We start from the raw sequence: 72,089 nt of genomic DNA on the forward strand, positions 1-72,089 counted from the left end.
ATAACACCTGTATGTTCAGGGCATTGATGGCGGTGGGGGTAAGGAGGAGGGCTAATGGGTCTTCATTCTCCCCAGTAGCTCAGAAATGTCTAGGAACATAATGCATCTATGGGAAACCCTGGGGGAAATGTGTCTAACCCTGTCCTATGCTAAACCTCTCAATATTCCAGCAGCTTCACCCACCATTGTCCCTTGTACCTTTCCTGCCTCTCCCGAGTGATTAGTCATTACATGCTGACCTGATATATCCTTAATGTTTCATCAATCCTTGGAAAACTCTGGTGCTCTTGGTTGGTCTTCCGTCTGTCCTCCAAATTTATCTCACTCACACAGTAGTGGGGCTCCCTGGACAAGACATTCACATCATTCATGTCACTGGACTCAGATTTCAGCCATCTGAACACCTGGATTTTGTAGAAGAAATTCTTGTCCTTGCAAGCAGACTATGGATTTGGAGGGAAAAAAAAATTCAAGATCGGTTTCCCTATAAGAACCTACATGTTTTTTTTTTTTTAAGATCCATGTTTATTTATTTATTTACTTTTATTGTCCTTTAGATGAAGGTTTACAGAGCAAATTAGTTTCTCATTAAACAATTAATACACATATTGTTTTGTGACATTTGTTGCCAACCCCACTGCCTGTCAACACTTTCCCCTTCTCAAATTGGGTTCCCCTTTACCAGCTTTCTCCCAGACAGCAGATGGTGGTTTCGAACCACCAACCTTTCGGTTGGCTTCCAAGCACTTTAACCACTCTGCAACCAGGGCTTCTTTTGTAGGAATATTTTTGGGAAATCTAAATCAGTTTATTAAAGCATCTCATTTTGTGCTAGGACTGAAGGAGCTTCCTGTGAGAAATTCTACTCTAGATTTGCCATTTGATCTATGATACCAACCAAAGGTCCCTGGGTGGTACAAACAGTGCATACTCAACTACTAACCAAAAGATTGGTGGTACGGTGGTAGATAGGCTTGGCAATCTGCTTCCATAAAGATTTCAACCAAGAAAACCCTATGAAGCAGTACTACTATGTAACATGAGTCAGAATTGACTTGATGTCAACTAACTAAAAAAGGCAACAACCAAGCGTTTCCTTTCCCAGCATTAGAACTTTTGGAGCCACCTTAAATTCAATCTACTTCCTCATCAGCCTCATTTAATTAGGTGCAATATTTTACTCATTCTTTTCTTTGATATTGGCCTCATGCAACATCATGTGGGTCTCCGTATTCCACTTGCCCATCTCTCTCCTAGACTAGGGTTTTTCAACCTCAGCATTATTGACATTTTGGGTTGGATGATTCTTTGTGGTGGGGGCTGTCCTGTGTATTGTAGATTACCGAGCAGCATCACTGGCCTCTCCCCTCTAGACGCCACCTCCTCTCCATGTTACAACTAGAGGTGTCTCCAAACATTGCTCAATGTCCCCTGGGGTTAAAATTACCCCTGGTTGAAAAATACTGACCTGGAATAAATCCCTCATGTCCTTTCTAGTAAGGAGCCCTGGTTACGTAGTGATTAAGCACTCAGCTGCTAACCGAATGGTCAGAGGTTTGAACCCACCAATCACTCTATGGAAGAAAGATGTGGCATCCTGCTTCCGTAAACATTAAAAACAAAACAAAACAAAAACCAAACCCATTACCATTGAGTCCATTCAGACACATAGCGACACTATAAGATAGAGTAGAACTGCCCCCACAGGGTTTCCAAGGAGCAGCTGGTGGATTCAAACTGCCAACCTTTTGGTTAGAAGCTGGGCTCTTAACCACTGTGCCACCAGAGCTCTTCCATAAAGATTAAAATATGCGGCAGTTCTAATCTGTCCTTATAGGGTAGCTATGAGTTGGAATCTACTCGATGGCAATGGGTTTGGTTTTTTGGTTTGGTTTTTTCTAAAGCAACTCCTCCTCATAGCCCTCGCCCCAGTTTTGTAATTCCAACACTAATCTTGAGGGTTCTACTTACCCATGTCTTGGGTCTCTTGTTATTTCTCTGCATCTCCTCAAGGTCTTTGCAATTCTCCACTCCACTTTCCTTGACTAAGACCTGGAGGTCCAGCGGCATGGAGATCATGAATTGCTCCAACACCAGCTTGTCCAGAATCTGCTCCTTGGTGTGAAGGTCTGGCCTCAGCCACAGATGGCAGAGCTCACAAAGCCTCTTCAGATCCCCGATGCAGTCAGCCTCCTCTGAGCATGTAAATGCTCTGAAGTTCACATGCCAGGTCTCGGGGTTGCAGCCTTTCTCTCCAACATCAGTTCCTTGAGAAGACACAAACTGTGGAGGCTCTGATCCAGGGTTGTCACATGGTTTTCCATGGCACCATGAAGATGTCAGGTTGGCAGCCATATATACTGTGGAATTTTTCAATATGACTGAGTGAGCTCTCCTAGAAGCCAGTAATTAACTGAGACCTATCTGAAAGAGTCTGCTTTCCTTTTCTTCAGTAATAAGTTTTCAACTTGGGTTCAGAAGTCTGGGAACAATAAAAGAACAAGCCAGATTAATTTGACTTTACTTCTCTCTCTGCTCTTCTCTAAATTCCCCAGCCCAATATGAGATACTATTCTTCACTGGTACTGTATTTATTACAGTGGAAATTAATCCAGGCTATTATTCTTCCAAGATGTCACTTTGAGGGCTAAGGTGCACCTGACCCAAGCCATGGCGTCTTCAGTTGCCTCGTATGCGTGCAACAGTTAGGCAATGAATAAGGAAGACCAAAGAATTGATGCCTTTGAATTATGGTGTTGGCAAAGAATATTGCATACACCATGGACTGTCAGGAGAATGAACAAATCTGTCTTGGAAGAAGTACAGCCAGAACGCTCCTTAGAAGCAAGGATGGTGAAACTTTGTCTCACATACTTTGGACATGTTATCAGGAGGGACCAGTTCCTGGAGAAAAACAGCATGCTTGGTAAAGCAGAGGATCAGTGAAAAAGAGGAAGACCCTCAATGAAATGGGTTGACACAGCAGCTACAACAATGGGCTCAAACATAGCAATGATTGTGAGGATTGTGCAGGACCTAGCAGTGTTTCAATCTGCTTTACATAGGGTAACTATGAGTTGGAACCAACTAGACAGCACCTAACAACAACAACAACAATAACATTATGCTTCCATGGAGCCCTGGTGGTACAATGGTTAAGCACTTGGCTGCTAACAGAAAGGTTAGCAGTTGAAACCCACCTAAGGGTTCCGTGGGAGAAAAACCTGGCAATCTGCTTCTGAAAATATTACAGCCTTGGAGACCGTATGGGGCAGTTCTACTCTGACATGTGGGGTCACTATGAGTTGAAATCAACTCAACGGCAACAGATTTGTAATTTTTAAATTATTCTTCCAGGAGTCCATGGGTGGCACAAACAGTTAAGCACTGGGCTGCTAACCAAAAGATTGGCAGTATGAATGCACCCAGAGGTGCCTTGGAAGAAATAGGGTCAACACTAGAGGCCCTAATACATTGCGTTAACAGGATACAAACCTTTAACTAACAATACAAAAACACCAGAAGATAAGCTAGATAACTGGGGTCTTCTAAAAATCAAACACTTATGCTCATCAAAAGAATTCACCAGAAGAGTAAAAAAATAACCTAGAGACTTCGGAAAAAAAATTTGGCTATGGCACATCTGACAAAGACCTAACCTCTAAAATCAACAGGAAAATCAACACCTCTACAACAAAAAGACAAACAATCCAATTAAAAAATGGGCAGGGTAAGAACAGACACTTCACCAAAGAAGACATTCGAGCAGCTAATAGATACATGAGGAAATGCTCACAATCACTAGCCATTAGAGAAATGCAAATCAAAACCACAATGAGATACCATCTCATCCCCTACATTACTGGCATGAAACAGAAAATAACAAATGTTGGAGAGGCTGTGGGGTGATTGGAACTCTTATGCGCTGTTGGTGGGGATGCAAAATGGCACAACCACTTTGGAAAATGATATGGGCTTCCTTAAAACGATAGAAATAGAAATACCATATGATTCAGCAATCCCACTCCTAGGAATATATCCTAGAGAAATAAGAGCCATCACACGAATAGACATATGCATGCCAATGTTCACTGCAGCATTGTTCATGATAGCAAAAAGATGGAAAAAAACCTAGGTGCCCATCAAGAGATGAATAGATAAAAAATTATGGTACATACACACAATGGAATACTATGCAACAATAAAGAACAATGATGAATCTGCAAAGCATCTCGCAGCACGGATGAATCTGGAGGGCATTATACTGAGTGAAATAAGTCAATCACAAAAGGAAAAATATTGTATGAGACCACTACTATAAAAACTCATGAAAAGGTTTACACAAAAAAGAAACAGTCTTTGATGGTTATGAGGGAGGGTAGGAGTGGGAGGGAAAAACACTAAATAGATAAGTGGTAACTTCCATGAAGGGTAAGACAGTACACATGCTGGGGAAGCCAGCACAACTTGTCCAAGACAAGGTCATAGAAGCTTCACGGACATATCCAAACTCCCAGAGGGACCAAATTACTGGGCTGAGGGCTTTGGGGACCATAGTCTCAGGCTAGCCAAGACTTGGGCTAGCAGCTTGCTGGCAGTCTTGCCTGCTGAATGTCGATATTCACAGCCTGTGCCAGCACTGCTTTCTGGCCTGCTGATCTTGGGTTCACCAGCCCCTGTGGCTACTTGAATCAGGAGAATTTTCCTTCCTGTCTCACAGACTTGGGACTTACAGCCTCTAAAAGCCATGTGAGCCATTTCCTTAATATATATTTCTCTTTATATATATAGGTGTGTATGTATCTATATCTATATAGATATAGATGCTTTACTAGTTTTGCTTCTCTAGAGATCCCAGCCTAAGACAATTGCCAAGTGAAAACCCTATGGATCACAACAGAATATTGACTGATATAGTGCTGGAAGATGAGCCCCTTAGGTTAAAAGGCACTCAAAATACACAGTGGCCACAGCAATGGGCTGGACCATACCAACCATTGTGAAGGTGGCACAGGACCAGACAACATTTCATTCTGTTGTACATGGGGTCATCATGAGTCAGAGCCAAATCAATGGCAACCAACGACAACAAAAATGATGAAGGATCTCAATAAATGGCACAGAACCCACTTTTTAAAAAATTCTGTGTTGAACATCTTCTAGGTAAACACTGTACTATGTACTAAGCATTGTTCCAGACACTGAAGTAGTAAATAAAACACATAAAGCCCCTGATCTTATGGAGCTTACACTGTAGAGTAGGTAAATACAAACAATAAGGAAACAAGCGAATATATGTATGATATCCATGGTGGTGGTAAGTATCACGGAGTCAGGTGGTGGGAATCACCGAGTTCCATGTCCAGAGAGAGGCAGGTATATTCAATCACATTGTCATTAAGTTAATGTTGGTGGCTACGATAGGCGGACAATGTTCCACTGCTATTCATAAGATTTTCACTGGCTAATTCTTTCTAGGAGTAGACTGTCGAGTCCTTCTTCCTAGTCTGTCTTAGTCTGGAAGCTCAGCTGAAACCTGTCCTCCATGGGTGACCCTGCTGGTATCTGAATACCGGAGGCATAGCTGCCAGCATCACAGCAACACACAAGCTCTCACAGTATGACAAACTGACAGATATGCAAGCAAAATTTTACTGAAGGTCGTTCAAAAGTGGCTGCAGCAGTATATCGACAGAGAACTGCCAGAAATTCAGGCCGGATTCAGAAGAGTGGTACCGGCAGATATCATTGCTGATGTCAGATGGATCCTGGCTGAAAGCAGAGAATACCAGAAGGATGTTTACCTGTATTTTACTGACTATGCAAAGGTATTCAGCTGTGTGGATCATAACAAATTATGGATAACATTGCAAAGGATGGGAATTCCAGAACACTTAATCGTGCTCTTGAGGAACCTACACATAGATCAAGAGGCAGTTGTTCAGACAGAACAAGGGGATACCAACTGGTTTAAAGTCAAGAAAGGTATGCATCAGGGTTGTGTCCTTTTACCATACCTATTCAATTTGTATGCTGAGCAAATAATCCGAGAAGCTGGACTATATGAAGAACGGGGCATCAGGATTGGAGAAAGACTCATTAACACCCTGCATTATGCAGATGATACAACCTTGATTCCTGAAAGTGAAGAGGACTTGAAGCACTTACTAATGAAAATTAAAGACCACAGCCTTCAGTGTGGATCACACCTCAACATAAAGAAAACAAAAATCCTCACAACCGGACCAATAAGCAACATCATGATAATGGAGAAAAGACTGAAGTTATCAAGGATTTAATTTTACTTGGATCAACACTCATGGGAGCAGTAGTCAAGAAATCAAAAGATGCATTGCACTGGGCAAATCTGCTGCAAAAGACCTCTTTAAAGTGTTGGAAAGCAAAGATGTCACCTTGAAGACTAAGGTATGCCTGACCCAAGCCATGGTATTTTCAATCGCATCATGCGTATGTGAAAGCTGCACAATGAATAAGGAAGATGGAGGAAGAATTGACACCTATGAATTGTGGTATTGGCGAAGAATACTGACTATACCAGGGACTGCCAAAAGAGTGAAAAAATCTGTCTTGGAAAAACTACAACCGGAATACTCCTTGGAAGCAAGGATGGCGAGACTGGGTCTTACATACTTTGTACATGTTGTCAGGAGGGATCAATCCCTGCAGAAGGACATCATGCTTGGTAAAGTACAGGGTCAGCGGAAAAGAGGAAGACCCTCAACGAGGTGGACTGACACAGTGGCTGCAATAACAGGCTTAAGCATAACAATGATTGTAAGGACGGCGCAGGACCAGGCAGTGTTTCGTTCTATTGTGCATAGGGTCGCTATGAGTTGGAATCGACTCGATGGCACCTAAAAACAACAGGCAAGGGGTTATTGAAATTTTTCAGAAAATAATCAAGCTTTTAATTAAGAACTATCAACCTACTAGCCCCAACAGGGTCTGAGCCCAGGTTTTTCTGTTGGGGTGCCCTGTGGCCCTCATTGGTGTGCTGAATACCACAGTGTATACCTCAAAATAATGCCTGGGTCAAACAATTGGTACCTTCCAAATCTAGCCCCTAGGCCCAGAGCATGTGAATGGTTTAAGTCTAGACAAAACAAGAGAGATCCGGCAGGGGTCTGGGGACCATGGTTTCAGGTGACATCTAAGTCAATTGGCATAATAAAATCTATTAACAAAACATTCTGCATCCCACTTTGAAAAGTGGCATCTGGGGTCTTAAATGCTACCAAGCAGCCATCTTAGATGCATCAATTGGTCTCAACCCACCTGAATCAAAGGAGAATGAAGAACACCAAGGACACAAGGCAATTTATGAGCCCAAGAGACAGAAAGGGCCACATGAACCAGAGACTACACCATCCTGAGACCAGAAGAACTAGATGGTGCCAGGCTACAACCGATGACTGCCCTGACAGGGAACACAACAGAGAACCCCAGAGGGAGCAGCAGACCAGTGGAATGCAGACCCCAAATTCTCATAAAAAGACCAGACTTAATGGTCTGACTGATACTGGAATGACCCCGGTGGTCATGGCCCCCAGACCTTCTGTTGCCCCAGGACAGGAACCATTCCCAAAGCCAACTCTTCAGACACGGATTGGACTGGACAATGGGTTGGAGAGGGGTGCTTGTGAGGAGTGAGCCTCTTGGATCAGGTGGACACTTCAGGCTATGTTGGCATCTCCTGCCTGGAGGGGAGATGAGAGGGCGGAGGGGGCTAGACTCTGGCAAAATGGACACGAAAAGAGAGAGTGGAGGGAGAGAATGGGCTGTCTCATTAGTGGGAGAGGAGCTGGGAGTACGTAGCAAGGTGTATATAAGTTTTTGTGTGAGAGACTGACTTGATTTGTAAACTTTCACTTAAAGCACAATAAAAATTATATATAAAAAAAAGAAAACCTTATGAATTAAATGGGCGCACTAGTCAGGGGCAAGGATGAGAAGGCATGAGGGGACAGGAAAGCTGGTAACTGGGAACCCAAGGTTGTGAAGGGGAGAGAGTTGACATGTCATGGGGTTTGTAACCAATGTCACAAAACAGTATGTGTAGTAATTGTTTAATGAGAAATTAATTTGCTCTGTAAAACTTCATCTAAAGTACAATTAAAAAAAAAAAAGGAGAGATCCAAGTTTCCTAAAAATAGTTGCGTCAATTCCAACTCATGGTGACCCATGGGTGTCAGAATAAAACTGTGCTCCATAGGAATTTTTTTTTTTGTAAATAATATTTTATTGTGTTTTCGGTGGAGGTTTACATGGCAGTTTAGGCTCCCAATCAACAATTTCTACACAAGTTGTTCAGTGATGTTGGTTACATTCTTTACTATGCATGAACATCCTCATTATTTCTGTTCTGATGGTTCCCATTTCCAATCTAATTTCCCTGCCCCCTTAAAATCTCATCTTTGTTTTCAAGTAATTGTTTACTATTTTTGTCTCATGTAGGTTATTTTTTAAAGGAGCGCAGTACTCATGGATGATATTCTTTATTTTGTGAGCCATCTGTTATTTAGTGAAAAGGTGACCTGAGGGGCTAATTTCAGTTCAAGGTTTAAAGAGTATTCAGGATAATAGTCTTGGGGAGTCCTCCAGTCTCAACTGGTCCTGTAAGTCTGTTTTTTCTTTAGGAATTTGAGATTCTGTTTCACATTTTCTCCCATTCTATCAGAGTCCATCTATCATGGCCCTGGTCAGAATGGTCAGAAGTGGTAGCTGGGCACTATCTAGTTCTTCTTGTTTCAGGGTAGATGAGGCCCTGGTTTGTGTAGACTCTTAGTCCTGTAGATTAGCTTCTTCTTTGAGTCTTTGGTTTCCACCCATAGGGTTCCAATGGCTGACTTTTTGGAAGTAGGTCTCCAGGCCTTTCTTCTGAGCCACCTCTGGGTAGACTTGAACCTCTAACTTTTTGATTAGCAGACAAGTGCATTAACCATTTTCACCACTCAGAGACTCCCAAGTTTAAGGTATATATTCATCTAGAATTATGAAGAGGAGAGCTTCAGGGAAGAAAGGGAAGAGCAAAAGTCCAGGCAAAGGGAAGAGAATATACAAAATACCTGAGGCAGGAAGGGTTTGAGTTTGGAGATCCTGAAATAAAACCAAAGCAGAAAGGAGTAAGGTCAGCCTAGGCCAGAGAATATAGACAAAGAGTACATTTATGGAGAATTACATTTGATAAAACTGAGTTATGAACAGTTGGGAGAAATATTTTATTTAAAATATAGTATTCAAATATTTGAAGATTGGATTGAAAACATAAAAGGTAAATTTCAAGCTCTCATATATAAAAAATAACATGCTGGATCTAAACATAAACTAAAAAATGTCCAAGAAAAAATATGATCATGACTTTTTTATAATTTTGATCTGGGCAAATCATTACAAAGCATGGACCAAACCAAAAGACATAGTGTTTTGACAAATTTGAATTCACAAACTCTTCTGTTATGTTGAAAGAGACCCAAATAAATTAAATAATGACCCAGATCATGGTGTCCAGTAAAGCTGTCTTGCAACTGTTTCACTAAGCCTAAAATTATTTCTGATGATCTGTGTGTCTCTGGCTTCATGTGAGAGATTTTCAAAGCTGAAACTTATAAAGAACTATTTGCCACCTACCATGGGACTGTCAAGGATTTCTGATCTTGCAATATTATCAATAGAAAGTGAGTTGGCAAAAGGCATTGATTTTGATGAAGTAATTCACACGTCTGCAGCTTTGAAGACCAGGAAAAGAAAGTTCTGGTTAGGTCGAGAGGTTCACTAACTGCTGAAATGCTTGTGTATCTGTTCCTGTTTATTTTTATGGTATTATTTCATCATGAATATATTTCCATACGCATTTGTCTACAAATTCTACATTATTTGTGCTGTTATTGATTATGCAAACCTAACCCATTAATGTATCTCATATAAAGGTAAAATGTAACGTTAAAATGAACATCATTTTAATGTCGTTTTTAAACATTTTTACTTCGAATTCTATAGTTTTCTTACCAAATTTCACTTTAACTACATGAAACTATGTAAATATAAATACATTTAGGCTGTGCATATGATATTGTAATTTCAAGGTGTGATTTTAATTTTGCTAGTTGATTGTCACCACTATTGCCATTACATTCAATGATATATGGGAATTATTATTTATGAGTAACATTAGTACAAAAAAACATTACTAAGGATTTTGTATGGTCTGGTACTGGAGAAGGTCCATGTGGTGGGTGACACCATGAGTAACCACACTAGGTGACACCAACCCGAGTGATACCACTGTATACACCTCAAGTCCTGTGACTGTAATTGCCCCAAGGAATGGCAGAGATATAAGTGTGAAAAAAAATTATAGATACTGTTTTGGTCTCAAGCAAAAAGACAGATTTCTCTGGTTATTACATATAGTCACTATTTTATCCATTGATATATTTGGGGTTCACGGGAGACTGATGTAACATCTATAAAGATTACAGCCTTGGAAACCTTACAGGGCACTGTACTATAGTGTCGCTAGGAGTCGGAAACTACTCCACAAAAGGCAACCTCGGCGATCAGGAAACCCTGCACTCGCCAGAATCAGAGTGCTTCCCTTTTAAGAGGAAGCATAGCACCGGCCCCTTCCTGTTTCCCAGCGCCCCTTTCGGTGCCTCAGAGCCAAAATCCTGGAGACCGGAAAGAACGTCCCTGAAACGGCCGGATGTGAAGTATAAACCGTACTATTACCCAGAAGGCTGTGCGCGGTGAGTCCTCGTGAGCTCGCATCAACAGGCGATAAGCCAATGAGAGCCCAGGACGCAAACTGGCGTCAGGGCGGGACTTCCGGTGTCCTGTCATGGTCGTTACTTGCTTAGTGGCTGACCTGTTTTAATTTAAGGGCGGCTGTGACTTGTGCTGCGGCGCCGGGCGGGACAGGGCGATGTGGCTCATAGGACCCCCCTCCGCGCTTTTGTAAGGCCTTGGGGCAGGACTCACCTTAGCGCTTGGGGTCCCCCGGATCGCCTGTCTGTCACGTCCGCTCCGCTCGCAGTATCCTTGTCTCTGAGGGACTCGGTGAAGGTGAGTCAAGGCTCCCCAGGCCTCACAGAACCGGCACCCATCCGTATGGTCCCGGCGACCCGACACAGGGGACGCTGGTCTCTCCAGGGTATTCGCCCTTCCCCTCCCTGCTGTTGGATGTGGGCGTCTGGGGGTGGATAAGTGATCACTCCGGACCCAGGGTTCGCAGCCCAGGCCAGGGATTTTAGGAGAGGGTTCCCATTTCTGGCAGCCAAGTGGATGCGATGTGGACGGATGAAATGGGGCTTCTAATCGCGGAATCTCTTTAAGCCGCGTCCTGTGCCCGGAACAACGCGCAGGGTGGAGCGCGGGCTGCAGAGTCCAGAGCTCATGGTGCACTCAGGTCGACCTTCTTCCTCGAGCTGTATCCTTGATCAAGTCCCCCGCCGCCCTTGACCTCCATTTATTCTTGTCTCAACAATTCCTTTGCCTTGTTTGCGGGAATTAGGGAGCCCTGGTAGCGCAATGGTTAAGTACTCGGCTGCTAACCAATATGACTTATTGGTCAGTGGTTCCAACTTAGCAGAAGAAAGACCTGTCGATCCGCTTACATAAAGATTGTTATTGTTTGGTGCCATTGGATGGATTCCAACTCAACGACCCTGTAAGACAGAGTAGAACAGCCCCATACGGTTTTCTTGGCTGTAATCTTTACAGGAGCAAATCGCCAGGTCTGTTTTTCCATGGAGCAACTGGTGGGTTTGAATTCCTGACCGTACCTTTTGGTTAGCAGCTGAGCGCTTAAACATTGGCCCACCAGGGATCCTTCCATAAAGATTACAGCCTAGAAAACCCTGTGAACCAATTCTACTCAGACTCAATAGCTCATTATGAATTGACTCAATGGTACCTAGCAACGAGTGATGACACATGTGTGATATGTCCCCAGTACCTACCCAGTGCGGCCTGTAGCTCTGAATGCTGTCAGGAATTGGTGCCTCTGGCCATGGTGATCTTTGGCACTACCCTAAGTAGATACCAGTCCCTGGGCCACTCTGGACTGTCACCAGTGACCAGGCAATCAGACTGGGCCAAGGCCAGTGATGTGGCCTCTGTTTCACTTTCCAGATGTCAGTGACTTTTGAAGATGTGTCTGTGACCTTCACCCAGAAGGAGTGGGGGCAGCTGGATCCAGCCCAGAGGACCCTGTACCGAGAGGTGATGCTGGAGACCTGGGGGCTCCTGACCTCGCTGGGTAAGGCCTCACCTTTCTTCTGTGTGGGGGAACTGCAGCCTCCATGCTGTCCTCTTCTGCTGGAAGACCTCTCTACAATGCCTAGCATGTCCTGTTCCCACCTCCCCAGTCACCCTGTGTCCATCAAACATTGTTGGGCAAGAAATATAGTCCATCTCAAAACTGTGCAAGTACCAAGAGTGAAGGCTGTGTTAGAAGGGCATGGGGTGTCTCATAGAACTAAGGGTAGGACCTTCAGCTGAGCACCGTGAGGGGCTGAAATCAGGAAGTGAAATAGCCACGATTATGTCCGGGCTTCTGCGTCTCTCTTTTTTATTTCTCTTTGTGAGTCTGCTTATTCTGCTCTCTGCAGATTGGTCTCAGGAAGTTAATAGCAAGAAGTGGCCACCCCAGTCCTCACTCTTGGAGACCCCCAGATTTTTTTGTGTGTACTTCTGTCTGTGTGCTCATATCATTTCTGTGTTTCTTTGCCTTTCCGACCATCTTCGTGTGGATGTTCTCATGGCAGAAAATGCACCCCCCCACCAGCCTACACTTCCCTTAACCTCTTAACCCCAGTTTCCAACACAAGCAGACTTTAGCCTGAGATCCTAATTGACTTGCCTGACTTGTTTGGGTCAAGTTCCTCGTAGCCCACCTAGCAGGGTCACAGGTGGTGCATAGTTCTTCAAGAAGGGGATGAGTTAGACCACTAGGAGGTGTTCGCCCGCAGTGCCACCCATATCCTTCTAAACAACACAGTCTCAGTTCAGAAGCCTCTTTGACTCCTGGTGATGGCACAGACATCACTTGTTTCCCATGGCCTGGGCCACGGTCTTCTGCAGACATGGTAAACAACTTTACGTGGTGCACGTACACATGATCAAATGACACGGAGAAGCAGTCAAAGAAAGCCTTTCTTTCTTCCTTCTTTTCAGTTTTCTCTTTATTGTTAAGAGAGAGTTTTCTTGCTGAGTCTCTCTTATTGTTAGTTGATGTCAGGTCGGCTCTAACTCATGGCAACCTCGTGTAAAACAGAACAAAGTAATGCTGGTCCTGCACCATCTTCACGATTGTTTTTGCAGCTACTGTGTATTTTGAGTACCTGCCCACCTTAGGGGCCTATCTTCTACCACTAGATCAGACAATATTCTGTTGTGATCCATAGGGTTTTCACTGGCTAATTCTTAGAAGTAGATCACCAGGCCTTTTTTCCTAGTCTCTCTTATTCTGGAATCTCTGCTGAAACCTATCCATCCTGGAATCTCTGCTGAAACCTATCCATGATGGGTCACCCTGCTGGTATTTGAAATACTGGTGGCATAGCTTCAAGCATCACAGCAATGCTCAAACCACCGCAGTAAGACACACTGACATGTGGGTGGTAGCTGAGTCTCTAGTGCCTCTGTAATTGTGGCTAATTTCCTTTTCTACCTTGAGCAGGCCACACAAGCTTGCTGGGACTTGGTAGCATTATTTTGATTTCATTCTTGAATTTTGATGCTAACTTCCCACTTGTACCAAGTGAAACTGGTTTGTGCATTTATTAAAGCAATGCGAGGTTCTGTTTTTCAGTAAATATATTTATGAATAAGTTGGTCATTTTGAAGAGCAATGAATAGTAATGGGCATAGGTAGTAGTCCGTGTGCGTGGATCCCTGTGTCCCATAGCTGCATCTGAACAGTTTGCGTTCTAGAACATGGAGCTCAAGGAGCATGGGTGCTGCCTAAACAGTTAAGACACCTAACACCACCTTCTGCAGCCTCTGACAATCTAGTATGATATTTGTCCCATTAGTTTCTGGGTCACACATAAGCTTTTTTTTTTTTTTTTTTTTTTGCTTGAATAGGAGCAGCCTCATTCTGAAACCCCATCCCTGTACTGAAGAACCAGACTGGACTGAGACAAGTCTTTGAAGCTTTACTAAATCTATATGTTGTATTTTCCCATGAACAGGGAAATCTCTTCCCAAACCAGAGCTGATCTACGGACTTGAACATGGGCAAGAGCTGTGGACAACAGAGAGAGGCCTCGCTCCAAGCACCTGTGCAGGTGAGCTGTCACACACTGGCCAGGTGTGGGTCACAGCAGCCTCAATTGTGAGGGGACCACTGCCTCTGGAATTTCATGGGAATCTTCTTGGCACCTGTCTTAGTTATCTAGTGCGGCTATAACAGTAGGTGCCTTAACAAACAGAATTCTATCTTTTAACTGTTGAGGAGGCTGGAGATCTGAATTCCGGGTGCCAGCTCTAGGGGAAGGCTCTATCTCTCTTGCCTCTGGAGGAATGTCCTTGTCTCTTTGAGCGTCTGCACCTCAGTGATCTTTGTGTGGCTTGGCCCATCTCTGCCTGCTGGAGTGCCTTGAATCTCTTTTATATCTCTAAAGAGATTGACTCAAAATACACCCTACACAAGTCCTGTCTCATTATCATAACAAAGACAACCCATTTTCAGATGTGATTATAACCACAGACATAGGGTTAGGACTTACAGCACGTATTTTGGGAGGACGCAGTTCAATCCATAACAGGGCCTGGGGGGCCATGGAGCCCTTTGACATGGTCCCTCTGTCCTCCTTCAACATGTGGTTCACTGGCATTGGGGGCAGAACCTGTGTGTTAAGAGTCAGGCTCTTGTCTTTAACTGCTTGGTCTTAAAATCTGACTTTGCCCCTCACCAGCCTTATAAGCCTGTGCTCTTGTAGGATATCTCCCCTCAGTTGCCATCAAGTCACTTCCAACTCAGGGTGACCCCATGTGTGTCAGGGTAGACCTGCCCTTTTTTTTTAACTTTTTTTTCTTTTAATTTTTACTTGTGGTTGAGAATATACAGAGCAAAACATAAACCACTTCACCAATTTCTGCATGTACAATTCAGTAGCTTTGATTATATTCTTCAAGATGTGGAATGATTCTCACCCCTTTTTCCAAGTTGTTCCTCCTCCACTAATGTAAACTCACTGTCCCCTAAGTTTTTTGTCTATTCTTTCGAGTTGCTGTTGTCATTCGATCCCATAAAGATAGTTCTTAAAAGGGCATAATGCTCAAAGCCTACATTGTTTACTAGTTAAGCTAAACTATTGTTTGGTTTTAAGAAGACTTCAGGGGATATTTTGGTTTAAGGTTTAAAGATTATCTCAGGGCAATAGTTTCAGGGATTCATCCAGCCTCCATGGCTCCAGAAAATTGGGGTTCTGCTCCATAGGTTTTCAATGGCTGATTTTTTTCAGAAGTGGATTGCCAGGCCTTTCTTCTGAGATACCTCTGAGTGGATTTGAACCACCAGCCTTTTGGTTAGTAGCCAAGTATTTAACGATTTGTACCACCCAGGACCTCAGTATATAAGATAGGCTAACTTTAAGCTAGCTACTGTAGTAGATAAACTTCAAAATATCATCGCTCCACACATCTTGTGGGTTCGTGGAAGGCTCTGTCTGCTTGGGCTGCAGTGCCCCTCCCATTGCCTCTCTCTGGCTCCTCCTGTTGCTCTGTTTGGGCTTGTGGGCCATCTCCTGTGGGCAGGCTTCGTTCACTTTCTCGTTCCCATTTGGCCGAGTTGGGTGGCCTTGGCTGTACTCTCAGCATACCCTGAGACACCCCCTAGAGCACACACAGTACAGATCCCGTCATCATTACTCTGTCCACCCTCCCCCAACCTCTTCCAGGCTTCCCCTTAAAGGTATTAGGAGTCAAAAACAAAAGAAAGAACTATGCAAACCCGTGTGTCATTGGTGTCAAAACCCTGTGGACCTCAGGAGCGCCCGTTTCATCCTCACTTTTCCGGGTGAAGTTGTGATTTTTTTCGTCTCTGTTGACATCGCTAATGGGTCCCTTTGTGTATTGTCTTCCCTTCCAGGTGACAAAACACAATCCAAGACCCCATGGCCTACTGCTTATCAGCCGGCCATGGCTGAAGGAGCCTCACTCCAGGAACTGGCTCAGGGAGTCTCAAGGGACTCCAAGTGGGTTCGAACCAGGAGACGAAAAGGGCCACCAGAAAAGCAGGAAAGGCTTTTGAGGACAAGGGTAGTGCCCCAGAAGGAGATCCGCCTTGGAGAGAGAGTCCCTGAATGCAGTCCTTTGGGGACACATGGTAGTTTGTACTCAGGAGACTCACAGGCACGAGGCTCTCCAGGAGATGCTTGCCAGGAGCGGGGCTCAGAAGGACCAGGTAACAACACTTTGATTCATGCACGGAAGAGCCCCTGTGAATGCCAGCAGTGCAGGAGAGGGTTCAGCAGGAATTGCTTCCTTATTAAACATCAGCAGAGTCACACTGTGGGGAAACCCTACACGTGCAACGAGTGTGGAAAAGCCTTTCGTGAGAGAGGAGACTTTGTTCGACACCTGATGATCCACACTGGGGAGAAGCCATACAAGTGCATCGAATGTGGGAAGGGCTTCAACCGCAGCTCATACCTTACGCAGCACCAGCGGATTCACACTGGGGAGAAGCCCTATGCATGCACTGAGTGTGGGAAACAGTTCACCCACCACTCCAATCTTGTTCAGCATCACAGGACCCACACTGGAGAAAAACGCTTTTTGTGCAAAGTATGTGACAAAGCCTTTTGTGACAGTTCTTCCTTAAATAGACATAAGAAGATTCATGCTGACAAGAAGCCATATGAGTGCAGCGAATGTGGAAAGGTCTTTGCCCAACTCTGTGCTTTTGTTGGTCACCAAAGGACCCACAGTGGAGAAACACCCTTCGAGTGCAAAGAATGTAAGAAAACCTTTTGTTACAAATTTTCCTTAACACAACACATGTGGCTGCATACCGGAGAGAAGCCCTTTGAGTGCAGTGAATGTGGGAAAGCCTTCAGCCTCAGGGTAAGACTGAGTCAGCATCAAAAGATCCACACTGGAGAGAAACCCTACGAATGCCACGAATGTGGAAAGGCCTTTACCTTTAGCTCAAAACTCAGTCGGCATCGAAGGATCCACACTGGAGAGAAAGTCTTTGTTTGTAAGTGGTGTGGGAAGGCTTTTGGCCAGAGGGATTACCTTAATCGACATCAGGTAACTCATCGTGAGGAAAGACCTTTTGTAACCACTGTGGGAGATCGTTTGGCTGGGAAAACCATCTTATTCGCCACCTGAGAATTCCTACTGAAGCGAAACCCCATTATGTGTCACTGCTGTGAGGAAGCCTCCGGGCCGTGGGGGAGATGGAAATCTCTGTCACACATGATTGTGGTGGGTGGGCCAGGAATAAAATGCTTTATCTCAGTGCTCATCTAATAGGACTTTTGAAATTGATGACATTTTTATTAAATTACAGGTAGCCCTGACTTACGACATATTCACGAGTCACAACGAACTGCACTTATGACTGTCTTTTTTTTTTTGTACCGCTCATCGTTAGTAATATGTACTACATACAGTGTTATAGCATATAATTTGCTGATGTTATCGTTCTCATGCCAACCCCCAAAACAAAGATCAGATTTATAAATATACTGATAATAAAAGGCAATAATAGTGAAAACTCTAAAAATATTGAGGTATTCTGATAATAAAAGGCAATAATAATGAAAACTTTAAAAAATTTGAGGTATTTGACTTATGTCAGAACCAACTTATGACAGAGTAGTTGGAACTGAACCCCATCATAATTTGGGAATTGCCTTACTTCCCATTTGGTTTTGTAATTCTTGGGAAGATACGGAAGAATATGTAGGGGCCCCCCCGGACAGGTGGGGAGTCGCACTTTGACCATAGCAACTCCTGGGAGATAGGGTGCAGTAGTATAAAAACACTGGGACTTGCCTGCTGAGATTCTGAAACCCCAGACCAGTGAGTTTGTGGAAGAGTGCCAAGAACTTGGGTGAGCAAGCCACATGCTGAATTTGGAGTTTTAGCCACATCCTGAACTTGAAAAAATTAATTTCTCACCTTTAAAGCCATCCACTTGTATTTCTGTTACAGCGGCACTTAGCTAACTAAGACGTATTCTCGCCACATCCTGAACTTAAGTAAATTTCTATCCTTTAAAGCCATCCACTTGTATTTCTGTTACAGCAGCATTATAGCTAACTAAGACTTATTCCCTGCCGGGTTAGAGAGGAGAGGAAATAATTTGGAAGAATTTGAATCATTGCTGGCTTTGAAGATGGAGAAGGGGGCCCATTCATCAGTGAATGTGGGTGGCCTCTAGATGCTAGGGACAACCCTCAGATGACAGCAAGAAATGGGAATCTCAGTCCCCCCAACTGTCAAGAACTTAGGCTCCATCTCTCACTGTGTTCATTAAATCTGGCCATCTGCCCGGTCATTTTGGATCACCTTATTTGCAGGTGTGGAGGAACAGGAATGTTGTAGCTCCAAGGTAGTAGTTAGGCTTGTTTACAATCACCATGGAAACCTGAAGCCTCAAACCTTGGTCACAATTCAAAGGGGCATGGTCAAGGTCAAACTTGGGCGGAGGCAAGTCTCCCACCTGGCACTGTGATGCCAAGCAGCCCTTCTGCTTGTCTTGGAGACGTAGGCTCATCCCTGCATGCTGGACTGCTTGGCATTGGCAAGTCCCCAGGAGGCATTGTAGCCCTTTGGGAGTGTCTAGACTTGGAGCTCTCCTGATGATCAAGGGCAAGTGATTGTGTCTGAGCCCTGAGTATTTCTGTAAAATGTGGGGAGAACTTCTGATTCTACGGAGGAGAGTGAGCTGGTACCATGGGGGAAGGTGGAGGTAGGAGGTGGAAAGGGGAAGGACTGTTGGGATTTGTCACTCTAGGGCAGGCAGTTGTTAGGTGCTCTGAGTCGATTCCAGCTCATAGGGACCCCATGGGATGGAGTAGAACTGCCCCATAGGGTTTCCTAGGCTGTAATCTTTATGGGAGCGGATGGCCAGGTCTTTCTCCCATGGAACCGCTGCTGGGTTCAAACCACCACCTTTTGTTTAGCAGCTGAGTGCTTAACCACTGTGCCATCAGGGCTCCTTGGGCAGGCAGTAGGATGGGGCAATTCTAAAGGGTTTTCAAGTGATCATGCGCAGTCCCATTGTGACATGCCCAGAGCCTCAGCTGGGGATGGGGCAGGCAGCCAAAGGGCAAGAATCAAAGCCCAGGTCCGCAGCGTCTCATAGTGCACAGACAACATCTGGGCACTGAGGTCTCCGCTCCTACATCTACTTGGCCTTTCCTATCTCATGACCATCAAAGCTGACTGCTGAGCTGTGCACTGTCACACCTGCCCCCATCCCTGAGCTCAGGTTCAGACACAGGTCTCCGGCTCCTTCCCCACCCTCACCCCTCCACCAGTCTAGCCATCTCAGCCCAAGGCTGAGCCTGCTGTGAACAACATGCCTCTTAACTCATCTGCAGCTCCTGCCCTTATTTCCAGATTTACCTGTGGTGCCTGGACAACTGTGAGGTTCAGGTGGCCTAGGTGAGGATGGCTGCCTTCAGAATGTGAAGCACTGTAGGCACTAAGGATTCTACAGAGGACAGTGAGCTGGTGAAACAGCGGAGATGGAGGCAGGAAGTGGAAGGGCCAAAGACTTGAGATCTGTTACTCTAGGGCAGCTGTTAGGTGCCATCGAGTCGTTTCTGACTCATAGTGACCCCAAAGGACAGAGTAGAACTGACCTATAGGGTGTCAGTACCTTAATGTGAAGTGCCACATGTGCAGCGCAAATACCCTCATGGAGGACAGTATCCCAGAATTATCAACACACCATTGAATAATAAGGAAAAACAAATAAAAGATTAAAATAATTGAACTGAAAACGAGACAATGAACGAGGGTCTTTGCCTTGCTCAGGAAAAATGGACCACCAGAGAATGAAGTTGTCCAAATCCTCAAGTATTCTTCCAGATGGAAAGATGTGGGCTCTTGCCTGACATAGGAATGTACTTGATCCTTGGGAATTATCCAAGGGGCCCAGTAAAATATCCTCCTCAGAACTGGCTCAGAAATAATTCCATAGGTGATGGGAAAAAACCCTTTTCTACTAGAGTCACAAGACGCCTTGTTCACACAAAAGGAGTTTTCCCACAGGCACCCAGCATGATCTCACCAACCAGCGGATGTCCACCCCCACCTGGTCTCGTCTCCCCCCGGTTTCATATCATATCAAATATAGGACAATTTTCCCATCTTAGATTGTACTTCAGAGTGACCCAGACTCACTCCTGAAATGTATGGTTGAAAAAAAAGAACTGAATTTGCCACCAGTGAGTTTCCTCAAGGTTCAGTCTAAAGACTGCAGGTTTTACATTTGTCTTTATTGAAAAACATTGGTAGATTCTTCCATCAATAGGGAAGAATCTCAAAAATCTCAACTTGATCAATAAAACCAAGGCCCTGAAGAAAAGCCTAAAACCATTTATATTTAAGGTTGAAGATAATTCAGTGTATTATTTGGAGATTCTAAAAATGTGAAAACATCTACAGAATACTGTTGTTGTTGTTGTTAGGTGCTGTTGAGTTGGTTCTGACCCATAGCGACCCTATGTACTATTTTCACAATCGTTACCCTTGAGCTCATTGTTGCAGCCACTGTGTCAATCCATCTTGTTGAGGGTCTTCCTCTTTTTTGTTGACCCTCAACTTTACCAAGCATGATGTCCTTCTCCAGGGACTGATCCCTCCTGATAACCTTTCTAAAGTCTGTGAGACATAGTCTCATCATCCTTGCTTCTAAAGAGCATTCTGGTTGTAATTCCTCCAAGACAGATTTGTTCATTCTTTCGGCAGTCCATGGTATATTCAGTATTCTTCACCACCACCACAATTCTAAAGCGTCAATTCTTCTTCGGTCTTCCTTACTCATTGTCCAGCTTTCACATGTTGAAAATACCATGGCTTGGGGCAGGCGCACCCTAGTCTTCAAAGTGACATCTTTGCTTTTCAACACTTTAAAGATGTCTTTTGCAGCAGACTTGCCAGATGCAATGCATCTTTTGATTTCTTGACTTCCACGGGTGTTGATTGTGGATCCAAGTAAAATGAGATTCTTGACAATATCAATCTTTTCCCTGTTCATCATGATGTTGCTTATTGGTCCAGTTGTGAGGATTTTTGTTTTCTATATGTTGAGGTGTAACCCATACTGAAGCTGTGGTCTTTGATCTTCATCAGTAAGTGCTTCAAGTCCTCTTCACTTTCAGCAGTCAAGGTTATGTCATCTGCATGAGGTTGTTAATGAATCTTCCTCCAATCCTGATGGCCCTGTTCTTCTTCATATAGTCCAGCTTCTGGGATTATTTGCTCAGCATACGGAACACTAAAAAAAAAAAAAGAAAAAAAATTCAGCATACGGAATACTAGACAACTGAAAATCACAAAATTAAGGAGAATAATCCCATCTAGGTATGAGGAAAAGGAACATAACAAGGGCACACAAACCTTCAAAGGTAAGGACCAGCGAGAGGGGAGGGGACTGCAGAGGGCAGGAGAGGGGGCGGAGCCTGAGGGGGATAGGGCGGGGCCGGCAGGAGAGGGTTTGGGTGGGAGGCAAGAGGCCCTGGGAACCGCAGTAGAGCCGGCAAGCTGGGGGAGAGGCGATCGAGGGGAGGTGACTCGTGAGTCGCGTGGTCTGGGGAGGGCCGGCAGCGCGGAGGGCTCTGGCCAGCACAAGACGGCGCCAGTGGGGCCTGAGCCGCGGGCTGCCATCGGTAGAGCCACTAGGAGAGGAGTAACTGTGGGCGGGTGGGGGCAGGAGGCGAGCAGGACCGGTGACCAGAGCCAAGTGACAGAGCAGGGGGAACGGTGCTCACTGCCAGCTCACGGCCTGCGCGGCCCTCACCCCCTCCGCGCCCGCCCTGCGGCTTGCTATGGCCTGTCAGAGCCAAGGTGTCTACCGGCTCCTGCCTGCCTCTTCAGTCACCACGCGGCCAGGCCAGGTGCGAGCGCCACCCTGGTCGCTCTCCTGCCCTACCTCCTGCGAGATCCCAGCCGGACGGGCCTCAGTGCAAGTACCTCGAGTCCAACTCGGTGGCCGTCAAGTTCTCCCTTGGATGTTGAGCCATTTCCCTTGCTTGTCCTTGGTCTACTCCCCAGGAGACTGCCCAGCAGGACAATGCCCACCCCCACTCTAGCTCTCCCCCTAGGCTTGGACCTCAGTCCATTTTCCACTAGAGTGAGGTCCTTGGGTGGTACAAATGGTTTGTGCTTCACTACCAACCTAAAAGTTGGCGGTTCAAACCCACTAAACAGCGCCCTGCTTCTGTAAAGATTACAGCCAAAAACCCTGTGGAGCAGTTGTACTCTGTCACACATGGGGTGGTGACCTTGTATTAACTGAGGGCATCTTCAAAGATCCAATTTCCAAACAAGGTCACAGTCACGGTCACAAGTATGAGGGGTTAACCCAAAAAGGACTCCCTTTTCCACTAGAGACTAATCCTAACCCTAGTCGTTGTTTCCTCTTAGGACTCGGTTCCTGGAGAGATCTGGATGTCTATGGGCCCCTATTCCCTGAGGAAACCCTGGTGGTGTAGTGGTTAAGTGCTACAGCTGCTAACCAAAGGGTCAGCAGTTCGAATCCGCCAGGTGCTCCCTGGAAACTCTATGGGGCAGTTCTACCCTGTCCTGTAGGGTCGCTATGAGTCAGAATCGACTCAACAGCACTGGGTTTGGTTTTTGGGGTTTGCTCTTCCCTGATACTTCTCACTGGCCCCTGGGAAGGACCCTATTGGACATAAGCCACATTCAGCCCTGAGTTCTCCTCAGTCCCTACCTGGTAGTTTTTTGCTTTCTGTCCTGTTGTCCTTTGACATTTCCTTCTACCTCTCTGATTTTGTTTGGCCCAGCCTCATGAGAAAATTCGTTGTTCAGGGTGATTCTAGTCACAGGGCAACACTCCTGAGTGAATTCAGAAAAATGAAAGACGCCATTCTGGACAATAGGAAGCACCCTTTCAACTAATTGTGAGGGAGGCCTGTAAAGGAACAGTGTGGAGAGGGACGGGTTAGACAGGCAAATGGTAAAAAACGGACATGGGACCCAAAAGAGAGGTGTCTTACCTATGTGAGGGGATGGCAGGAAACAGAAGTTAGAGGAAAGGAAGCACCAAGAGATCCCATGAAAGTGTGATGGGTGGTGACTTGTGAAGTAGAGCCTGCTGGGGGATCGGTGGGGAAAAGTGCACAGGCTGAATTCCCTACACAGCGGTTTGCACTGGGAATGCCTTCCTGAAGGTGGTTTTTGGTTTACTAGATGATACTGATTTAAAAGGCAGCTGGAGAACAGTCATGGCTTAGTGTCCTCAGTGTTTGATTTCAACTCAGCTGTTAACCTTGAAGGATGGGTAACAGGGAGCAACCTCCCACAGCTCAGGTTATGTCTATTGTCCCAGATGGAAAGTCACCCTTTAATCACAAGACACAAAAACGGAAATAACTTTATTACTCACAGGTCCTAGGTGTACACAGCGAGCCTGTAGGTCTCAGCAAACGCAGGGAGGTCTGGGTGGAGAGTGTGGACCTGGGGCACACCCTTTATTAGGGTCTGAAGGTGAGATGTGGGGATATTTTTGTGGGGTAAGTGACCATTGGTCTTTTTGCAACTAGGGAGAGTGGCTACAAAAATTAAATGGGGCAGCTGTGAAGCAAAGTGGAAAACCACAGTTATCCAGGGCAACTAGCTGCAGTAGGGTGTGGCACACTTGCTGACAAGAGTGAGAAAGGGGCCCAACATGGATGCCAAGGCACCATCTAAGATGGAGGCTGGCCTATACAACTACAGGTAGTCCCCGACTTACAATGGGGTTCTGTTCCAAAGACTCCATCGTCAGTCAGTTCTGAGGGAAGTCGAATACTTTGTTTTCATTATTACTGCTTTTTATTATCAGTATCTTTATAAATCCAACCAGTAAATCATAAATACTGAACATCTGTGAGTGAACATTTGAGAATGACATCAGCAAATTACATGCTGCAACACTGTATGCAGTACATATTACTAACGATACGAGGTACAAAAACAAAAATTGGACAGTCTTAGTTAGGTCCTGCAGTTCATGGTAACCCAAACACATTAAGTCAGGGAATACCTGTACACCTTTCCCGCTAGGAGAGAGGGCCAAGTTTGGGGGCAACATCAACAGTGTGCCCAGACGAGAGAGAAATCCTTCCCCAGTGCGGAGGGTAAAAGGTCCTGCCTGAGGCTAGTTTTCACAAGGGGACTAGAAAGCATTTCTGCAGGGAATGGACAGTTCCACAAGGTGGGGACAGACATTGACCTCGGGCCGGGCTTGTAGGCAAGTGCACAGCTGAAAAGTTGAGGCACTGGGGTATAGGCCATCGGGCCATTGGCAGTAGGTTGAGCTCGGAGGGCCACGAGGTGCCAGGTGGGTCAGTAGGGCAAGACCGTGTGGAGAGTTGCCCCAGGGAAGGGACAGGTGGAGGAGAGCGAGGATTATACGGAAAGGGGATCTAGCGGCAGGTGGATGTTGCAGGAGGCTCTGAGGTGGCACTGAGGCAGGTGCAGCGGACTGCCATGGGTGTTGAAGCAGCAGTAGCAAGTGTACCAGTTGCAGAGCCGGCCATGAAGCAGGGGGCAGCAGAACGATGTTGAGCCTCTGACGTGCCAATATTCCTCAAGGAGATCCACCTGGACATTTGCAGTCAAGTCTACTTCACTGGGCACTCCACCCTAGGATGGCCAGCAGTTCATCCTTAGAGGGATAGATGCCTAGTCCATGGATTTGCCTCTCTTGCCTAAAGAGCCTCGGTCTCACCATCTGGTGGCCAACAGAATGCAGAATGTTCAGTCCAAGTTGAATGTTTGGTCCATACAATAGAACATTTCTTGTGGTTGTCAGTAGCCATTAAGTAGATTTTCAACTCACAGGGACCCGATATAACACAGTAGAACTGCCCTCATAGGGTTTTCTTGGCTGTAATCTTTCTGGGAGCAGATCACCAGGTCTTTCGCCTGCAGAGCAGTGGGGTGGGTTCCAACTGCCAACCTTCTGGTTAGCAGGTAAGCACTTAACTGTTGCACCATCAAGGCTCTTTATACAGTATTTACTACTCAGCAATAGACAATGAGCCATCATACACACAACATGGATAGAGCTCAAAATAATTCTGCTGTATGACAGCAGACCAAAAAAAGTAACCACTTCATGCTTCCATTTACATATAATTTTAGAAAATGCAAATTTATCTATAGTCAAAGTAAAGCAACGGCTGCTTAGGGAGGAGAGGTTGGAAGGACCGGGAAAGAGGGGTTATGAAGGGATACACAGTAAATTTGGGAGTGATGGATATATTCTTTATCATGGCTAGGGTAATGGTTTCACAGGTGTGCACATATACCAAAATTTATTTACTGAATTATATACTTCTAAGTATGTGCAGGTTATTCCATGTTGATTACACCTCAATAATAACAAAAATAAAACCCTTTACCATCGAGCAGATTCCTATTCATAGTGATCCTACAGGACAGAGTAAAACTGCCCGGTAGGGTTTCCAAGGAGTGGCTGGTGGATTCGAACCACAGACCTTTTGGCTAGCAGCCCTAGCTCTTATAAAAAATGACTCCACATAAAAATCTGGATTTCCAACTTCTATTGGAAACTTAGAAGACCGGGCAACCATATGGTGATTCCACCATCTCGCAGCTCTTGCCTGGGACGGGCACCTCTTCCTCAGTGGCAGGAAAATCTGGTAAGCACTCATCAGGAACTCTGACTGGGTCACCAACGCTACATCCCTGGACTACAAGACATTCTTCTCTCAGTCTTAGGGTTCTGGCCTGTGCAGCAAAGACACCAGGTAAACAGCCCACAGAGGCAACAAGAATCCAAGAAACCTTTACATTCTTTGCTCTGCCAGTGACATTGGCCGTTAACAGTGACACAACTCTAGAGAGCCTGAAAATTTCTGTATACTCTCATCCCATACAGCCATAGTGACTGGAATGTTTGTGGATGCGCTTTTACAATGGGCACATTCTCTCTAGTTTGCTGCAGTCTCCCCCAGTATCTATTTTTCACCCCCTAGTGTTTCTGTACCAATTTGATTTCCTTACTGGATGTTGTATGTCTTACAGCCAGTGACCCGTGTACCAGATTGTGGTCTTCAGGGCATGTTGCTTATTCAGAACACTTTTGACACTTTCTTCAATCTTCTTTGTTATCTTGCTTTGCACTACATTGTATTCATCCATATGGTGAAGCTTCAGGTGCCTCTCCAAATTCTCTACATGGTCTCCAATCGTATCTGTGCTGCAAATTTTACATGTGCTTTTACTTTCAATCTTTTCATACTTGAAAAATTCTCAACATGTATTTTCTCTGGTTCGTCCCATACTAGAATTCAAGGGATAAGAAATAATATTAACATTAGAGCATATTTTAACATAAAACAAAAATCCTCACAACTGGACCAATAAGCAACATTATGATAAATGGAGAAAATATTGAAGTTGTCAAGGATTTTATTTTACTTAGATTCACAATCAATGCCCATGAAAGAGGCAGTCAAGAAATCAAATGACATATTAAAAAACCCACTGCCGTCCAGTCAATTCCGACTTATAGCAACGCTGTAGGACAGAGTAGAACTACCCCATGGAGTTTCCAAGGAGTGCCTGGTGGATCTGAACTGCCAACCTTTTGGTTAACAGCTGTAGCATTTAACCACTACGCCATCAGGGTTCCCAAATGACGTATTACATTGGGCAAATCTGCTGCAGAAGACCTCTTTAAAGTGTTAAAAAGCAAAGATGTCACCTTGAGGACTCAGGTGCGCCTGATCCAAACCATAGTATTTTCCATTGCTTCATATGCATACAAAAGCTGGACAATAAATAAGGAAGGACAAAGAACTGATACATTTGAATTATGGTGTTGTGAATAATACTAAATATACCATGAAATGGCAGAACAAACAAATCTGTCTCAGAATAAGTACCAAAAATCAAACCCATTGCCATTGAGTCAATTCCGGCTCAGAGCAACCCTACAGGAAACAGTAGAACAACCCATATGGTTTGCAAGGAGTGGCTGGTGGATTTGAACTGCCGACCTTTCAGTTAGCAGCTGAGCTCTTAACCACTGTGCCAGCAGGGCTCTGGAAGAAGTACAGCCAGAATATTCCTTAGAAGTGAGGAGAGTGAGACTTTGTCTTGCTTACTTTGGACATGTTATCAAGAGGGACCAGTCCCTGGGGGAGGACATAATGATTGGTAAAGTAGAGGGTCAGCGAAAAAGACGAAGACTTCAATGAGATGGATCAACACAGCGGTTACAACAATGGGCTCAGAAATAGCCAACGATTGTGAGGATGGCGCAGGACCAGGCAGTGTTTTATTCTGTTGTACACGGGGTCACTATGAGTCAGAACCGATCCAACGGCACCTAACAAGGACATACTTCATAGTCAATATATTCCATTACAGTAAAAACAAGTCTTAGACTTTGATAACGTGAAGAAAATAGCACACATAAATACATTTGTAGAAATGAATTAAAGCCAGTACATATTAAGATGCTTCTAGTCACATATCTTCAGTATATTAGAAAAACCGGAATAACTTCAACTTTATATTCGCAGGGTTTGTCGATTTCCTCCATTTAAAGTCCCACTTTACAACATTCTTGTGTATTTACTCAACACCTTCTGTAGAAAAACCTCATTTCACAGTGATGCCATCAAGTTGTTCTCAGGGAAATAATGGTATATCAGAATTGAAACATCAATCTTTTTCCCGCTAGTTGCTGATGTTAACATTTCAATTTGTGAGATAAATATCGAATTAAAGCATGTAATTACAAAAAATGTGTAATAGTGCATTTAAATCAAAGCTGAATACAAGAATGGAATCATCAAAAAATTATATGCTATTTTCTATTTCTTGACTTAAATACCACTTAAAAAATGTGAAAAATGTACATTTAAAATGTTCGCACTCACCTGACAAATCTCTGTTTACATGAAACTGTTCACAACTCGATGCAGTTTAACCAGCTCTCTCAGATTTCTGATTATGAGTATTCTCAATCCCTTAGTATTTCTCATATCTTCGATAGGCAAAGCTCGCATTACTTTCAGAGGTCAAGCACGGAGTGGAAGGAGCAAACTCTGACTAGCCTGTGAATCATCTCGCATAACACCAGTTATCACCTACAGCTGCATAACGTCCCTTGCCAAAGCAATGAACTGTGCCTCTTACCAGCCATGTGCCAGAGAAGCATTCTGCTTACATGGGCACCAAATGAAAATCAAACACAAATGGTCCAACGGTCGTGCTTACAACTTAAAAATTATTGTTGAACCAAAAATAGCGAAACAAAAAAAACGGTTTTTGATCTTCGTTTGGGTTTGGGGAAAAAAATTTTTTTTTTTTTTTTTTTTCCTGATTCAGGTTTTGGTTTCTCTCTGGTCAAAATTTTGTTTGTTTTCCAGTTTCAGTTCCATTCCGGTGTGAAGGCCTGCTGGAAACAACTGATCCAATTCATGCCCTCCCAAACACTGGAAGTTGTCACAAAAACCAGACCCTCCTCCAGGTGATATCTAGGCCTTCAGATAACTCTGAAAACCAGACAAGATTATACCATGCATTCTTACCTAGAAGGCTTTTGGCAGCAATGGAAATTAACAAAACTGGACTGAAAACGGTTCTCTGCCAACCTGCTGTATCTTCTGAGGTACACAAAGTTAAAGGTCCCAAGCCTAATTCTGGTCTCGAACCACCCGAGAGTGAAAAGAATCTTCAAAGTTAAAGGTGGTGGAAACACTAAGAACTTTATTACCGCACACACCAGAGCAACATAAGGCAAGAATTCCCTGGGCTGGATAACTTAGAGGCTGAAAAAATTCATCACGAGCATCACTTGAGACCAACGATGTTCATGAAGAAATTAAACATTCTCTGCTAGCCACCAGCAGAACATAGCTCAGGTCCTTTTGGCCAAAGATGGGCCATGTCTACACCTACACCAGAGCGGAGGGAATGAGGACTCCATTGGACTCAGGCGTCTCATGTTTCAGTCCAGGGTATGGAGAGAAAAGCAGATAAATCTGCCTTCCCTAAGGATGGTGGGATGACTAAGTTCCCAACAGATCGTAGAGTTTAGATGGTTTCAGCCACAGGCATTGGTAGTGACCTAACTTTGACAAGGAACTTGAGCAGGTTAGAAAGTGTGACACAGTTCCTTAAAGGTTCCCACATACCTGGCACTCATAAAATACCTTGCCAGTGTGTATGTTCAGATATATGAGGTTTAACACCTAATTGCTGGCTCCCTCCCAAAGGCTAGCCACAGAGCTTCTCTCTGTGAGCATCCTGTTATCACGAACAAGAAGTGTACATTCCTGCCACTCCTAAAGCCTTCCTACAGTGTGAACTTTCTGGTGCCGAATGAGGTGGGAGCTTAAGCTGTAGGTTTTCCCACATTCACTGCACTCATATGGCCTTTCTCCAGTATGAACTCTTTTATGCCGAACAAGGTGGGAACTTCTGATGAAGTCTTTCCCACATTCGCTGCACACAAAAGGCCTTTCACCAGTGTGAACCCTCTGGTGTGCCATAAGGTCAGAACTTTGACTAAATAATTTTCCACAATCAATGCACTCATAAGGTCTTATCTCAGTGTGAATTTTCTGATGTTTAATGAGGATATACTTGTGACTGAAAGATTTCCCACATTCACTGCAATCATAAGGACTTTCTCCAGTGTGGGTACTCTCATGCTGAACAAGTGAGGATTTGTGTCTGAAGACCTTCCCACATTCGTTGCACTCATAAGGCCTTGCACCAGTGTGAACTCTCTGGTGTACGATAAGGTTGGAGTGATGACTAAAGTATCTCCCACATTCGCTGCACTTATAAGGCATTTCTCCAGTGTGGATTCTCCTGTGCTGAACAAGGTTGTCCTTGCGGCTGAATGCTTTCCCACATTCACTACACTCATAAGGCCTTTCTCCAGTGTGGATTCTCTGGTGCTGAATAAATGTGTCTTTGCGGCTGAAGGCTTTCCCACATTCGCTGCACTTGTAATCCATTTGTCAAGTACAAAAGACTTCCCCACCCTCGGTGTTCCTGTGTATCTTCTCTGTTGTGAGTGACCTTTTGTTGGAGGCTGCTTGAGCTTGCCCAGAAGTTCTTCCACTCCTCCTCGAGTGTAGAGGGCTTCTCTGACAAGTGAAATTCTTCACAAACTCTGCAGTTTTTCACAAACGAGGCTCTGCCTTCATTCCCTCTGAAAGGTTTCTCTACACTGTACTGCTTCGGGTGGTGATGAAGGTCTGTAGCGAACCACAATTGTCTCCCACATGCCCCACAGGTGTAAGGTTTCAGTTCATGGTGTGGTTCTTGGTGCTCAGCCAGGTGCGAAATGTCTTTCAAGATGGGACCGCATGTCACAAGAGTGGATCATCTGGGTGGACAAACCTGCCTTGGGAGCACTAGCCTGTGACACTCCTACAGAAGCACTCTGGTCAAAAGGTGCCCCTGCATCCTTCGCTCCACGCCAACAGCCTAAAAGCAAATAAACGCTGGTGAAGTGCATGTTAACTTTGGTGGGTGGGGGCAGCTCCATCATAAACGTGTGCCTGGAAACCCAGGGTTGAGTCCACCAGGTTGTTGGCAGAATGGAGCTGGAGTCAGGCTGAAGAAAGGCCTGTTGTGCAGTACTGAGCTCTAAGGGTCACAGAATGAGGGAGGCCTCATGAGGGGCAAAGACACAGGGATGGAGTTGGCACAGGGAGGAGAGGCAAGGTCTCCAACCTACTCCTCTGCAAACGACTTTCAGCAGGGCCCTGGCTGCTGGTGACAACTGAGTGCCATGCATAAGTTTATGTGTCCAGGCCCAGGAATATGCATATTGAAGTAAGGAGCTGGTGTTCAAGGACTATTTAAGGATATGTGCACATTTCATGACACATGTGTATAGGCCAATATTGGAGAGGGCTGCTGAGGGGGCAGTAAAAAGGACAGTGAGTGGTAGAATACAGAGAGGTGGAAGATGATCTTAGGTCGAAGTCAGAGTAAAATGACAAGTGTACAAAGTGCCAAGAATGGGGAGGAAAGAAAGAAATGAAATATGGCCACTGGTGGGCACAGAACAGGTTTCTGGTACTATCTGACACCAGCACTGAAGTCATATCCTCCCCTGCCTTCCATTCACCAGGGTCAGGTCCATCCAAGTCCCTTGCTATGGCTGGAGTCATGCCCTTCCCATGAGGCACTCAGGGATCTACCCCTTGTTCCAGTTCAGGAGCCACAGAGGACTGGGAAGATACAAGTCCAATGAGAAACATGAGGCAGGCGAGTGGAAAGCACTGGCCCGAGCAACCCGCCCATGACAGATCATAAGAAAATGAAATGTTACTAAAAGGGCCTCAGGAATGTGTCATGTAAGAATCCTTGTGGATCTCACAAGCAATGGCCACGACTGCAATTCATAGCATAGGCAGGTGCAAGGAGATGTCAGCTAGAGAAAGTGGGCAGAACCTGGGGCACAGCGGTGCCATGGATATGGACAGAGTCACAAATGGCCAGCCAAGTAGAGTGTAATCTGTTGGGTGATGGCAGGACTCTTGACCCCTTCCCAGCAAGGCTTTGGGGCAGCAAGAGTTAGGGAGTTTGGACAGCACATGAGGTAGTGCACAGCCAAGCCTGGCACCCAGAGGACTTCTGCAAGGGAGCTGGGGAAGTGGCAGTGGCCATGGTATACCTGTAGAAAAGGGACAGCAGCCCATGGGGAAAAGGGGAGGGACAATGCCCAGCCCAGGAAACTGGGTTACGTGAGAATGTTACCAAGTGAGGCCATGAATGTAAAGTTCTCCAGTATTACATCTTGATATAGCAGCTGCTGAGCCTCTTCAAGGAACCCCTACTTTTCTTGGAAGCAGCCCCTATACTTCCCAGGAGAAGCATACGAACACGTTTTCAAAGGTCACATGGCACTGCTGTAAAGTAGATAGCTGAGCTCAAGGACAGTCTCTCTCTCCAGGACCCTCCACATACCTACCCTCTGCTCGCTTTCCTCCCTAAGTTCCCACCTCAGAGGAGATACCAGGCCCTGGGGTGACTGGTGCCCACTCTCTCCTCATATCCCATTGATCATTTTGTCCAGCCCAGAACAACAACGGCCAGGTGTGCAGATAGACACCATGTAAACTCTGGGCCTAGCATGCAGGGCCCCACCCTTCTCCTGCCAGACAATCCCTTTGAGTGCCCAGACCATGCCTCTCAGATGCAAAAAACCTGAACTCCTCAGTATCTCTGAAGCCCTCAGTACCAGGGCCCTGGGGTCATGAATTCACACTCATCTCCACGTGAATGTCACTCTTTAAGTCATACCTCCCACATATCTACGGACACCCACATCACAGGTACATCCCTGGCCTCCCCACACGCTATTCTGAACACAGCATCCAGAGAATACATGGCTAATGCAACCAGGATTACATCTGGCCCCAGGTGATGATCTCCCCTGACATGGGTAGCCCTGAACCGAACTTTTAAATTCTCCTCTCCTGGCCCCATTCCTTGCTTCAACACTTCAACTTCAGCCATCCAAAACTAGGTGCAGAACTCAACTGGCTTCCACTTCTCTGTTGCACATGCTGTATCCCTCCCAGGGTACCGCCTTCTTTTCAACACCTAACCGTCATTCAAAGTCTAAACCCCTGGCCTTCCACCTCAAGCCTAGTGATACTCTCAGCTGACCTAATCTCCCCTTGAGCTAATCCACCGACATGACAGAAACTCCCCAGAACCTCCTTCCAAGGGTCCCCACAAAAGCCTGGTGAACACTCAGAGAGGTGGCTAACCACTAGCTCTGGCTTCCCTGCCATCTCACCTCTATTACTCCTATGCTTAAGTATCCATATCATTTTACTCTTGTCCTGGAAGACCACCACCTGCTAGACCCTCCTCTTCCCCTCCCACCAGGGACACTATTATGGATTGAACTGTGTCTCCCAAATACATGTGTTGTAAATCCTAATCCCTACACCTGTGGATGTAATCCCACTTAGGAATGGGGTTTTGTTATGTTAACGAAGCTGTATCATTGTAGGGTGTGTTTTAAGCCAATCACGTTTGAGATACAAAAAGAGCAGATTAGACACAGAAGCAAGGAAACACAAATAGGGAAAGACTGATGCCATGTGGAGATCACCAAGAAACCTAGGAAGAGAAACTGCAAGAGACAAGGATTTTCCCCCAGAGCAAACAGAGAGAGCCTTCCCCTAGAGCCGGAGCCCTGAATTCACACTTTCAACCTCCCAAACTGTGAGAAAATAAATTTCTGCTTGCTAAAGCCATCCACTTGTGGTATTTCTGTTATGGCAGCACTAAGAAACAAATTCAACACTACTCTCTCTTGTCTTTTAGTTGCCTACCGCCCCCACCCAGTTGGAAAGTTTAGAGCCCCCTAGTGGCATTGCCACCATGACATGCAGATTCCCACTCTAAATCTGAGGCAGAGCTCCACACTAGAGCACACACAGGCTGCCACCTTGTGTGCATGTCTCCAGCCTGAATTCCTTCCTTGAACTCCAGTCCTGTGTGTCTAGTGTCCACTGACACCTCCACTTGAGTGTCTATGGTGCACTGTAGACTCAACATGGCTAAAACCTAACTCCCGATATTACCTCTGAAAATTATTCCTACACACACGAACTTTCCCATTTCAGTTGGCTTTTCCATCCTTACACCGTCTAAGGCCAAAAATCATCCTTGACTCCTCACCTTCTTTTTCACCCTCCAAATTTGAAAATCTAGACAGTACTACTTAAAAAACATCCATGAGCCAACCACATCTCCCACCTCCACAGCCACCACCCTGGCCCAGCCACGATCAACACCCACCTGGACTGCTGCAGTAGCTTCCTCACTGGTTTCCCTTCTTCCTTCCTCACTGCCATGGTCTTTTCTCCACTGTGTAGCCAGAGAAAGACTGTTAAGACCACAGTCAGCTCACTCCCTACTCTGCTCCAAACTTTTCATAGCTCCCACCACTCACAGAATACTGGCCTAGCTCCTCAGGCTGCCACTCTAGGGCTGACTCCTGTCCCCCATTCTCTGACCCCACCAGACATAAATGAGACCTGAGGTTTCCTGAATACTCTCAGCTCAGCCTCACCTGAGCCGCCCACCTATGTCTGGGACACCAGTCCATACCTCATCCATTGCTTGCCAGAAATGGAAATTCCTCCATATGATTCCAGGACTGAGTTCAGGATACAGTGCCTTGGGTAGCTGTAGGATCTCCAGGTGCAATGGCAGGTAAAAGGGTAGGTGAAGATTCCCAGGACACCACCATTCCGCTTATCAGGTTACCAAGATCATGGAGGTGGGGTTGGGTCAGGAGGGCCTGGGACACTCTGCACTCCCTGTGTAGGGTCCACAAGCACTTCTGCCGCCATTGAAACATGGCAGGAGGAGGGAGGCTGAGTTGCAGGTGACCATGGTGGAGGTTCCCTAACCCCTGCCCTGCCTTTGGCAGGATGATTTTAGGTTGTCTTGTCTAACCTCAGATACTCAGGCTTCAGTGCTGCCTCCTACGAGCTGTGTGACCTTGGACAAAGACCTGTGCCTCAGCATCCTCATCTGTAAAGTGGGAACAGTAATCGTACCCACATCATAGGGCTCTAGTTTGTATCAAACACATTACTACACGTGAAGTGCTATGAATCAGCTATTACCATCCACAAGTCTAACACTTGAGCAAATGTTTTCGGTGATGGGTTTTTGAAAATTCGGGTGTGTTTTACCATCTTTTAAAGCTTTTAAGGAAATGCCATATTTAAAACTTTACACTGTAATCAAATACTTAGAGACAAATTAAGTTTCATCCAATTACTAAGTGTTCATCTAAGTTTAACTTGTTATATTTATTCACTTTTAATTTTTACTTGCCTACCTATGTATACTTGCCAGGTAGACATTAGTCCATCTACCCATCCAGCTCACCTGCTACTTACTCCTCTGAAGGGTAAGCCTGCTGAGGGTCCTTCACTGGAAAAGTTTATCACCTCTTCTTACCAGAGGGCTGAGGGAACTGAGGCACTGGAGCTCTAGTCAGGGCTGGGCCTGGTCTACCTGTCTGGCTGATCTTTGTTTTGCTTCACAGGCAATGCCCACGAAGGCTTGCTGAGCCTGCAGGGTGGCAAATTCACAGTACCCCACGCCTCAGTGTCCACCTCAGGTCAGTCTCCAAATGTCCTCCTGCAGACACCAGCTAGATTCCGTTTATATTCTAGGACTCCTCCCTTCTAGAGGGAGTCTCGAGTATTACACTCCCCCCTCCGCCCCCCTCCCCGCCCTTCTTCTCTGCCCTCCGGCCCCAACCCTCAGCTTTCTCACCTCAGGGACTAAAAAAAAAAAAAAAAAAAACCCAGTGCAGTCGAGTCGATTCCTACCCATAGCGACCCTACTGGACAGGGTAGAACTGCCCCATAGAGTTTCCAAGGAGCACATGGCAGATTCCAACTGCCGACCCTTTGGTTAGCAGCAGCCGTAGCACTTAACCACTACGCCACCAGGTTTCCCCTCAGAGACTAAACGAAATAAAAATCCTTAAGATTCCTCTCCATAAATCTGATCCCTAGGTCTTCGTCAACTTGGATCAGACTACAATCCCTCATACGCTGGAGCTCTCCAGCCCACCCGCTTCCCCAGGACTCCAGACCTGCATGGCCGGCTGCCCAGGCAATGCCTCCACCTGAGACATTTTTGAACAAATCACCGTGTCCAAAACTCAAGTCCTGTTCCCCCTGGGAACGTGCTCCCTGTTTTGATTTACCCAACCCAATTCTTCCCATGTTCAGGGAAGAAAACAAGCTTTACTTTCACTGACAGCCACATCTTACGCAGCACAAAATCCTGTTGGTTCCTTCTTTAACAAGCTACCCAGGGTCGAATCCCTTCGCCCCCTCGCCTGTCAACGCTCCGATCCAGCCACCACCGCACACTCCTGCAGTCAGTGTGCTGCAGCAACATCCTCACTGGTCTCCCTACCTCCATCATTATCATCCACACCCTACACTTGTCTGTTCTCCCCTATGGAAACTTTGGGATACTTTTACAATTCCCAATCCAACCACGTCCCTCCAATGTCCGAAACCCTCCATGGCTACAACTCCTCAGCCTGTCATCCCAGCGTGACGACTTCTCACGCTCTCTGCTCCCTGCATATCCGAGAACCCCAAAATGTCCCGAAATGCTCTTGGCTCAGCCGCATCGCCGATCATTTGCATTTCCTGGCCCCCGTGCCTGGAACATTCTCCCACACCTCATCACACCCTCTCAGAAATGAGTACGACACCTACGATCTCCTCACTGTCCTGGATACTGGATACTGGGGCTGCAATGACCTGAGCAAGCGCCCCTTATTCGAGACTTGATAATTCGGAGTTGGGAATCGGGACGGATGAGGTCCTGGGGAACGCTGGGTACATCACTGCGGACGCTGCCAAAGGAGCCTCTGGACTGTATCCGGCGGTGAGAAGCGAGCGGTCAGATCGGAACGCGGGCACCACCGTCCCCAGTCCGGCCTTGGAGGCGGCGAGGTCACTCCAGGCCCCACCACCCGTGAAGTCTCATGATTACCTCTGTGCAAGGGAGACAACGTTTTCCCGCTCACCTACCGGCTCCTGTTAACCTTGAACCCGACCCAGGGCTCCGGAACATCGGCTCAGGTAAAGCAAGCCAAGAACTGACAAAATGTCCACCGCGAGCAAGATGCCGGAAGTCACGCTCAGACGTCTGCCGCACGCACGGAAACGCCCCTCTCCCGGGCTTTCATTGGCCCAGTGCCACCGCTAATCGCATAGACTTCTGGGCAGTGTAGTTCTCACTGCGACTGGGCTTTGGGGAGGTGCCCATGCCCTCACGTAGAGGGCAAAGGCAAGTTGGGCTTTAGAGTGTTGCAGCCAAATAGTACCCCAGGTGGTCTTAAACACTAAGATGCACCAATTGGTCTCAACCCACCTGGATCAAAGGAGAATGAAGAACAAACACCAAGGACACAAGGTAATTATGAGCCCAAGAGACAGAAAGGGCCACATGAACCAGAGACTACGTCATCCTGAGACCAGAAGAACTAGATGGTGCCAGGCTACAACCGATGACTGCCCTGACAGGGAACACAACAGAGAACCCCTGAGGGAGCAGGAGAGCAGTGGGATGCAGACCCCAAATTCTCATAAAAAGACCAGACTTAATGGTCTGACTGAGACCAGAAGGACCCCGGTGGTCATGGCCCCCAGACCTTCTGTTGGCCCAGGACAGGAACCATTCCCAAAGCGAACTCTTCAGACATGGATTGGACTGGACAATGGTTGGAGAGGGATGCTGGTGAGGAGTGAGCTTCTTGGATCAGGTAGACACTTGAGACTATGTTGGCATCTCCTGCCTGGAGGGTAGACGAGAGGATAGAGGGGGTTAGAAGCTGGCGAAACGAAATGGACATGAAAAGAGAGTGGAGGGAGAGAGCAGGCTGTCTCATTGGGGGAGAATAATGTTTTTTTTTAATTGGGAGTATGTAGCAAGGTGTATATAAGTTTATGTGTGAGAGACTGACTTTAAGTGTTTTCACTTAAAGCACACACACACAAAAAATCAACAGGAAAAAAAAAAAACAAAACAGTACCCTAGGCTCCGAGGACCGGTCGGGGCTTCTATCCTCTTAAAGGACCTGCACACAGATTTCATGGACTGCAGTCTGCACAGATCACAGAAAGGTTGAGAGACATATTCTCTCAGTTTTTCCCCAAAACTACAAAACCAAATAAACCTACCACACCAAATATTGCTCTGGGTCCACTCACTCACTCATAGCTGTCAATTAATAACTATTTCTTTGTTACTTTTTAAATACATGTAAAATCAAGATCTGGAGTCAGTTTTACAACCTTCAGCTGTCAGGGGCAATAAAAAATTGTCCCCACACAAGGCCATGGCACAGAAGGAGAGATGTTGGGGCACCCTGAAGCAGGTGGACTATTATGGCGCTCTGCTATTGGTTTCCTGAGAAAGTCTTCTCCTCCCTGTTGATTGTGCCAACAGAGCCAGCGACACTGTTTTTCTAGATATTTTTTTATTCTACATCCTGAGATACTTAACACTTTCATTTTAAGAATCTGAGACCGCTCTGAAAAGGAGTGTGACTATTTCCTGCCTGGACAGTGCCTATCGTTTTCAAAGTCAGAGCACATGATCAAAGGGGAAATCTGAACCACAAGATAAAGGTTTGGGACACCACGAGGTCATCTTGCTGGAAAGTGATTGTTATTTTACCTGTTATTGTAAGTGTAGTGTGTGGCGGGATGGGGGGTGGGATTGAGATTATCCCTGACAAACACTTGTGAAACGAAATTTCTCAAAGTTATTCATAAGGACGATGTAGTTATTTGAGGATGTTGTTGCCGTTAGATGCCACTGAGTTGGTTTTGACTTACAGCGAACCTGTGAACAACAGAACAAAACACTGCCCAGTTCTGCACCATCTTCACAGTCATAGCTGCTTGAGCTCATTGTTGCAGCCACTGTGTCAGTCCATCTTATTCAAGGTCTTCCTCATTTTCGCTGACCCTCTACCTTACCAAGTATGGTGTCCTTCTCCAGGAACTGGTCCCTTCTGAAAACATGTCCAAAATACATGAAACAAAGTCTCACCATCCTCTCTTCTAAGGAGAATTCTGGCTGTCCTTCTTCCAAGACAGATTTTTTTGTTCTTCTGGCAGTCCATGGTATATATATTCAATATTCTTCGCCAACACCATAATTCAGTGGCATCAATTCTTCTTCAGTCTTCCTTGTTCATTGTCCAGCTTTCACATGCTTATGAGATGACTGAAAATACCATAGTTTGGGTCAGAGCACCTTAGTCCTCAAAGTGGTATGTTTGCTTTTTAACACTTTAAAGAGGCCTTTTGCAGCACATTTTCCCAATACAATACATTGTTTGATTTCTTGATTGCTGTTTCAATGGGCATTGATGGTGGGTCCAACTAAATAAAACTATTGACAGCTTCAGTATTTTCTCCATTTATCATGATGTTCCTTATTTTGTTTTAAGGTGTAATACATACTGAAGGCTGCAGTCTTTGATCTTCATCAGTAAGTGTTTAAAATCCTTTTCGCTTGCAGCAAGTAAAATTGTTGCATCTGCATATTGCAAATTGTTAATGAGTCTTCCTCCAATCATGATGCCGAATTCTTCTTCATATAGTTTGCTTCTCAGATTATTTGCTCAGTATACAGATTTAATAGGTATCGTGAAAGAATACAACCATGACACACACCTTTCCTGATTTTAAACCACACAGTATGACTGCCTCTTGGTCTATGATCAGGTTCCTCATGAGCACAATTGTTCTGGAATTTCCATTCTTTGCAATGTTATTCATAATTTGTTATGATTCATAGAGTCGAATGCCTTTGCATAGTCAATAAAATACAAATAAATATCTTTCTGGTATTCTCTGCTTTTAGCCAAGATCCATCTGACATCAGCAATGATATCCTTCATTCCACATTCTCTTCTGAATCTGGTTTAAATTTCGGGTAGTTCCCTGTCAATGTACTGCAGCAACCATTTTTTAACTATCTTCAGCAAAATTTTACTTGTGTGTGATATTAATGATATTGTTCAATACTTTCTGCACTCTATTGGATCACGTTTTGTCATGGACTGACTTAAGGCCCCCCCAAAATATATCAGTTTGGCTGGGCCATGATTCCTGGTATTGTGTGATTTTCCTATAAGTTGAAAATCATGCCTCTATGATGTTAATGAGGGAGGATAGGAGGCAGTTGTGTTAGTGAGGCAGGACTCAGTCTACAAGATTGGATTATGTCTTGAGGCAATTTCTTGAGATATAAAAGAGAGAAGTGAGCAGAGAGACAGGGAGACCTCATACCACCTAGAAAGCAGTGCCTGGAGAAGAGTGTGCCCTTTGGACCTGGAGTTCCTGCGCAGAAAAGCTCCTAGTCTGGGGGAGGATTGATGAGAACGCCAACAGAGAGAGAAAGCCTTCCCCTGCAGCTGACACCCTGAATTTGGACATTTAGCCTACTTTACTGCAAGAAAATTATCTTATCTTTGTTAAAGCCATCCACTGTGGTATTTCTGTTATAGCAGCACTAGACACCTAAGACACCTTTCTTTGGAATGGGCACAAATATGAATCTTTTCCAGTTGGTTGGCCACGTAGCTGTCTTCCAAATTTCTTGGCATAATGAAGTGAGCACTTCCGGTGTTGCATCTGTTTATTGAAACATATCATTGACATTTCATCAATATCTGGATCCTTGTTTTTCACCAGTCACTTCAATGCAGCTTGGACTTCTTCCTTCAATACCATCAGTTCTTGATCATATGCTACCTCCTGAAATGGTTGAATATCGACCAATTCTTTTTGATACAATGACTCTGTATTCCTTTCATCTTCTTCGATACTTCCTATGTTGTTCAATATTTTGCCCATGCTGTTGTTGTTGTGAAATACTGTAGAGTTGGTTCTGAGTCATATCCACCCTATGTAGGGAAGAACGAAACACTGCCCAGTCCTGTGCCATCTGCACAATCATTGTTACGCTTGAGCCCATTGTGGAAGCCACTGTGTCAATCCATCTCATTGAGGGCCTTCGTCTTTTTACTGACCCACTACTTTACCAAGCATGATGTCCTTCTCCAGGAACTGATCCCTTCTGATAACATGTCCAAAGTATGTGAGAGGTAGTCTTGCCATCCTTGCTGCTAAGGAACATTCTGGTTGTACTTCTTCCAAGAGAAATGTTCGTTATTTTGGCAGTACACGGCGTATTCAATATTCTTTGCCAACCCCACAATTCAAAGGCATCAGTTCTTCTTCAGTCTTCCTTATTCATTGTTTGGCTTTCATGTGCATATGAGACAAGTGAAAGCACCACGGCTTCGGTTGGGTGCACCTTAGTCTTCAAGGTGACATGTTTGCTTTTCAACACTTTAAAGAGGTCTTTTGCAGCAGATTTGCGCAATGCAATGCATTTTTTTTGTTTCTTGACTGCTGTTTCCATGGGTGTTGATCGTGGATCCAAGAAAATGAAATCCTTGACAACTTCAATCTTTCTCCATTTATCATGATGTTGCTTATTGCTCCAATTGTGAGGATTTTTGTTTTCTTTATGTGGAGGTGTAATCAACACTGAAGGCTGCAGTCACCGATCTTCATCAGTAAGTGCTTCAAGTTCTCTTCACTTTCAGCAAGAAAATTGTGTCATTTGCATAACGCAGATTGTTAATGAGTCTTCCTCCAATCCCGATGCCGCATTCTTCTTTGTATAGTCCAGCTTCACGGATTATTCATTCAGAAAATAGGTTGAATAAGTATGGTGAAAGGATACAACTCTGACACGTGCCTTTCCACACGCCTTTTGCAGTATCCCCTTGTTCTGTACGTACGATTGCCTCTTGATCTATGTACAGGTTTCTCATGAGCACAATTAAGTGTTCTGGAATTTCCATTCGTCACAGTGTTATCCATAATTTGTCATGATCCATGCAGTCAAATGCCTTTGCATAGTTAATAAAACACAGGTAAACATCTTTCTCGTATTCTCTGCTTTCGGTCAGGATCCATCTGACATCAGCAATGATATCCCTGGTTCCACATGCTCTTCTGAATCCAGCTTGAATTTCTGGCAGTTCCCTGCTGATGTACTGCCGCAGCCACTTTTGAATGATCTTCAGCAATATTTTATGTGTGTGATTTTAACGATATTGTTCAATAATTTCCACATTCTGTTGGATCACCTTTCTTGGGAATAGGCATAAATATGGCTCTCTTCCAGTCTGCTGGCCAGGAAGCTGTCTTCCAATTTTCTTGGTATAGATGAGTGAGCACTTCCAGTTCTGCATCCATTTGTTGAAACATCATAATTGGTATTCCATCAATTCCTGGAGCCTTGTTTTTCACCAGTGCCTTCAGTGCAGCCTGGATTTCTTCCTTCAGGACTGTTGGTTCCTGATCATATGCTATCTCCTGAAATGGTTGAACATTCATGAATTTTTTTCAGTGTAGTGACTCTGTGTATTCCTTCCATCTTCTTTTGATGCTTCCTGCGTCATTTAATATTTTCCCCGTAGAATTTTTCAGTATTAAAACTCGAAGCTTAACGTTTTTCTTCAGTTCTTTCAGCTTGAGAAATGCCGAGCATGTTCTTCCTTTTTGGTTTCCTAACTCTGGTCTTTGCACATTTCTTTATAATACTTAGCTTTGTCTTCTCGAGCCCCCCCCCTCCACCTTTGAAATCTTCTCTTCAGCTCTTTTACGCCATCATATCTTCCTTTCGCTTAAGCTACTCTACATATGAAAGCAAGTTTCAGAATCTCTTCTGACATCCATTTTGGCGTTTTCTTTCTTTTCTATCTTTTTAATGACCTTTTATTTTCTTCATGTATGATGTCCTTGATGTCATCCCACAATTTGTCTGGTCTTTGGTCATTAGTGTTCAATGCATTAAATCTACGCTTGAGATTGTCTCTAAATTCATGTGGGATATACTCAAGGTCATACTTTGGCTCTTGTGAATTTGTTTTAATTTTCTTTAGCCTCAACTTGAATTTGCATATAAGCAATTGATGGTCTGTTCCACAGTCCACCCTTGGCCTTGTTCTGACTGATGATATGGAGCTTCTCCATCATCTCTTTCCACAAATGTAGTCAGTTTGATTTCTGTGTATTCCATCTGATGAAGTCCATGTGTATAGTCACCATTTATGTTGTTGAAAAATGGTATTTCCAATTAATAAGTCATTGGTCATGCAAAATTCTGTCATAACAATCTCTGGCATCATTTCTGTCAAGGACATATTTACTATTTTTCTATTAGGCACCTTACTTAAATCTCTTCCAGCCTCTACCCCTTACCCAATTCCAAAACCCCTTCCACATTTTAGGTATCTGTTAGAGTAGCACCCCATTCCTGGTACCAAATTCTTAGTTATCTAGTGCTGCTATAACAGAAATACCACAAATGGATGCCTTTAACAAACAGCAATTTATTTTTTCACAGTTTAGGACACTGGAAGTGTGAACTCAGGGTGCCAGCTCTAGAGGAAGGCTTTCCCTCTCTCTGTTGGCTCTGGAAGAAAGTCCTAGTCTCTTCAGCTTCTGTTTCCTCATTCCTTGGAGATCTCCACATGGCTTGGCATCTATCTTCCACACCTCTGCTGTGCATAATCCGGTCCTTTTATGTAAGAGATTGATTGAAAACACACCCTATACTAATCCTTCCTCAATAACATTGCAAAGACAACCCATTTCCAAATGGGATTATAACCACAGGCATAGAGGTTAGGATTTACAACACATCTTTTTGGGGGGACACAGTTTGGCATGGATTGAATTATGTTCCCCCAAAAATGTCTGTATTAACTTGCTTAGACCATGATTCCCAGTATTCTGTGGTTGTCTTCCATCTTGTGACTGCAATTTTATGTTAAAGAGGATTAGGGTGGGATTGTAACACCACTCTTACCCAAGTCACCTTTCGGATCCAAGGTAAAGGGACTTTCCCTGGGGTGTGGCCTGCACCACCTTTAATCTCTCAAGAGATGAAAGGGAAGCAAGCAGAGAGTTAAGGACCTCATACCAGGAAGAAAGCAGCACTAGGAGCAGAGCATGTCCTTTGGACGTGGGGTGCCTGTGCCTGAGGAGCTCCTCAACCACAGGAAGATTGATGACAAGGAATCTTTCTCCAGAGCCGACACAGACAGAAAGCCTTCCCCTGGAGCTGACGCCCTATATTTGGACTTGTAACCTACTAGACTGTGATGGAATAAACTTCTCTTTGTTAAAGCCATCCACTTGTGATATTTCTGTTATAGCAGCACTAGATGACTAAGATGCAATTCAACGTATAACAGAAGCCTTATTACTTTTTTTCTTTATAACTATTACTCTCTGACATAAAAGAAAAGTCTTTAGCACAATCTTTGAAACATTTCATCTTGCAACATCACCAGAGGACAAAAATACTGTCACAGGAAAAAAAGTGTTATTTGAAGTGCACAACCACTATAAAATTTATGTAATAACAAATGTAAAAATAGAAGGGGAGATGGGGACACTTCGAGTGATCCCTCTTACAACAAAGACCAAAAAAAAAAACAAGTGAAACGATTATATTTATGACAAGCTAGGAGCCCTGAACATCAAAGGCTAAGGTAGAAAACAGGCTGAGCAGCAAGGGGAGGGAAGACAGTTCAGAAGTGGAGAAGAGATGCCGAACTGAATTTCCAGGAACCCTCAGGCACCATTCCTGACCACGGCAGGCTGGCGGTAGCATTCAGGCCAAAGTTTCCTCAGGAAGAGATGGCCAGCCGCACAGACTATTCACAGCTCTGGAACCAAAGAAGAACAGTGCTATCAGCAAAAGCTAAGTACTTGTATACATTTTACAGTGCCCCATTCCCCAAGCCGGCTTCACAGCCTGTCAATTTCCCTGGACCTGAGCTAGGCCCTGCTGAGCACCCTGAGCTGGTCTCCCCGCCTTGGAGAAGTTAATAAATTCACAATTGGGAGAAAAGATAACCTGCCAGCTCCACCAACCTGGGGAGCTCAGGAAAGAAGTGGCTCCTATACAGGCATAAACAATCCATGGACTTTGGATACATTTCCCCCCTGCATGGACCTGTGTGGGCCTATTTCAGGAGAATACGCCCTTGTTGAGAGACTGCAACTGTTTCAGCTTTGTGGCAGAGAGGTGGGTATTTGATGTTTGACACCACTTTGCCTATTAAACAGGGTCCTCACATGCCCACATCTTGGGCCTAAGGACTGGTGGCTCTACCCACATCACCCAGCCACCCACGACAGGGGCCCAGGGATGACTGGTACCTCCCAGTCCTTACAACCAAAAGCACAGGGCACCCATGGTTCATCTGCAGAACCCACCCACCTGTGTGCTCTAGGGAACAGGGATGCACTTTCCTCACAGAAACTTGGGACACAGTTGTCAGTCCTGCCTCGTTCAGAGCAATGTCCCCTGCTGCAACCAGATACCTGGACACATGAGATGAATCCATACAAGAAAAATGAATGGACTCCTAGGCTCATATACCTGATAACAGCTCTATCTGGTGACAGGAGGTTAGCACTTCAAAGGTGAAAATAATCAAGCTAGCTCATTCAAGCAACCTATTTGGACATATCAGAATGAAACAAACCAAGAAGCTAGGATACAATTAAAAAAACATAAAATAAACTAATACAGTAACTTATAGATGGCTCGGAGAAAACAGTCAATATCAAATCATATAAAAAAGCAGACCATGATTGCTTCAACAAACTCTCAAAAGAAAGAATCAAGGAATCTTCTGGATGAAGGTGCCTGCTAGGAATTACCAGATGCAGAATACAAAAGATTAAGATATAGAACTCTTCAAGATATCAGGACAAGATCAGGAAGGAGACTAGGCAATATGCAGAACAAGCCAAGAAACACACAGACAAAGCAGTTGAAGAAATTAAAGAAGTTATTCAAGAACATAATAAAAAATTTAATAAGCTGCAAGGATCCACAGAGAGACAGCAATCACAAATTCAGAAGATTAACAATAAAATTATAGAATTAAACAAATCAATGGAAACTTAGAGGAGCAGAATTGAGGAAGTGCAACACAGAATTAGTGAGATAAAACAAAAAACTCTTGGCACCAATATAGTTGAAGAAAAATCAGATAAAAGAATTTTAAAAAAGCAAGAAACACTAAGAATCATGTGGAACTCTATCAAGAGAAATAACCTATGAGTGATTGGAGTACTAGAACAGGGAGGGATAACAGAAAATACAGAGAGAATTGTTGAAGATTTCTTGGCAGAAAAGTTCCCTGATATCGTGAAAGATCAGAAGATATCTATCCAAGATGCTCATCAAACTCCACATAAGGTAGATCTCAAAAGAAAACCACCAAGACAACTTATAATCAAATTTGCCAAAACCAAAGACAAAGAGAGAATTTCAAGAGCAGCTAGGGGTAAACAAAAAGTCACCTATAAAGGAGAGTCAATACGAATAAGCTCGAATGACTTGGCAGAAACCATGCAGGCAAGAAGGGAATGGGATGACTTATATAAAGCATTGAAGGAAAAAAAATTGCCAGCCAAGAATCATATATCCAGCAAAACTGTCCCTCAAATATGAAGGCAAAATTAGGACATTTCCAGATAAACAGAAGTTTAGGGATTTTGTAAAAACCAAGCCAAAACCACAAGAAATACTGAACGGAGTTCTCTGGTTAGAAAACCAATAATATCAGATATCAACCCAGGACTAGAACACAGGACAGAGCAACCAGATGTTGGGAAATCACAAAAATAAATCAAGATTAAAAAAAAAAGCTCAAAACAGAGAAACAGCAATGTCATTACGTAAAAGAAGACAACATTAAAACAATAAAGAGGGACTAAGAAATGTAGTCATAGATCCTTCATATGAAGAGGAAGACAAGGCAATGTAAAGAAATAAAAGTTAGTTTTAAACCTAGAAGAACAGGGGTGAATATTAAGGTAACCACAAAGGAGACTAACAATCCTACTCATCGAAATAAAGTACAAGAAAGAAATAGAGACTCGGCAGAAACAAAAGCAACAATTAATAAGAGGAAAAGACAACATATAAAGATAAACTATTCAGCACAAAAAATTAAGACGGAAGAAGAAACTGCCAACAACACACGAAAAAAGGCAACAAAATAACAGCACTAAACTCATGCCTGTCCATAATTATGCTGAATGTAAATGGACTAAATGCACCAATAAAGAGATAGAGAGTGGCAAAATGGACAAAAAAACCACGATCCTTCTATATGCTGGCCACAAGAGACACATCTTAGACTTAGAGACACAAACAAACTAAAACACAAAGGAAAGAAAAAATATACCAAGCAAAGAACAATAAAAAAAGAGCAGGAGTAGCAATATTAATTTCTGACAAAATAGACTTTAAAGATAAATCCATAACAAAGCATAAGGAAGGACACTATATAATGATTAAAGGGACAAAATACCAGGAGGATATAACCATATTAAATATTTAGGCAACCAGTGACAAGGTTGTAAGATACATAAATTCTAACAGCACTAAACGTGAGATAGCCAGCTCCACAATTATACTAGGAAACTTCAACACACCACTTTCAGTGAAGGACAGAACATCCAGAAAGAAGCTCAATATAGACATGGAAGATCTAAATGCCACAATCAACCAACTTGACTACACAGACATATACAGAACACTCCACCCAACAGCAGCCAAGTATACTTTCTTTTCCAGTGCACGTGGAACAGTCTCTAGAATAAACCACAGACTAGGTCATAAAGCAAGCCTTAGCAGAATCCAAAAACATTGAAATGTTGCAAAGAATCTTTTCTGACCATAAGGCCATAAAAGTAGAAATCAATAACAGAAAAAGCAAGGAAAAGAAATCAAACACTTGGAAACTGAACAAGTATCTGTCAGTTTGTCATACTATGGGGGCTTGCATGTTGCTGTGGTGCTGGAAGCTATGCCACCAGTATTCAGATACAAGCAGGGTCACCCATAGAAGACAGGTTTCAGCTGAGCTTCCAGACTAAGACAGACTAGGAGGAAGGACCCGGCAGTCTACTTCTGAAAAGCATTAGCCAGTGAAATCCTTATGAATAGCAGCAGAACATTGTCTGATATAGTGCTGAAAGAGGAGCCCCCCAGGTTGGAAGGCACTCAAAAGATGACTGGGGAAGACCTGCCTCCTCAAAGTAGAGTTGACCTTAGGGACATGGATGGAGTAAAGCTTTCGGGACCTTCATTTGCTGATGTGGCACGACTCAAAATGAGAAGAAACAGCTGCAAATATCCATTAATAATCAGAACCTGGAATGTACAAAGTATGAATCTAGGAAAATTGGAAATCGTCAAAAATGAAGTAAAACGCATAAACATCGATATCCTAGGCATTAGTGAGCTGAAATGGACTGGTATTGGCCATTTTGAATCGGACAATCATATAGTCTACTTACTATGCTGGGAATGACAACTTGAAGAGGAATGGTGTTGTATTCATCGTCAAAAAGAACGTTTCAAGATCTACCGTGAAGTACAACGCTGACAGTGATAGGATAATATCCATATGCCTACAAGGGAGACCAGTTAATACGACTATTTACACACCAACCACTAGGGCCAAAGATGAAGAAATAGAAGATTTTTATCAGCTGCTGCAGTCTGAAATTGATTGAACATGCAATCAAGATGTGTTGATAATTACTGGTGATTGGAATGCAAAAGTTGGAAACAAAGAATAAGGATCAGTAGTTGGAAAATAATGGCCTTGATGGTAGAAACAATGCCAGAGATCAAATGGTAGAATTTTGCAAGACCAACGACTTCTTCATTGCAAATACCTTCTTTCACCAACATGAACGACGACTATACACATGGACCTCACCAGGTGGAACACACAGAAATCAAATCGACTACATCTGTGGAAAGAGACAATGGAAAAGCTCAATATCATCAGTGAGAAGAAGGCCAGGGTCCGACTGTGGAACAGACCATCAATTGCTCATATCCAAGTTCAAGCTGAAACTGAAGAAAATCAGAGCAAGTCCATGAGAGCCAAAATATGACCTTGAGTATCTCCCACCTGAATTTAGAGACCACCTGAAGACTAGATTTGATGCATTGAACACTAGTGACTGAAGACCAGATGAGCTGTGGAATGACATCAACGACATCATACATGAAGAAATCAAGAGGTCACTGAAAAGACTGGAAAGAAAGAAAAGACCAAGATGGATGTCAGAGGAAACTCTGAAACTAGCTCTCAAACGTTGAGCAGCTATAGCAAAAGAAAGAATTGCTAAAGTAAAAGAACTGAAGATTACAAAGGGCATCTTGAGAAGGGAAAATAAAGTATTATAATGATACGTGCAAAGAGCTGGAGATGGAAAACCAAAAGGGAAGAACACGCTCGGTGTTTCTCAAGCTGAAAGAACTGGAGAAAAAATTCAAGCCTCGAGTTACAATAGTGAAGGATTCCATGGGGAAAATATTAAACGGCGCAGGAAGCATCAAAAGAAGACGGGAAGAATACACAGAGTCATTATACCAAACAGAATCAGTCCATATTCAACCATTTAAAGAGGTGGCATATGATCAGGAACCGATGGTACTGAAGGAAGAAGTCCAAGCTGCTCTGAAGGCATTGGCAAAAAACAAGGCTTCAGGAATTGATGGAATATCAATTGAGATGTTTCAACGAACAGATGCAGCTCTGGAGGTGCTCACTCGTCTATGCCAAAAAATATGGAAGACAGCTTCCTGGCCAACTGACTGGAAGAGATCCATATTTATGCCTATTCCTAAGAAAGGTGATCCAACCAAATGTGGAAATTATAGAACAATATCATTAATATCACACACAAGCAAAATTTTGCTGAAAATCATTCAAAAGCAGCTGCAGCAGTATACCAACAGGGAACTGCCAGAAATTCAGGCTGGTTTCAGAAGAGGACGTTGAACCAGGAATATCATTGCTGATGTCAGATGGATCTTGGCTGAAAGCAGAGAATACCAGAAGGATGTTTACCTGTGTTTTATTGACTATGCAAAGGCATTTGACTATGTGGATCATAACAAACTATGGAAAACATTGTGAAGAATGGGAATTACAGAACACTTAATTGTGCTCATGAGGAACCTTTACGTAGATCAAGAGGCATTTGTTCAGACAGAACAAGGGGATACTGATTGGTTTAAAGCCAGGAAAGGTGTGCATAATGGTTGTATTCTTTCACCATACCTATTTAATCTCTGTGCTGTACAAATAATCCGAAAAGCTGGACTATATGAAGAAGAACAGGGCATCAGGATTGGAGGAAGACTCATTAACAACCTGCGTTATGCAGATGACACAACCTTGTTTGCTGAAAGTGAAGAGGACTTGAAGCACTTACTAATGAAGACCAAAGACCACAGCCTTCAGTATGGACTGCACCTCAACATAAAGAAAACAAAAATCCTCACAACTAGACCAATGACCAACATCATGATAAACAGAGAAAAGATTGAAGTTGTGAAGGATTTCATTTTACTTGGATCCACAATCAACAGCCATGGAAGCAGGAGTCAAGAAATCAAAAGATGCATTGCATTGGGTAAATCTGCTGCAAAGGACCTCTTCAAAGTGTTGAAGAGCAAAGACGTCACCCTGAAGACTAAGGCATGCCTGACCCAAGCCACGGTATTTTCAATCACATCATATGCATGTGGAAGCTGGACAATGAATAAGGAAGACCGAAGAAGAGTTGACGCCTTTGAATTGTGGTGTTGGCGAAGAATATTGAATATACCACGGACTGCCAAAAGAACGAACAAATATGTCTTGGAAGAAGTGCGGCCAGAATGCTCCTTAGAGGCAAGGATGGCGAGACTGCATCTTACATACTTTGGATATGTTGTCAGGAGGGATCAGTCCCTGGAGAAGGACATCATGCTTGGCAGAGTAAGGATCAGCGGAAAAGAGGAAGACCCTCAATGAGGTAGATTGACACAGTGGCTGCGACAATGAGCTCAAGCATAACTACGATTGTAAGGATGGCGCAGGACTGGACAGTGTTTCTTTCTGTTTTTCCTAGGGTCGGTATGAGTCGGAACCGACTCGATGGCACCTAACAACAACAACTGAACAATACCGTGCTCAAAAAAGACTGGGTTATGGGAGACATTAAGGATAGAATAAAGGAATTCATAGAATTCAATGAGAATGAAAACACTTCCTATCAGGACCTTTGGGACACAGCTAAAGCAGTGCTCAGAGGTCAATTTATATCAATAAATGCACACATACAAGAAGAAGAAAGGGCTAAAATCAAAGAATTATCCCTACAACTTGAACAAATAGAAACAGAGCAACAAAAGAAAACTTCAGGCACCAGAGGAAAGTAATAAAAATTAGAGCAGAATTAAATGAAATAGAAAACAGAACAACAATTGAAAGAGTTAAAAAGACCAAAACCTAGTTCTTTGAAAAAATTAGCAAAATTGATAAACCATTGGCCAAACTGACAAAAGAAAAACAGGAGAGGGAGCAAATAACCTGAATCAGAAATGAGATGAGTGATATCACAACAGACCCAACTGAAATTAAAAGAATCATAGCAGATTACTATAAAAAATTGTACTCTAACAAATTTGAATTTTTAGAAACACACTACCTACCTAAACTAACACAAAGAGAGGTAGAACAACTAAATAAACCCATAACAAAAGAAGAGATTAAAAAGGTAATTAAAAACTCCCCACAAAACAAACAAACAAAAAAAAACCCTGGCCCAGATGGCTTCACTGGAGATGTCTACCAAACTTTCAGAGTAGAGTTAATACCACTACTACTAAAGGTATTTCAGAGCATAGAAAAGGACAGAATACTCCCAAACCCATTCTATGAAGCCAGCATATCCCCGATACCAAAACCAGGTAAAGACATCTCTAAAAAAGAAAATTACAGACCTATATCCCTCATGAACCTAGATGCAAAAACCCTCAAAAAATTCTAGCCAACAGGATTCAACAAGGTATCAAGAAAATAATTCACCATGACCAAGTGGGATTCATACCAGGTATGCAGGGATGATTCAACATTAGAAAAACAATTAATGTAACCCATCATATTGCATCCAGGATGCTCCTTAGAAGCAAGGACAGTGAGACTCTGTCTTATATATTTTGGGCATGTTGTCAGGAGGGATCAGTCCCTGAAGAAGGACATCATGCTTGGCCACGTACAGGGTCAGCAGAAAAGAAGAAGACCCTCAGCGAGGTGGATTGACACAGTGGCTACAACAATGAGCTCACGCGTATCAGTGATTGTAAGGATGGCGCAGGACCGGGCGGTGTTTCATTCTGTTGTCCATAGGGTCACTGTGAGTTGGAACCAACTTGATGGCACCTAACAACAACAACAATCCATCATACAAATAAAACAAAAGACAAGAACCACGTGATCTTATCAAGATGCAGAAAAGGCATTTGACAAAGTTCAACACACATTCATGATAAAAATTCTAAGCAAAATAGGAATAGAAGGAAAATTCCTCAACATAATAAAGGGCATTTATACAAAGCAACAGCCAATATCAATGTAAATGGAGAGAGTCTGAAAACATTCCCCTTGAGATCAGGAGCCAGGCAAGGACGCCCTTTTCACCACTCTTTTTCAACATTGTGCTGGAGGTCCTAGCCAGAGCAATTAGGCTAGATAAAGAAATAAAGGACATCCAGATTGGTAAGGAAGAAGCATAAGTATCTCTATTTGTAGGTGACATGATCTGATTATACACAGAAAACCCTAAGGAATCCTCAAGGAAACTACTGAAACTAATAGTAGAGTTCAGCAGACGATCAGGATACAAGATAAACATACAAAAATCAGTTGGATTCCTCTACACCAACAAAAAGAACATCGAAGAGGAAATCATCAAATCAATACCATTTACAGTAGCCCCCAAGAAGATAAAATACTTAGGCATAAATCTTACCAGAGACGTAAAAGGCCTACACAAAGAAAACTACAAGACACTACTGCAAGAAACCAAAAGGGACCTACATAAGTGGAAAAACACACCTTGCTCATGGGTAGGAAGACTCAACAATATTAAAACATCTATCCTACCAAAAGCGATCTATAGATACAATGCAATTCCAATCCAAATTCCAACGACATTTTTTAATGAGATGGAGAAGCAAATCACCAACTTCATATGGAAGGGAAAGAGGCTCTGGATAAGTAAAGCATTACTGAAAAAGAAGAACAAAGTGGGAGGCCTCACTATCCCTGATTTTAGAACCTATTATACCACCACAGCAGTCAAAACAGCCCAGTACTGGTACAACAGATACGTAGACCAATGGAGCAGAATTGAGAATCCAGACGTAAATCCGTCCACATATGAGCAGCTGATATTTAACAAAGACCCAAAGTCAGTTAAACGGAGAAAAGACAGTCTCTTCAACAAATGGTGCTGGCATAACTGGATATCCATCTGCAAAAAAAATGAAAGAAGACCCATACCTCACATCATGCACAAAACTAACTCGAAATGAATCAAAGACCTAAATATAAAATCTAAAATGATAAAGATCATGGAAGAAAAAAATAGGGAAATGCTAGGAGCCCTAATACATGGCATAAACAGTATACAAAACATTGCTAACAATGCACAAACAGCGGAAGAGAAACTGGATAACTGGGAGCTCCTAAAAATCAAACACCTATGCTCATCCAAAGACTTTACCAGAAGAATAAAGAGATTACCTACAGACTGGGAAAAAGTTTTTAGCTATGGCATTTCCGATCAGCGTCTGATCTCTAAAATCTACGTGATACTGCAAAAACTCAACAACAAAAAGACAAATAACCCAATTAAGAAATGGGCAAAGGATATGAACAGACACTTCACTAAAGAAGACATTCAGGTAGCTAACAGACACATGAGGAAATGCTCATGATCGCTAGCCATTAAAAAAAAAAATTAGAGAAATACAAATCAAAACTACAGTGAGATTCCATCTCACTCTGACAAGGCTGGCATTAATCAAAAAAAAACACAAAATAATAAATGTTGGAGAGGTTGTGGAGAGACTGGAACACTTATACACTGCTGCTGGGAATAAAAAATGGTACAAACACTTTGGAAATCGATTTGGCACTTCCCTAAAAAGCTAGAAATAGAACTACCATACGAACCAGCAATCCCAGTCCTTGGAATATATCCTAGAGCTGAGAAGCTCCTGGAAGCAGGAGACAGAGAGAGAGAGAGCTGTAACCCTGAAGACGGTGCAAAGTGGTGGTAAGGGAGACCCAGCAAGAGAGACCTGGCAGAAGAGACCTGGCAGCAGGTGGGTTTCCCAGCCAATGGAGAGAGAAAGCTGAGAGCCTTTGGGCAGAGGCAGAGGACCAGAGAGCTACCTGTGCGCACAATGGGAACAGGCTGTCCTGATGGAAGAACTGTATCCTGAGTGTTCCTGAGCCTAAATTGTACCCTGTTACTTCCCTAATAAACCCCATAATCACAAGTATGGTCTCTGAGTTCTGTGTGGCCATTCCAATGAATAATCAAACCCGGCAGAGAAGTACAGAGAGTCATTGGAGGGACAATTGGTGTTAGAATTGTTAAAGATGGTGGAGAAAGGAGACAGGACTGACCTCTGCCTCATAGGAATCAGCCTTGGGCTGTTGTTGATCTTGATTCTTCTTCCCTCTTGTGAAGTTAGAGGAGGTCAGACACTGCTCCCACGCCATTTTTTTTTAATTAACTTTTATTAAGCTTCAAGTGAACGTTTACAAATCCAATCAGTCTGTCACATATAAGTTTACATACCTCTTACTCTGTACTCCCACTTGCTCTCCCCCTATTGAGTCAGCCCTTTCAGTCTCTCCTTTCGTGACAACTTTGCCAGCTTCCCTCTCTCTCTATCCTCCCAACCCCCCTCCAGGCAAGAGCTGCCAACACACTCTCAAGTGTCCACCTGATATAATTAGCTCACTCTTCATCAGCATCTCTCTTCCACCCACTGACCAGTCCCTTTCATGTCTGATGAGTTGTCTTCGGGGATGGTTCCTGTCCTGTGCCGACAGAAGGTCTGGGGAGCATGGCCACCGGGATTCCTCTAGTCTCAGTCAGACCATTAAGTATGGTCTTTTTATAAGAATTTGGGGTCTGCATCCCACTGATCTCCTGTTCCCTCAGGAGTTCTCTGTTGTGCTCCCTGTCAGGGCAGTCATCGATTGTGGCCGGGCACCAACTAGTTCTTCTGGTCTCAGGATGATGTAGGTTTCTGGTTCATGTGGCCCTTTCTGTCTCTTGGGCTCCTAGTTGTCGTGTGACCTTGGTGTTCTTCATTTTCCTTTGCTCCAGGTGGGTTGAGACCAATTGATGCATCTTAGATGGCTGCTTGTTAGCCTTTAAGACCCCAGACGCCACATTTCAAAGTGGGATGCAGAATGTTTTCATAATAGAATTATTTTGCCAATTGACATAGAAGTCCCCTCAAACCATTTTCCCCAGACCCCCGCCCCTGCTCCGCTGACCTTTGAAGCATTCATTTTATTCCAGAAACTTCTTTGCTTTTGGTCCAGTCCAATTGAGCTGACCTTCCATGTATTGAGTGTTGTCTTTCCCTTCACCCAAAGCAGTTCTTATCTACTGATTAATCAATAAAAAACCCTCTCCCTCCCTCCCTCCCTCCCTCCCTCCCTCCTTCGTAACCACAAAAGTATGTGTTCTTCTCAGTTTTTATTATTTCTCAAGATTTTATAATAGTGGTCTTATACAATAATTGTCCTTTTGCCTCTGACTAATTTCGCTCAGCATAATGCCTTCCAGGTTCCTCCATGTTATGAAATGTTTCAGAGATTCGTCACTGTTCTTTATCGATACGTAGTATTCCATTGTGTGAATATACCACAATTTATTTACCCATTCATCCATTGATGGGCACCTTGGTTGCTTCCAGCTTTTTGCTATTGTAAACAGAGCTGCAATAAACATGGGTGTGCATATATCTGTTTGTGTGAAGGCTCTTGTATCTCTAGGGTATATTCCGAGGAGTGGGATTTCTGGGTTGTATGGTAGTTCTATTTCTAACTGTTTAAGATAACGCCAGATAGATTTCCAAATCCCATGCCATTTTTACAGCAGTATAGACAGCAGAATTTGTCATACCAGCCATAAAAAGTATCATCATAAAGACATATGTACAACCCAACCCATAAAATAATATTCCCGAGGAGTGTGCTTCTTAGTTGAAGCAGATGCACCAGACTAAATGGGCGGCTCTTGCCCAGAGGCAGGATGAGGAGACAGAAAAGGACAAGAGCTTGTTGGATGGACATGGGAAGCCCAGGGTGGAAAGTGGGAATGTGCTGTCACATTACAGAGATTGCAACTGGTATCACATAACAATATGTGTATAAACTTTTCTATGAGAAATTAACTTGAGCTGTAAACTTTTACCTAAAGCAGAATAAAAAAAAAAGTTAAGAAAAAAGACATATATACAACCCAACCCATTCCTTTCAAGTCGACTCTGACTCATAGCGACCCTACAGAATAGAGTAGAACTACCCCATAGGGTTTCCAAGGCTGTAATCTTTATGGAAGTAGACAGCCACATCTTTCTCCCATGAAGAGGCTGGTGGGTTCTCTGACTGAGACTAGAAGGACCCCGGTGGTCACGGCACCCAGACCTTTTGTTGGCCCAGGACAGGAACCATTCCCAAAGCCAACTCTTCAGACATGGATTGGACTGGACAATGAGTTGGAGAGGGATGCTGGTGAGGAGTGAGCTTCTTGGATCAGGTGGACACTTGAGACCCTGTTGGCATCTCCTGCCTGGAGGGGAGATAAGAGGGTGGAAGGGGGTTAAAAGCTGGTGAAATGGACACGTAAAGAGAGAGTGGAGTGTGTAGCAAGGTGTATACGGGTTTTTGTGTGAGAGACTGACTTGAATTGTCAACTTTCACTTAAAGCACAATAAAAATTATTTCAAAAAAAACAACACTAAAGGGGCACACCAGCCCAGGGGCAAGGACTAGAAGGCAGGAGGAAACAGGAAAGCTGGTAAAAGGGAACCCAAGTTCAAGAAGGAAGAGTGCTGACATGTTGTGGCGTTGTTAACCAATGTCATAAAGCAAAATGTGTACTAACTGTTTAATGAAAAACTAGTTTGTTCTGTAAACCTTCATCTAAAGTACAACCAAAAAATAAAAATTGTAGCAATTGTCCAAGGGGAAAAAAAAAAAAAAAGAGGCTGCTGGGTTCAAACTGTCAACCCTGCCCCACCAGGGTTCCTACAAAGACATATAAAACAAATTTAACTACAGTGTACATTAAAATAAAGGGCTCTGTTCATCATAAAATACCACAAATATTGAAATAAAATGCTATAGAGTTAAGATATTTAAATGCTCTAGAACGTGCTGGAGAATCCAGCATGCAAAGCTGGAGATGGGGAAGCTATGTGTACTGGAGGAACTGGAGCCAAAGAAGCCCTGCACCCTGGGAAAACCTTTCATGATGCAGGAGCCTGCCAAGCAACAGCACTAGAACCACAAAGCCAAGCCCTTCTGCAATCTCTCTCCAGAACCCTACTGACAAAGCTTACTATCATGGTGGCTGGCAAAGGCAAAACATTTATGGGGCTGTGATTTATTTCCCCACAGCAGACCAAAGTAATATAGTAAATCGATAAACCGGCACAGTTAAAATTAACCATTTCAAAATGGAAATATGCTCGTTTGGAGAACCAATTAATACTAAGAACTTTTCATGTAAACAAACATTCAAATCCTTTTAAATTGTAAGTTGTAGTAAACAAAGTGAATTCCTGTAATTGAATTTTTTTTTAATAATTTTTGTTGTGCTTTAAGTGGAAGTTTACAAATCAAGTCAGTCTCTCACACAAAAACCCATACACCTTGCTACACACTCCCAGTTACTCTCCCCTAGTGAGACAGCCTGCTCTCTCCCTCCACTCTCTATTTTCATGTCCATTTCACCAGATTCTAACCCCCTCCACCGTCTCATCTCCCCTCCAGGCAGGAGATGGCAACAGGATCTCAAGTGTCCACCTGATGCAAGAGGCTCACTCCTCACCAGCATCCCTCTCCAACCCATTGTCCAGTCCAATCCATGTCTGAAGAGTTGGCTTTGGGAATGGTTCCTGTCCTGGGCCAACAGAAGGTCTAGGGGCCATGACCACCGGGTCCTTCTAGTCTCAGTCAGACCTTTAAGTCTGGTCTTATGAGTATTTGGGTTCTGCATCCCACTGCTCTCCTGCTCCCTCAGGGGTTCTCTGTTGTGTTCCCTGTCAGGGCAGTCATCGGTTGTAGCCGGGCACCATCTAGTTCTTCTGGTCTCAAGATGATGTAGTCGCTGGTTCATGTGGCCCTTTCTGTCTCTTGAGCTCGTAATCACCTTGTGTCCTTGGTGTTCTTCATTCTCCTTTGATCCAGGTAGGTTGAGACCAATTGATGCATCTTAGAGGGCTGCTTGCTAGTGTTTAAGACTCCAGACACCACTCTTCAAAGTGGGGTGCAGAATGTTTTCTTATAAGATTTTATTATGCAAATTGACTTAGATGTCCCCTGAAGCCATGGTCCCCAGACCCCTGCCACTGCTACCCTGGCCTTTGAAGCATTCAGTTTACTCAGGAAACTTCTTTGCTTTTGGTTTAGTCCAATTGTGCTGACCTCCCCTGTATTGTGTGCTGCCTTTCCATTCACCTAAAGTAGTTCTTATTTTTACTATGTAATTAGTGAATGCCCCTCTCCTTCCCTCCCTCCCCTCTCTCGTAACCACAAAAGAATGTTTTCTTCTCAGTTTAAACTATTTCTCAAGTTCTTATACTAGTGGTCTTATACAATATTTTGCCTTTTGCAACTGACTAATTTCACTCAGCATAATGCCTTCCAAATTCCTCCATGTTATAAAATGTTTCACAGATTCCTCACTGTTCTTTATTGATGCATAGTATTCCATTGTGTGAATATACCATAATTTATTTATTCATTCATCCGTTGATGGGCACCCTGGTTGCTTCCATCTTTTTGCTATTGTAAACAGAGCTGCAATAAACATGGGTGTGCATATATATGTTCATGTAAAGGCTCTTATTTCTCTAGGTTATATTCCAAGAAGTGGATCCTATGGTAGTTCTATTTCTAACTTTTTAAGGAAGCGCCGAATCGATTTCCAAAGTGGTTGTACCATTTGACATTCCCACCAGCAGTGTATAAGTGTTCCAATCTCTCCACAGCCTCTCCAACATTTATTATTTTGTGTTTTTTGGATTAATGGCAGCCTTGTTGGAGTGAGATGAAATCTCATTGTAGTTTTGATCTGCATTTCTCTAATGGCTAATGATCGTGAACATTTCCTCATATATCTGTTAGCTACCTGAATGTCTTCTTTAGTGAAGTGTCTATTCATATCTTTTGTCCTTTTTTTAATCGGGTTATTTGTCTTTTTGCAGTTGAGTTTTTGCAGTATCATGTAGATTTTAGAGATCAGGCACTGATCAGAAATGTCATAGCCAAAAACTTTTTCCCAGTTTGTAGGTAGTCTTTTTTTTTTTTTTTTTTTTGGTTTTTGGGTAGGTAGTCTTTTTACTCTTTGGTGAATTCTTTGGATGAGCATAAGTGTTTGATTTTTAGGAGCTCCCAGTTATCTAGTTTTTCTTCTACGTTCTTTACAATGTTTTCTATACTGTTTATGCCATGTATTAGGGCTCCTAACGTTGTCCCTATTTTTTCTTCCATGATCTTTATTGTTTTAGATTTTATATTTAGGTCTTTGATCCATTTCGAGTTAGTTTTTGTGCATGGAGTGAGGTATGGATCTTGTTTCATTTTTTTGCAGATGGATATCCAGTTATGCCAGCACCATTTGTTAAAAAGACTGTCTTTTCCCAGTTTAACTGTTTTGGGGCCTTTGTCAAATATCAACTGCTCATATGTGGATGGATTCTCAATTCTGTTCCATTGGTCCATGTATCTGTTGCTGTACCAGTACCAGGCTGTTTTGACTACTGTGGCGGTATAACCCAGATTCCAGTGCCCTCGAGTCAATTCCGACTCATAGCGGCCCTATAGGATGGAGTAAAATCTGGTAAAGTAAGGCCTCCCACTTTGTTCTTCTTTTTCAGTAATGTCTTATTTATCTGGGGCCTCTTTCCCTTCCGTATGAAATTGGTGATTTGTTTCTCCATTTGATTAAAGAATGTCCTTGGGGTTTGGATCTGAATTCCATTAAATGTATACATAGCTCTTGGTAGAATAGACATTTTTATAATGTTAAGCCTGCCTATCCGTGAGCAAGGTATATTCTTCCACTTACGTAAGTCTCTTTTGGTTTCTTGTAGAAGTGTACCGTAGTTTTCTTTGTATAAATCTTTTACATCTCTGGTAAGATTTATTCCTAAGTATTTTATCTTCTTGGGGGCTACTGTAAATGGCATTGATTTGATGATCTCCCCTTCGATGTTCTTTTTGTTGGTGTAGAGGGATCCGACTGATTTTTGTATGTTTATCTTGTATCCTGATCGTCTGCTGAACTGTTAGTTTTAGTAGTTTTCTGGAGGATTCCTTAGGGTTTTCTGTATATAAGATCGTGTCACCTGCAAATAGAGATACTTAGACTTCTTCCTTGCCAATCTGGATGCCCTTTATTTTTTTATCTAGCCTAATTGCTCTGGCTAGGACTTTCAGCACAATGTTGAATAAGAGTGGTGATAAAGGGAGTCCTTGTCTGGTTCCCGATCTCAATGGGAATGTTTTCATGCTCTCTCCATTTAAGGTGATGTTGGCTGTTGGCTTTGTATAAATGCCGTTTATTATGTTGAGAAATTTTCCTTCTATTCCTATTTTGCTGAGAGTTTTTGTCATGAATGAGTGTTGAACTTTGTCAAATGCCTTTTCTGCATCAATTGATAAAATCATGTGATTCTTGTCTTTTGTTTTATTTATGTGGTGGACTACATTAATTGTTTTTCTAATGTTGAACCATCCCTGCATACCTGGTATGAATCCCACTTGGTCATGGTGAATTATTTTTTTGATATGTTGTTGAATTCTATTGGCTAGAATTTTGTTGAGGATTTTTGCATCTACATTCATGAGGGATATAGGTCTATAATTTTCTTTTCTTGTGGTGTCTTTACCTGGTTTTGGTATCAGGGATGTGGTGGCTTCATAGAATGAGTTTGGTAGTATTCTGTCCATTTCTATGCTGCGAAATACCTTTAGTAGTAGTGGTGTTAGCTCTTCTCTGAAAGTTTGGTAGAACTCTGCAGTGAAGCCATCCGGACCAGGGCTTTTTTTGTTGGAAGATTTTTTATTACCTTTTCAATCTCTTCTTTTGTTATGGGTCTATTTAGTTGTTCTACCTCTGTTTGTGTTAGTTTAGGTAGGTAGTGTGTTTGTAGGAATTCATCCATTTCTTCTAGGTTTTCAAATTTGAGTATAGTTTTTCATGATAAAAAAAAATCTGATAGGATTCTTTTAATTTCAGGTGGGTCTGTTGTAATATCACCCATCTCATCTCTTATTCGGGTTATTTGCTTCCTCTCCTGTTTTTCTTTTGTCAGTTTGGCCAGCGGTTTATCAATTTTGTTGAGTTTTTGAAAAAACCCACTTTTGGTCTTGTTAATTCTTTCAATTGTTTTTCTGTTTTCTATTTCATTTAGTTCAGCTCTAATTTTTATTATTTGTTTTCTTCTGGTGCCTGTGTGTTTCTTTTGTTGCTGTCTTTCTATTTGTTCAAGTTGTAGGGATAGTCCTTTCATTTTGGCCCTTTCTTCTTTTTGGATGTGTGCATTTATTGATATAAATTGGCCTCTGAGCGCCGCTTTTGCTGTGTCCCAAAGGTTCTGATAGGAAGTGTTTTCGTTCTCATTGGATTCTATGAATTTTTTTATTCCATCCTTAATGTCTTCTGTAATCCAGTCTTTTCTGAGCAGGGTATTGTTCCGTTTCCAAGTGCTTGATTTCCTTTCCCTGCTTTTCCTGTTATTGATTTCCACTTTTATGGCCTTATGGTCAGAGAAGATGCTTTGTAATATTTCAATGTTTTGGATTCTGCTAAGGCTTACTTTATGACCTAATATGTGGTCTATTTTAGAGAATGTTCCATGTGCACTAGAAAAGAAAGTATACTTGGTTGCTGTTGGGTGGACTGTTCCATACATGTCTACGAGGTCAAGTTGGTTGATTGTGGCATTTAGAACTTCCGTGTCTTTATTGAGCTTCTTTCTGAATGTCCTGTCCTTCACCGAAAGTGGTGGTTGAAGTCTCCTACTGTTATTGTGGAGCTGTCTATCTCACTTTTCAATGCTGATAGAGTTTGTTTTATGTATCTTGCAGCCCTGTCATTGGGTGCATAAATATTTAATATGGTTATATCTTCTTGGAGTATTGTCCCTTTAATCATTATATAGTGTCCTTCCTTATTCTTTCTGATAGATTTATCTTTAAAGTCTATTTTGTCAGAAATTAATATTGCCACTCCTGCTCTTTTTTGATTGTTCTTTGCTTGATATATTTTTTTCCATCCTTTGAGTTTCAGTTTGTTTGTGTTTCTAAGTCTAAGGTGTGTCTCTTGTAGGCAGCATATAGACGGATCTTGTTTTTTAATCCATTCTGCCACTCTCTGTCTCTTTATTGGTGCCTTTAGTCCATTTACATTCAGGGTAATTATGGATACCTAGAAATTTAGTGCTATCATTTTGATGTCTCTTTTTGTGTGTTGACAGCTTCTTTTTCGCACTTGATTTTATGTGCTGAGTAGATTTTCTTTGTATTTTGTCCTTTCCTCATATTTGTTGTTGTTGATTTTGTTTCTGCTGAGTCTGTATTTTTCCCTTGTATTTTATTTTGATGAGTAGGATAGTTTGTCTTCTTTGTGGTTACCTTATTATTTACCCTTATTTTTCTAAATTTATAACTAACTTTTATTTCTTTGTATCGCTGTATCTTCCTCTCCATAGGGAACGTGTATGATTACATTTCTTAGTCCCTCTTTATTATTTCAATGTTGTCTTCTTTTATATAATAACATCGCCGTTACCCTGTGTTGGGCTTTTTTTTTTTTTAATCTTGCTTTGTTTTTTTTTTGGTGGCGGGGGGATTTCCCTGTCTGGGTTGAATTCTGGTTGCTCTGCCCAGTGTTCTAGTCTTGGGTCAATACCTGATATTACTGATTTTCTAACCAAAGAACTCCCTTTAGTGTTTCTTGTAGTTTTGGCTTGGTTTTTACGAATTCCCTTAACTTGTGTTTATCTGGAAATGTCTTAATTTCACCTTCATATTTAAGAGACAGCTTTGATGGATATACGATTCTTGGCAAAAAAATTTTTACCTTCAATTTTCTAAATATGTCATCCCATTGCCTTCTTGCCTGCATGGTTTCTGCCGCGTAGTCCGAGCTTATTCTTGTTGGCTCTCCCGTGAAGGTGACTTTTCTTTTATCTCTCGCTGCTCTTATAATTGTCTCTTTATCTTTGGTTTTGGCAAGCTTGATTATAATATGTCTTGGTGACTTTATTTAAGATCTACCTTATGTGGAGTTCGATGAACATCTTGGATAGATATCTTCTCATCTTTCACAATATCAGGGAAGTTTTCTGCCAAAAAAATCCTCAACAATTTTCCCTGCATTTTCTGTTATCCCTCCCTGTTCTGGTACTCCAATCACTAGTAGGTTATTTCTCTTGATAGAGTCCCACATGATTCTTAAGGTTTCTTTATTTTTTTTAATTCTTTTATCTGATTTTTCTTCAAATATATTAGTGCCAAGTGATTTATCTTCAAGTTCAGAAATTGTAGCTTCTACTTGCTCAATTCTGCTCCTCTGACTTTCTATTGAGTTATCTAATTCTGTAATTTTATTGTTCATCTTCTGAATTTCTGATTGCTGTCTGTCTATGGATTTTTCCAGCTTATTAAACTTTTCATTATGTTCCTGAATAATCTTTCTGAGTTCTTCAGTTGCTTTATCTGTGTGTTCCTTGACTTGTTCTGTGTATTGCCTCATTTCCTTCCTGATGTCTTGAAGGGTTCTGTATATTAAGCTTTTGTGTTTTCTGCATCTGGTAATTCCAGGAATGCACTTTCATCTAAAAGATCCCTGGATTCTTTGTTTTGAGAGCCTGTTGAGGTGATCATGGCCTATTTCTTTATGTGTCTTGATATTGACTGTTGTCTCCGAGCTATCCGTAAGTTATTGTATTAGTTTATGGTTGCTTACTGCATCGTAGCTGCTTGCTTTGTTTTGTTTTGGTACACCCCTATGGGTTGCTTGAGTAAGCTAGCTTGATTATTTTCGCCTTTGGAGCTCTGGTGTCCTGTCCCCAGCTGGCTAGAGCTGTTATCAGGTGTATCAGTCTAAGAGTCCATTCGGTTTTCTTGTATGAATTCAGCTCAGGTTTCCGAGTAGCCGATATCAAGTGTGTGGTATAGGCTCTGTCCTACAGTCTTAGAGGGGCAGGGGTGATTGGCGTATATACACATATCTGATTGCAGCAGGGGGCATGCTCTGAACAAGGCAGGAGGCTGAGAACTGACCCCCAAGTGTCTCTGAGGAAAACACCTCACTGTTCCCTAGATCATGCTGGTGGGTGGGCTCTGCAGAGGGACCATGGGCACCCAAAGATTTTGTTTTAAGGGCTGGGAGGCACCAGTTATCCCTGGACCCCTGTCACGGGTGGCTGGGTAACCCAAGTGGAGCCACCAGTCCTTAGGTCCCTGTTGTGGGTAGGTGAGGACCTTGTTTAATAGGCAATGTCAAACGTCAAATACCCACCTCTCCACTGCACCGCTGAAACAGTTGGAGTTTGCCAACAAGGGCCTATTCTCCTGAAATAGGCTCACACAGGTCCATGCAGAAGGGAAAGGTGCTCAAGGTTCACGGATGGTTTATGCCTGGACAGGATCCGCTTCTGTCCTGAGCTCCGCCAGTTAATGGAGCTAGCAAATGATCTTTTCCCCCCAGTTGGAAATTTTTTTCCTTCCCCAAGGCTGGGAGGACAGCTCCACGTGCTCACCAGGGTCTATCTCAGGCCTAGTGATTCAGCTGCTGAAGCCGGCTTGGGGGTGGGGGGGGCGCGGTAAAATATACACAAGTACTTAGCTTTTTCTGAGAGCACCCTTCTGCTCAGGTTCCAGAGGTGTGAGTGATCTGTGTGGCTGGCTGCTTCTCCCTGAGGAAACTGCGGCCAAACGCCAGGACCAACCCGCCACCTCCGCTGCCACCACAGCCTCTCCGGGAATGGTGCCTGAGGGCTCCCCTCAATTCAGGTCCGGCAACTCATCTCTGCTTCTGAACAGTCTCTTCCTTCCCCTGGCCCTCAGTTCGTTGTCTAAGCTTGCCTTTCATGCTCAGGGCTCCCAGCTTGTCACAAATATACTCATTTCACTTGTTTTTCTGGTCTTTGTTGTAAAGAGGGCTCGACGAAAGCATCTGTCTTTTCCACCTGTAATTGAATTTTTACTAAATTATTCATGAAAAGTAAAGGTGGTGATTAAAGCCACTTAACTGAACCTTTGTTCAATTTAGATAATAAAGGCATCTTTTGTATTGGAAAAAATATATACAGAGCTGATAGATAATATGACTTCAGCCTGTCGTTCTGAAGTTTCTCTCCCACCTTATTAGGTCATAAAATATCCCTAATTCAAGGTCTCTTCTAGAATAATAGTTTTCCCAGTGGCTGGTTTCCCACTAATTATGTCTCAATAATTTATATCACAATAGGATATTAATTTAAGCATATGCACCTAGAGAGTTAGAAATAACAGTTGATGCATATTCAAGAGCTTTAAGAGTTAAATCACCCAAAGCTCTTAGGCCAGTGCCTGGCATCTACTGAGTGCTATGTAATTGCTAGCCTTTAATATGTTCATGTTTACGTTTATTTGTATGTTGTGTTTCTTTGATAGTGTGTGAATAATTTTCAGCCTTTTTGTCTGGAAGGCTATCTGCAAGTACATGGCAGTAAGTTTGCAGGATACAGCCTAAAACCGCCAATCTGGGTAAATGTAGGAAGAGAAATTTAATATTTGAACCAGCAGAAACCCCTTCTAGAAGAGACCTCCTTGAATTAGGGATCTTATTTTATGATCTAATATGGTGGGGGAGCCCTACTGGCACAGTGGTTAAGAGCTTGGCTGCTAATCAAATGTTGGCACTTTGAATCCACCAGTCATTCCCTGGAAACTCTATGGGGCAGTGCTACTCTGTCCTGTAGGTTCACTATGAGTTGGAATATACTTGACAGCATATTCCAACTTGACAGGTTTGGTTTTTGGTTTAATATGGTGGGAGGGAAACCCCAAAATGACAAGCTCAAGTCATATTATCCATCAACTCTATTCCCAAACGGGATGTGTCCATTTCCTGTTAGTGATTTGCCAAGTGGAGTTTGTTTACCAGCAGAAAGCTGAATTTCCCTAGCACATGTGGGGAAAGGAAGAGAGACTAGAAAGGACTTGGCATGGCGAGTGAAATGTTTCTCAAATGAGAGGCCAAAGACATCAACTAATGAAAAGAGACATGAGCAGTAAATAAAAGCATTGATCTGCTGAATATGAACACTAGTGTGTCCAAGGCAGGCAGGACTACCTCCCTGGGATCCGGGCTGAACAACTATCTTGGCACCCTTGATAGGGAAAGAATTTTCTCTACAAAGATTCCACCCATGAATTTCACTCACACACACACACAAAATGAGATTTCTGGTAATAAATGTTCCCACCTTTTTAAGTGGTTGTCCTGAAACAGACCCAGCAGATAGTGGAACATGAGAACCAGAACAGCTCCCTGCACCACACAGGGGTCCAGGGACAGCCAGGACTAAGGAAGCTATCTGAGCCCGGGAAAAGCACCATTAACGAATATGGCTCTGATCAGAGCCAGGCACAAACCATACCTAGTGCTTGTATCTAACCAGTCTCCTACCAGGTTCAAGGCATAAAAAATGAACTGATTTGAGGTTTAGTGTGGAGTGGGTGATTACTGGGGTCAGCTGGGTGGGAGGAAGTAGAGACACTCAGTCTCCATCATTTCCTCAGTGGCCATGGTCCCTCATTCAGCATAAGTACCTCAGATTCAGCCTCAATACTACATGTGAAAGGGACCAAGGTGGTCAGGACCGATGGACTTTTTCACAACGCCCAGGTCTCCTACACAGGTGGTGGAGACTCACTTCCCTTGCAAACACATCCTGGAAGAGGAAAACACTGAGATTTTCATCCCATGTGTCTTAGTTATCTACTGCTGCTATAACAGAGATACCACAAGTGGATGGCTTTAACAAAGAGAAATTTATTTCTTCACAGTAAAGTAGGCTGAAAGTCCAAACTCAGGGTGTCAGCTCCAGGGGAACGCTCTGTCAGGCTTCTCATCAGTCTTCCCATGGACTAGGAGCTTCTCCGTGCAGGGACCTCGGGTCCAAAGACGTGCTCTGCTCCTGGCACTGCTTTCTTGGTGGTACGAGGTCCCCCTGTCTCTCTGCTCGCTTCTCTCTTTTATATATCAAGAGATTGCCTCAAGACACAATCCAATCTTGTAGACTGAGTCCTGCCTTACTAACACAACTGCCGCCCATCCTCCCTCATTAACATAATAGAGGTAGGATTTGCAACATATAGGAAAATCACACAGTACTGGAAATCATGGCTCAGCCAAATTGAAACACAGTTTTTTTGGGGGGACATAGTTCAATCCATGACACCATGGAACACAAAAGAGCAGTGAAATTGCGCTGAATGTTGGTACACAGCAGTGAGCTAAGACAAAAAATGTGGCTCATAGAGGGCCGTAGTTCTCAATAATTGACGTTACCCAGTGGCAAAATCAGAAGTTTTTAACTTAAATAGCCGTTAGGAAGACCCTCGATGAGATGGATTGACACACTGACACAGTGGCTGCAACAATGGGCTCAAACACAGCAATGATGGTGGGGACGGCACAGGAGCAGGCAGTGTTTGGTTTGTTGTACATGTGGTTACTGAGTCGGAACCGACTGGACAGCACCTAACAACAGAACACAGATAAATGGGGTAAGTTTCATCATGGAATGGGGTTGGTCTCCCACAGACCCCCATCCCAGGGTTAGTTAACACAGGAAATGTCTTCTGCATACATAAGGCTCCCAATTTACATTGCAGGCAACGGGGTGTAGGGGTTTTATACTGCAGAGTACGTGGAAACAGGGAAAGGGGATAAGAGGAAGGAGCCTTTGTTCAGCTGCACCTGGCCTAACCATCCTGTTGCCAAGCTTCAGATTCAAACAGCATGGCTGTCCTGTGACCATCGTTGCATGGCCACAAAGAACATTTCTTCCCCTACTAGCTACAAGATTTATTATTTTAGTACAATTAAGTCGTCATAGGTAGTCACAGAGACAGAGGTTCAGAATAGGCGGGATGCTTTCTCTGACAAACAGAGGGGACTGAGACAGAGTGAGACCCATTTCCCAGCCTCCCTATCAGACAATGCTCTGAGCCTAAGGCCCCAGCTTAGGCAGCCTGGATGGGAAATATAAAGCAGACCACCCTCCTAGCATACACGAATCAAAAAGAATGAGCCTGGAAAACAAGTGGAAGTATCCAGTCACATGAAATACATAGGAAAAAATTCCACAAGAGAAAATTCAAAATATATCATTATGTATATACTCTTAGAGTTACATATGTAAGTGGCAGAACTTGTAATAATCAAGGGAATGACTATAAAAACTCAGAAGGGTGTTAGCTTCAGTGGGAGGGAGGGAGTGGAGTAAGTCATCAAAAGGAGTAGCTATGAAACTGTATAAACATTTTGCATAAGAGGCTGGGTGACGGTTGCACTGCTGTGCACTTTTAAAAATATATATAAAACTATGTGTATGTCTAATGTATGCCTTTCTGTATGTGACATGGTTTGTAATGATGAAAGGAAACAAAAAACTGCCTAAAACAGTGAGATTTTGGCTCAGGAACAAATAGGTAAGTGGAGCAGAGTAAGTCACTCCCATTTTTTCTTTCTCCATGCTTGTGTATCCATCAGTTGGAAAGGATAAAGTGTTCATACTTGGCTTTATGTCAAATGACTGCCCATTTCAAGGAGCAGAAGTTTAAGCTAGACTTCTATCACTCTAATTCTCAGTAATAAATTCCACAGAGATAAGATCATTTAAAAATACAAAACAAAGAAAGAAACAAAAGCAACTCTGTGTCTCTAAGCCATGACTCTGTAAACCCTCTGGCCTCCATTCCCTTCCCAGTCTCGCACCTTAAATGTAGCCATCCTATGGCTTGATGCTCAGACACTGCCTTTGGCCAGGTCTCCTTCAGGACTGAAAAACACATGGCTCAGTGACCAGTCTGATTCGCCCAGAAAGCAGGATGGGTAGAGTTCCTCAGTGGCTGGTCACAGGTCGGCCTTCACAACCTGCCTAGAGCTGCTGCCAGAACTCCTCCACCTTCCACTCTTTCCTGTCCCTTGTCCTACAGCTTTTGGACTTGCTAGCCCACCAAGCATAAACCAAATCCTTAAATTTCCCCCTTTATGTATGTGTGTGTGCATACACACACACACATGTATATATAATACTCTATTCTGTTCCTCTAAAGAACCTTGACAAAGACAGATGGCTTCAACAGGCCTTATTGTTGCACAAACTGAACAATATGAGACAGGCAGTTACTGGCTGGTAAAATGTTGGCTGAAAAAAATAAATCATGTGCATCACATGAGACCAAGAATGTCATGAACAAGGTAAACCTGTGCCAGCTCCCAGCAGACCCAGACAGGTACTCCTGGACAAAACTGGGTCAGGTTCATGCCCTAACCATTCAGAGAACAAAATGAATATCCCTTAACAGTCGAGATGTTTGTGATTTTCTCCAGGGAACTGGTGAGAAGACAGCCATCGGCCTTGCCTGAGCATTCTGGGGTGATTGAGTCACATGGCAGGAATCTGCAAGATGGTAGCGGTGACATGGGTTCTGCCATAGACACTGGCATTAACAGAACTCTGGCAGCAGTCCTGGGAAATTTTGTAATGTGCAATGCGGGCAGATGGCTCCCTCTTAAGCCTATCTAGAATGCTTATATTGAACAAAGAGCTACCACACCACCTTCAGGTGCAAGGCCTTTCCCGTTTGCGGACTTTCTTGGACTAAGTGTTAGACCTTGAGCTGAAGGTGTTCTCACATTTACTGCTCTCATGAAGCCTTTCTCTGGTGTGAAATTTTCAGTGTTAAATGAGGCTAGACCTTTGGCCAAAGGGTGTCGCATATTCTCCACTCATAAGGACTTGTTCCTGTGATCTTGCTTGTGTTAAATAAAAGCTGGGTTTTGACTAAAGAATTTCTTATTCTCCAAGCATATAAGGCCTTACTCCATTGTGAGTTCTCCTATGTTTAGTAAGGCTGCCATTTCTGCTACAGGATTTACTGCAGTCACTACATTCATGAGGCCTTTCTCCAAGTGTCAATTTTCTTGTGTTCCATAAGGCAGTAAACGGTAGGTTTGGCAAAAGCATTTCCCACATTGACCGTACTCATAAGGCTTTTCTCGTATGAATTCTCTTGCGTACAATGAGTTTGGATCTATTTCTAAAGAATTTTCACATTCAACCCAATTGTAAGGCCATTCTCCAATGTGAATTCTTCAATCCTAAATGAGGGTAGATTTATCACTAAAGCATCTCCCACCTTCACTGACCTCATAAGAGCTTTTTCCAGTGTAGACTCTCCAGTATTAAATGTAGCTGTTACTACCCTCAAAGGATTTTCCATATTTGCCACACTAATTAGGATTTGCTCCTGTATGAATTACCTGGTGTTGCATTAGGGTCAAGCTTTGGCTAAAAGATTTCCCACATTCACTACATTCAGAAGGCCTTTCACCAGTTTGTACTCTCTGATGTTTTATAAGGCTGGAACTACTCTTATAGAACTTCTCACATTCACTGCACTCATAAGGCCATTCTTCAGTCTGAACTCTGCAGTGTTGAATGAGAGTAATGACTAAAGGATTTCCACACTGGCTGCACTCAAAAGGCCTTTGTCCACTGTGGACTCTCAAATGTTCTATAAAGCTGGAGTGACTGCTCAATGTTTTCCCACATTCTCCAAACTTGTATTTGTTCCTGCGTGAATTCTCTGGTGTTGAATAAGGGTGGAGCTGTGGGTAAAGGAATTCCCACACTCACAAGGCCTTTTTTCCCCAGTGTGAATTCACTTGTGTACAATAAGGTAGGAGCTATTCCTAAAGAACTTCCCACATTTGCTGCATTCATCTTTCTCCAGTATGTTCTTTAGTGTTGAATGAGTCTGGAGGGATCACGCAATGATGTCCCACATTCTCCACACACATAAAGATTTGCTCTTTTGTGACTTCTCTGGTGCTGAATAAGAGTATAGCTTTGGCGAAAGGGTCTCCCACATTCACCACACCCATCAGGCCTAACTTCAGTGTGAACTCTCCCATGTCTAATAAGGCTGCCATTTCTACTGAAAGATTTACCACACTGACTACACTCATAAGGCCTTTCTCCAGTATGAATTTTCTTGTGTTCAGTAAGTTGGCAGTTTCGATGGAGGTATTTTCTACATTGACTGCACTCATAAGGCCTTTCACCAGTATGAATTCTCTTGTGTGCAATGCAGTTTGGCCAATGAATAAAGCATTTCTCACATTCATCACACTTATATGGCCTTTCTCCACTGAGTTCTCTGCTGCTGAAGAAGTGTGTAATTGCAGCTGACAGCTTTCCCACATTTGCTACCTTCACAAAGACCTTCTGCAGTATAGATGCTCTGGTGGTGAATACGTCTGCGTGTAAGTCCAAAATCCTTCCCACATCCACACTTGTACTGATTCTCTCCACTGTGAAAGGCCTCCCTGCACGGGGTGTCGCTGGGTGGCTTCTCAGCGCTGAGCATGGCCCTATGCTGGAAAAGACCTGAGAAAACAGGGGAGTCCTTCCCAACCTCCCCACAGGTGAATGGCTACCCTGACACTTGGAATTTGTAGTGCTTCATAAACAAGGCCCCGTCAATGTCCCTCATGAAGGGTTTCTCTCCACTGTGATGCTTCTGGTGCAAGGGAAGTTCTGCACTGACCTAGGAGGCTCTCACACATGTTCCATTCAGGTATGGTTTCTCTCCAGGGCTTCTTGCTTTGTGCTCAGCCAGATGCAAAATACTGTTTAAGACTGAAACACACCTCTCACAGGGGTGAGTCTTCTGGGTGCATGGACCTGCCTGTGGAGTCCTGACTGTAAAATTCCTTCTACAGAAACACTCTACTCAGAAGATGCCTCCTCCTCCTCTGTTCCATTTA

At 43.5% G+C, this 72,089-nt stretch overlaps 2 protein-coding genes across 11 annotated transcripts; one reads left to right on the forward strand and one right to left on the reverse strand.

Annotated features, from left to right (window-relative positions):
- Positions 1–10,795: 10,795 nt before the first annotated feature.
- LOC135232831 (zinc finger protein 599-like) lies at positions 10,796–21,525 on the forward strand. Its single transcript, XM_064294297.1, has 4 exons — positions 10,796–11,082; positions 12,151–12,277; positions 14,214–14,309; positions 16,115–21,525. Exons 2-4 carry the CDS (start codon positions 12,151–12,153, stop codon positions 17,359–17,361), a joined length of 1,470 nt encoding a protein of 489 aa, XP_064150367.1. The 5' UTR covers positions 10,796–11,082; the 3' UTR covers positions 17,362–21,525.
- Positions 21,526–22,025: 500 nt separating this feature from the next.
- On the reverse strand, positions 22,026–36,934 carry LOC104845528 (zinc finger protein 134). Of its 10 annotated transcripts, XM_064294300.1 has the most exons (4): positions 36,819–36,913; positions 34,351–34,437; positions 34,039–34,107; positions 28,447–30,696 (listed from the first exon to the last, which is right to left on the reverse strand). In XM_064294300.1, the coding sequence occupies exon 4, from the start codon at positions 30,219–30,221 to the stop codon at positions 29,541–29,543; it is 681 nt and encodes a 226-aa protein (XP_064150370.1). In that variant the 5' UTR covers positions 30,222–30,696; positions 34,039–34,107; positions 34,351–34,437; positions 36,819–36,913; the 3' UTR covers positions 28,447–29,540. The 10 variants fall into 10 exon arrangements, 8 of the variants coding, with proteins under 8 accessions (XP_064150370.1, XP_064150371.1, XP_064150368.1 ...); XR_010323409.1 differs by lacking the exons at positions 28,447–30,696; positions 34,351–34,437 and adding an exon at positions 23,576–26,524 and having other exon boundaries at positions 36,501–36,934; XM_064294301.1 differs by lacking the exon at positions 34,351–34,437 and having other exon boundaries at positions 36,819–36,926.
- Positions 36,935–72,089: the final 35,155 nt, after the last annotated feature.

Source organism: Loxodonta africana, chromosome 11, assembly GCF_030014295.1.
Source record: "Loxodonta africana isolate mLoxAfr1 chromosome 11, mLoxAfr1.hap2, whole genome shotgun sequence".
NCBI lineage: Eukaryota > Metazoa > Chordata > Mammalia > Proboscidea > Elephantidae > Loxodonta > Loxodonta africana.

What these genes read in the sequence shown, in the direction of transcription:
- LOC135232831 (XM_064294297.1), top strand. Translation starts at nt 12,151, where the DNA reads ATGTCAGTGACTTTTGAAGATGTGTCTGTGACCTTCACCCAGAAGGAG. An exon ending in GGGGCTCCTGACCTCGCTGG is followed by an intron (nt 12,278 to 14,213) that starts GTAAGGCCTCAC and finishes TCCCATGAACAG; the next exon opens with GGAAATCTCTTCCCAAACCA. An exon ending in CGCTCCAAGCACCTGTGCAG is followed by an intron (nt 14,310 to 16,114) that starts GTGAGCTGTCAC and finishes CTTCCCTTCCAG; the next exon opens with GTGACAAAACACAATCCAAG.
- LOC104845528 (XM_023543633.2), bottom strand. Translation starts at nt 30,221, where the DNA reads ATGGATTACAAGTGCAGCGAATGTGGGAAAGCCTTCAGCCGCAAAGAC.